Here is a 72,089-nt window from a genome sequence, read left to right as displayed (position 1 = left end):
CACTTCAGCAAAAAAGTATTTTGTTATCCGGTTCTGCAACAAAATTTCTCACTTCTGCAAAAAAAAAAAAAAAAAAAAAAAAAAAAAAAAAAAAAAAATCGTGAACCTGGAAGTTCGAAGTTATTGAGAATATTCTCATGGAATCTTACCAGTAAATGGTTGGAGTCATCGTTTTTGCGAACTTTCAGACTTATATAGTAGTCCGCTCCTGACCAGGTTTCGATCTCGGAGGCATTTTCTTTCTCGATGTTGACGAATTTTTGTGTGTTTAAGGTTTCTGAGAATATTCCTATGGAATCTTACCTATGAATGGTTGGATTAATCGTTTTTGTGAACTGTCAGACTTATATAGTAGTCCCCTCCTGGCCAGGTTTCGATCTCGGAGCCATGGTATGCATAAAATATGCCAAAATAGGGTTTGTTTAAGGTTTCGGGAAATATTCCATAGGAATGTTACCTGTAAATGGATGGATTCATCGTTGTTACGAAGTTTCCGACTTATATTAGTCCACTCACGGCCAGGTTACGATCTCAGATCCAGGGTATGCATACAATATGCCAGAATAGCAAGGGTTTGTTTAAGGTTTAGGAGAATATTCCGAAGGAATCTTACTTGTAGATGATGGATTCATCGTTTTTACCAAGTTTTCGACTTATAGTACTCCACTCACGGACAGGTTTTGATCTCGGAGACATCGTATGCATACAACATGTTAGAATATGGTTTGTTTAAGGTTTCGGGGAATATTTCGAAGGAATCTTACCTGTAAATTGACGGATTCATCGTTCTTACGAAGTTTCTGACTTATAGTAGTCCACTCACGGCTATGTTTCGATCTCAAAGCCAGGGTATACATACAATATGCCAGAATAGGGTTTGTTTAATGTTTCGGGGAATATACTCCAAATGAATCTTGTCTGTAAATGGATGGATTCATCGTTCTTAACTACGAAGTTTCCGACTTATAATAGTTCACTCACGTCCAGGTTTCAATCTCGGGGCCAGGGTATGCATACAATATGCTAGAATAGCTAGGGTTTGTTTAAGGTTTCGGAGAATATTCAAAAGGAATATTACTTGTAGATGATGGATTCATCGTTTTTACCAAGTTCTCGACTTATAGTACTCCACCCACGACCAGGTTTTGATCTCGGAGCCAGGGTATGCATACAATATGCCAGAATATGGTTTGTTTAAGGTTTCAGGGAATATTCCGAAGGAATCTTACCTGTAAATGGACGGATTTATCGTTCTTACGAAGTTTCCGACTTATAGTAGTCCACTCACGACTGGGTTTCGATCTCAAAGCCAGAGTATGCATACAATGTGCCAGAATAGGGTTTTTTGAGGTTTCGGAGGATATCCCGAAGGAATCTTACATATGAACATATGGATTCATTGTTCTTATCAATTTTCCGACTTATAGCAGTCTACTCACAGCCAGGTTTTGATCTCGGAGCCACTTTCTTTCTCTAAGTCGCCATAAAAGGGTTTGCTTAAGGTTTCATCGTTCTTACGAAGTTTTCGACTTGTAGTAGTCCAAGTTTCGAGCTCGGAGCCACTTTCTTTCTCGAAGTCACCAGAAAAGGGTTTGTGTTAAGGTTTCAGAGAATATTCCATGGAATCCTACCGAATATTGGTTAGATTCGTCGTTCTTACGAATTTTCTGACTAGTTTGAAGTATGAACCCTCCCGGAGCTTGTTGGCTCAAAGTTTGTATGTTGTTATACCACATTTGAAGTTCGAATCAAGACTAAGCTTCATATTTATCTATTTCGATGATGTATAATGGTAAGTTTGAAGTCAGAACCCTCCCGGAGCTTCTTGTCTCATAGTTTGTATGATGTTATACGTTTGAATGGACACTGAGCTTCATATTTATCGATTTCGATGATGTATCCAGCTAAGTTTGAAGTCAGAACCATCCTGAATTTCGTGGTCCATCTGTAGTAATCTTATAACCTGAGTTTACCAGTGTGAATCAAAGCTACTTCATGACCTGGATTACTTGTCAAAATTACTTCATGACCTATGCGACTAGTCGAAATTCAAACCGGAAGCACAAAGAGAAAGCACAAAGAGAAAGCATAAAGAAACACACCAATTATCAAATTCATTTTTTCATTTTCCCGATTCATTCTTATACATTTTTTGGATATTTTTATATCATAATGTCGATAACAATGTCATAAATTTATTAATATTTTTTTTGGATTTTTTTCCATGTGGAAGGTTGATAATTAAACCAAAAACATGAGTTCGTACTAACACAAAGAAAAAGCACAAAGAAAACACACTTTCCTTGATCCGTATGACACTCTTAAATCAAATCTTTACCGTCCAAAAATCTTGATAATCCATATGACACTCTTAAATCATATCTTTCACCGTCCAAATCCTTATACATAAATAAAAGTTTTTTTCCTCTCACTTCTCTTCACTCACTTTCGTTTCCTCTCTTACCTTTCGTCTCTCTAAAACAGAAGAAAACCCTAACTGTCGGATGAAAAAAAACTCCATTAAATCTATCGGATTTCAAAATTTCAACAAATATATCAGATTCTAAGAAATTGGATCTAAATAAGAAAGACATAAACAGATGAAGAAAATCATTTCCTCCATTTCCTCCTCTTTTCTACTCTGTTCTCTGTCTGATGTGATGACTTTCAAGGGTCTGAGGTAATGTTGATTATGGTGGAGAAATGATTCGAAGAAGGTGATTGTTGCTGATTTTCATGGGAATGATTCAAGATGAGTATGGGGGTTTTGAGATTGAAATCAAGCCGAGATGTAAATCGTTGTTGCAGCTTCTGTTAAGAAGATGAGAAACGAGTGATGAATAGAGAGGATTGAATAGGGTGGAGATTTTGTCATTGCTACTGCTACAGATCGAGGAGAAGAGAAGGATTACTATGAATAGAAGCTAGGGTTGGTGTGATTCGATTTGACAGTGACGATTTGAAGATATGTTGGTTTCCATCAAGAATAGAAAATCTAGGGTTTGTGTTTGTTGTTGGTTTGTGATGAAATGGATGGCTATTTGAGAGTCTGAGAAGGAATTTATGATATTAATGGGTTTTTGCAATAATGAATTTGAAGTTGCAGCCAGTGGTTGATTTGTTGGTGGTGATACCAGATTGGGTGACGGTGGAATTGAGATGGGTTTTATATGAATTTGCAAATGTGGTTTGTGGTTCTGCTGAGCTAGAAATGCAAAAGAACCGCAAAAGAGATGATTGAGCTCATGGTGCAGTTGCAGCTGGATGCTTAGATTTATGGGAGAGGATGCTAGAATTAGTATTCGAATGTGAGAAGTTGTTGTAATTGCTTTCGTATTCTTTTATCTGGGACAACATTGGTCTGATGGATACCAACAAATTGTTTTCTACACTAATCAACAACAATTTATAGAGAACAATTGCAATACCATATTCATAAAGTTAAAACTACCAAGTTTTCTTTCTGTTCTGAGGGTTTCAGAGATTATATTCCTTGTTTGGATAATGTTGAAGAGATCAATAAACTTAGTTCAACTGAGAAATAGGAGAAATTTGAATGGCATTGTCCTCGAATAGATGATCGATAAGCTTAGATCAACTGAGGTTGAATTGTTTAGTTCCGCCACCGGAAGGTTATAAAACATCGATTTCATAGCTAAAAAGCTGAGACAAGGTACAACTTATCAAATGGATGAAGTGTTAGTTTAACTGTTTTAATCTAGTAGCTTAATATTTGACAAAAATGTTATTATGATTTTACTTAACTCAGATTTTATGTTATCTTGTCAGATGGTTCCTGAATTTGCATTTAGTAATCATACTCGAGTTGTATTGGACGTTGGATGCGGAGCTATAAATAAAGAAGTCACATTTGGAGCTTTTTTGCTTTCAAGAAATGTGACTTCTCTATCTATAACACCAAAAGATTTCATGAGAATCAGATTCAATTTTCTCTCGAGCGTGACGTGCCGCAATGGTGGAAGTTTTCACAACACGACGTTTGATGTATCCAAGCCAGGCTTTCGAGTTGATACATTTTTCAAGGTGCAGCATCAATTGGACTCGTGATGGTATGTCATTGCACGATGAACTACTATAAATTAAAACAGAGAAATGTGATTGTTGCACTTATATAGTATGACAGTGATGGTTACAAATTGTTTTCCTTTGTTTCCTTGAACTCAAGAGTTGGTGATCTCTAAAAAATCTCCACTAAGATATCATATTGGTTTCCTACTCATCTAGCTAGAAAAATGACAAATATTTTAGACTGAAATTGGTCTTTCAAATTTGTCATGACTTCAGATTTTTATACTAATAGCAATTTTTTTCTCTTTGGTGGAGGATATTTTGCTTGGGCAGCATAGACGGTCTATAAGCATGAATTTCCCTTGCAGGAACAATGGAAAGGTATCATCACAATATGTAATTATGGATGTTCTACCTCAAATGGATAGTTATTTTTCTTAACATGACACGTTTTTGAGAAGTATTTTTTTCAACCTTACGAATTTTCTTTCTTTGCAGAAATGGAGGACCTTACTACTCGTCTTTGCTGGGAGCTTGTTAAGAAAGAAGTTAAAGAAGTCCCACTATAAGATGATGATTAAAGAGTGTCAAGAATCCTATAAAGCATTGAGTGATCGAGTGGTGCACCTAGAGGTGAGAATTTAACTTGTCTTTTATTAGGTCTCCTTTTCTTGATAAACTCAAACTCGATAATGCCCCTCATACTGCTGATTGGTCTTAATATAGGGAACGAAATCAAAATGTGTCTGCAATGGAGTCTTACCCTCTCACATGTTAAGTCCCAGCAACAATCATGAGGCTAGCACTAGCAGAAATGTTATCTGTAATGAAGGAGACTCAACTGATACCACTCCAAGTCATGTCAGGAAACAAAATGAGGTTCAAGTGCCAAAGAGATTCCAAGTTTGTAAGTTGTTAAGCTGGTACAAGGAGGACGAAGTGGTTACAGAGGCTGAAATTGCTGAAACAGATCCAAGTAAGCAGATACATGGAAAACCAATCGGTCTTGGAGCCTACACTGTATGTGTGAAGGTTTCTTATGTGGATGATGCTCTTGTCTACCAAGCTACTTCAGAATTCAGAACTGTTCATGATGCTGTTTCAAATTTTATCACATGGCTCAAAGATAGAATAATCTACCAATAGACTTCTTAATCTTCTGTGATCTTTTTGGAGACTTAACTTTTGGTAACAAACATATCACTGCCACTTTTTTGTATGTTTTGTGTATATCACATTGGTATGTGAATGCTTTAACTCTGGGGTTGGTTTAATTTGAATGAATCTTTCAGTTTAATCCAATTGTTTATTTACATTTCAGTTTAATCTAGTTGTTTCTTTACATTTCACAAATAGTAGTGACAAAAGTGAAATATATATTCTGAAATATGGGTTTGATCTTATTCACAAGTATTGTAAAATAGTTTATTTACAATCATAACTATGTGTTGTCCAAGATAGTCCTAATACACATAGTATAGTTGTATCAAGATACTTCTACAATGCTAACAAGTGTACTAACTGTAATATTCACAATACTAATAAGAGTTGTGTTAGGTTATCAAAAAAAAATCGAAAGCGAATCACAACATTGACAAACTATTGTCGAACCATGAATCACATCACCCTTTACAACACTTGTCAACCATTGTAGAAAAACTTGGACTTTCTACAATACCCTCGTTCCACAATGCATGAAATGGAGTTGTCGTAGGGATACTGCAACTCTTATCTTGTGTCGTCAATGATGATTTTTCCCGTAGTGTATGTCCATCAAATCCATCAAATTAAGATTGTCGGTTGGGGAAGTATATAAGTAGGGAAACATTCATCTTCAAAAAATTAAAATTTTATCTGGACTCACGATAGTTTGGTACTCAAATGTAAATCTTCTTATTTATTTTGCGATATAGTAGGTCAGAAGTTTTCATTAGTCATTACAAAAACACATCAATTAGTTGTTTAATATTCAGAGTTTGCACGTTAATTTGATAAAAGGGTTTTTTACTTATCCTACAGAAATGAGGTAATGGCAAAGCATCAGCCGATATTCAGGATGCTATAGCGGGGAGCCTTTTTTTTTGATTGAAAGAGAGGATTTAATAAAAGAAGAGGGATGTACATGAAAATTTACCAGGGGTAGAAGAAGAAAAGAAAAAACAAAACTACGCTACAAACAAAGAAAAAGTTACAAAAACAATGCCTCCCAATTAGACAGAACCGTGTTGGAGCAGTTTTGATGAACCCTATGACCTGCAGCCTCAGCCCAAGTTAGAACTAAAGTCTTGACTTCCAAAATGAGATCATTATCAGTTTTGAAGAGGTGTGTAGGTTCAAACCTTCTACAATTTCTTTCTTCCCAGACTGTGTGAACGATAGCTGCTGGGATTAAATTCCAGATGTAGTTTCCTGATTGAGAGAAGTGCTGAGTGTGCCAGGTATCTTCCAAGGCTCTCATTGATCCCGGCAAAACCCAAGACCAACCTGTTGTTGGTGTTAAGTTGCACCAAATCTTGTATGCAATCTTACAGTGAAGAAAAAGATGATTCTGAGAGACCCCAACTCAACTATTGCCCGCCAACAAGAGACCCCATAGGATTGACTGACTTTTCCGGGAACCCAAAAGGAAAAATCTTTTCCATACTTATCTTCTATAATTCTATACCAAAGCTTACTCTTTTCAACCCCAAATCTCCAACACCATTTAGCTAACAAAGCCAAAATCATGACTTTTAGGTTGCACACACCTAGACCACCTCTATTTTTATTAGCACGAACTATATCCCAATTAACTAAATGTGATAATTTTTCCCCATCTTTATATTCCCAAAGAAAGTTACGCATCTTCTTTTCAAGAATCTTGATGACAGAGCTTGGGGCCTTAAACAGAGAAAAATAGTAGGTCGGAATAGAGGATAAGATACACTTCAAAAGAACTAACTTACCTCCCCTCGAAAGTGAAATACGCCTCCAAACTGAAAGTCTAGCGTCAAACTTTTCGATGATAGGGTCCCAGATTCTATAGCGGGAGCCTTGAAGATAACACTATTAGCAAAAAGAAGGGACACAACAAACGGAAGCATGCATTACATATTTTCTCATCAAATGGTTCTCGAGAATGGAAGGGTTACAAGTAAAAGTGTAAAACCACATCATGGGAACCAGCCAACACAACACTTACCAACCATTTCATGAAGCCGAAATGGAAATTGATAATGCTGTGCATAACTGGGAAAAATTCTCTAGAAAAATTCTCTAGTGCATGAATTTTTTGATATTTGAATAGGAAACCAGGACAATGAAATATTCAGTTTTGTACCCAACAAAATATTTTCGCATTTGGGAGAGATCATATGGTATAAGGGAAGAAACGATAAGAGCAAGAAAACTTCAAATCCGAAATTCTCAATATGATGTTGAGCGGTTAATTCCCCTCGGGTGAAAGAACCTCCACAATTAAACTTTTGGATCACAAGGGTGGAATGAAGGTCAAAAAATTTATTAGAAAACAAAATTCATTTCGGCTTTCAAATCCATGGGTCACTGGGTGCAACAGTAGACAAGAAAAATCCATGATGGAAAAGCACCGTACATTTCAAAATCAATGGTCAGAATCATTATAATGTTGGCACACTCCTTACGAGATCATGTCAAAGACCCCATATTCGGGAAGCTGTACATACAATGAATAAATTAAAGAAGTAACTCAAATGCTGAGTGCAATTAGGCACAAAACAATGAAAACCAGTTGGATAGCGATGTGATCAACGGTCTTACCTAAATGCTAGATGAAAGTAATCCTCTTGCGTAGCGGTTCAGAATAGCAACAGGTCGCCATCAAGAGTGTGAAAGAGTACCAATTACTTTGAGAATTATTGGATCCAAAAAAAAGATGGGCGACAGTACTACCAACTGTATCAGATGTGCCTGCTCTAATTGTAGATAGTGATAACACCTAGAATAGACTGACTAAAGCAGAGATATTATGATTTGGTTTAAAGTCTTAAAGAATAGAGAGGAATGTAACTGGTGGAAATCCAGTTGCACACCCAAAATGATAGTAACCAAGATCTAAGATATATTAAGTAATGTAAGCATCGGAAATTTTTATTGATGAATCATTCAAAGTAACAAAGATACAAGTTCTTGAATATAAGGAAACGCTAATCTATCTCCCTAGGTTAAGCTCTCCCACTCTTCAAAAATCCGATCCCTCATACATTGTCCAAGGACCTCTATTTATAGGCCATCTAATCCTAATGGAGCACAACTTATTTTATCTCGTCAAGTTCTCGCAGGGGCGCTTTACATTTCGTCCAGACCGTTTTCCATAAAGGTTTTCCCCTTCTTTCGCTAACTTCACATGGGCTTGTCGGGACACCTGTCTCTTTTCTTGCTCCATAATTTATCTACTTCGTGGCTTGTCTTCTCAGCCAAGTAATCTTACTTCGTTCTTCTCTACTTCGCGACGGATATCTTGTAGGGTACTCCATGGATCCTTCATAACCCATGTTCTTCTCGGAGCTTACTTCGTGATGAAACACTATCTCGCACATAGGTTTTACCTCGTCAATTTGTCAATAATGGTAACTCTGACTTGATTCTACAAGTCACTCACAAAGATTTTCGTGACACGATACCTGATCTTTAGGCCGGATTCTCGCGTCTTCCCTAAGTCCACGTGGCGATCCATATTTTGGTATCTACATTTTTCCTTTTCTTATTCTTCTCGATCGTAGGGAAAGGAGAATAAGAACTGTCTGAAATTAGATAACCGCCACTCCTCCACATCAATGCTCTCCACGTGGTCCCTTTTCTCGTGTAACCGCTAATCACTGGTTGGTATTCTACGATCGTAGGTAGCTTGGTTTGACCAGTCATCTCTATAAATACCCCTTTCTCAGTCCCTTATAACCTTTCCCTTCTTTTCTTCCTTTTCCTGCATTATGTAAACTTAGGTTTCGTTTCGTTCTCCTCCAATGGATCCCAAGAAAGTCCCCAGTCCTACTACATCCACGACTTATGAGGAATTTCAAATCGATCTTCATAAGTTGGGTATTTCTCTATCTTCGGCGATTGATTGCTCAGTTTCTCCTCCTGTTACCGCAACCAAATTCATGGAATTAAATTACCGATGGATTCAAACGGAAACTTGGTCTTCTACAAAGATGTTGATCACCGCTGGTCAACTGAGAGCAGGTCTTTCTTTTCCCTTGTATGATCCGAAGAACCCTTTTTTTTATGAAATCCTACACTAGTACAAACCTTCACATAGGCCACGTTTTTTGGTTTACAGCCCAGCCACGTTTCGGGTTATTTGTGTGGCTACTGGTCATCAGTATAACTATAGCCACGTTTTGTGTTACCATGTAGCCATAGTGCACCATTAAATAATTATGTATGTGTCGAAAGTGTAGGATAGCAATAGACACACCTATTAATCCGTGGCGGAAAAAGGATTTATTTAGTCCATAATATATGGTTTATTAGACTCGCATGTACTGATGAATTGACACATTTTATCAAACATGACAAAACATTGACATATGGTTACACCATTTCTTTTTTTCGTGTGTGTGTGGGGGGGGGGAGGATTATGATATGGCTATACGAAAAACAAATTGTGACCATAGCGTCGGATCCATTAGACACATGAGATTGAATTTTAACTTTTAAAGTACTAGCCATGGTTGTTACTGAGTCTTTTCTTGGGATAATGTTTATGCTTGTTCACTGCAATACAAAAACCTCAAACTCTGGTGTATAGAAGGACATATTACAAGTGATTGTGTCCATAGTTTATCATGCTAGGTTTGAAGTCATAACCCTCCCAGAGCTTCTTGGTTCATAGTTTGTATGATGGTATGTCATATTTGAAGTTCGAATCGACACTGATCTTCATATTTATTGATTTCTATGATGTATCATGCTAAGTTTGAAGTCAGAACACTCCCAGAGCTTCTTGGTTCATAGTTTGTATGCCGGTATACCATACTTGAAGTTTGAATCGATGTTGAGCTTCATATTTGTCAATTTCGATGATGCATCATGTTAAGTTTGAAGTCAGAACCCTCCCGGAGCTTCTTGGTTCATAGTTTGTATGCCGGTATACCATACTTGAAGTTTGAATCGATGCTGAGCTTCATATTTGTCAATATCGATGATGCATCATGTTAAGTTTGAAGTGAGAACCCTCCCGGAGCTTCTTGGTTCATAGTTTGTATTCCGGTATACCATACTTGAAGTTTGAATCGATACTGAGATTCATATTTGTCAATTTCGATGATGCATCATGTTAAGTTTGAAGTCAGAACCCTCCCGGAGCTTCTTGGTTCATAGTTTGTATGTTGTTATACCATATTTGAAGTTCAAATCGACACTGAGCTTCATATTTACCGATTTCGATGATGTGTCCTGCTAAGTTTGAAGTCAGAACCCTCCTGGAGCTTCTTGGTTCATAGTTTGTATGCCGGTATACCATATTTGAAGTTCAAACCGACACTGAGCTTCATATTTACCGATTTCGATGATGTATCCTGCTAAGTTTGAAGTCAGAACCCTCCTGGAGCTTCTTGGTTCATAGTTTGTATGCCGTTATACCGAATTCGAAGTTCAAATCGACACTGAGCTTCATATTTATTGATTTCGATGAGGTATCATGCTAAGTTTGAAGTCAGAACCCTCCCAGAGTTTCTTGGTTCATAGTTTGTATGCCGGTATACCATATTTGAAGTTTGAATCGACACTGAGCTTCATATTTTTCAATTTCGATGATGTATCATGTTAAGTTTAAAGTCAGAACCCTCTTGGAGCTTCTTGGTTCATAGTTTGTATGTCGTTATACCATATTTGAAGTTCGAATCGACACTGAGCTTCATATATATCGATTTGGATGATGTATCATTCTAAGTTTGAAGTCAGAACCCACCTGAAGCTTCTTGGTTTATATTTTATACGTCGTTATACCACATTTGAAGTTCATGACCTGTATGACTAGTCAAAATTTCCTCAAGACCTATGTGACTAGTCGAAATTCAAACCGAAACATAAAGAAAAAGCACAAAGAGAAAGCACAAAGAAAATACACTTTCTTATTTTTTTCTGCTTCATTCCCATATATGTTTGGAATTTTTTTTATAATTTAAGGTCATAATAATATCTTAAATGTATTGATATAATTTTTGGATTTTTTTCATACGGAAAGTTGATAATAAAATCGAATGCACAAGTTTGAACTAGCACAAAGAGAAACACACAAGCTTCTCAATCCGTATGAGCATCTTAAAGCGAATCTACACCGTCCCTTAATTTCTGCAATTCGTATGAACATCCTAAAGAGAATCCACACCGTCCAAGACGGAGGGTTCAGATTATTGAGGAGGAATCCAAGTTATCATCATTCTAACGTGGCCGATGTTTATAGGCCGATCATCAAACAGTTGATACATAAAAATACATGGAAAATTAAAAACTTATGAAAACCTTTTTCACGTCTCTCTCTATATCCCTCCTAATCTAGATTTTCCTCCGCCTCTAGGGAATATCGAAGATGCCGAACTTTGCAAAAACCCTAACAGCCAAACCCTCTAATTTCTGTAAGTTCAAATCCAAAAACTCTTACCTTTGCATCGCAAAAACTAAATCCACTGAAACTCTAATCAAAGCGAAACTGGAGGTACTGATTTACGTTTTTCATCTCCTGCAAATCAAACAAACAAGCGACCTTTAGGGTTAGTTATTCCCTACCGTTCTTCACGTCTCCTACAAATATCAATCGATTTACATCTTATTGTTGTTTCCTTTGTGTAGATTCATAAGAAATAAGAAGAAGAGAAGCCCTAACTTCACCAACTAAAGAGGAAGAAGTGATGAAACCCTAACTTCTATATTCAAATTGGGTTCCTATTCTTCCTTCACGAAGTCAATTTTCATATGTTCTGTTGATACAGGTTTAGTATTTCTTAATTTTTTTTTATAATCCCTAGTTTAATTTTGGCATCAATTCTTTTAAAGATTTTGTTTTTCTCCGTTTTTAAGAAAAAAAACCTTCATTGAATTTCCACTTAATTTTTTTTTTTCAATTTCATTACTAGACAAATTCTGAGATTTTGGTACGTTAATTTTTTACATTTGTTGTTTAATTCATGTGTTTTACAAAAAATTTTTTTTTGCTGATTTGGATTTTGGTTCTGTTAATGGATATTGAGCTTCCACAAGTAATACATTAGGTCCAATCGATTATGATTAAATTACTCTAGTAATCCATGTGGCAGAGGAAGATGTTATTGTTGTATCTTGTTCAAAAGGGCGCTATTATTCTTTGTAAACCAATGAATTCTGGTTTTTGAACTCATTGTCGTCTTTTGAGGTACTAGGATCAACTTTAATATATGGAAGTAGCTATTCTGTTGATTCAAGTTATTTTAATTGCGGAATACCTCACTTTGATTGGTTGCTGTTTTTGTGGCTTGTATATGTTCACAATTCTTTTCTCCAGTATGCTCAAGATATTTTCTAAGTTTTGTGTAATTCATCTCCTTGCAGTGTTCTATTTTAAAATTGTATAGTTCTGAATGTGTTGTATCTTGATGCCTCTAAGTTTTTTTTATGCTTTTTATGTTTTTTTTATTCTCATGGTTTTATTCTTCTTGCAAATGCAGGTTACTTCTGGGCTGGGGTGCAAAAACAATCCCAAGCACAATAGAAGATGCTTAATTAACAGGCTGAAGCTAGAAGCTCTTCTTGCAACAATCATATGAGCTAATCCAAGTCTAAGGGGACTGAATCTATTGTATGTCAATGGTTCTCAGTCTAGTGCTAAATGGACTACCACTCTTATAATAGTAGATTGTACATTTGATTCAAGTCTTTTGCATTTCTATGCTTGTAAGTTTGTTAATAGGTCTTAACCTTGGTTGATTTCCTCCTGGCATTTTGCTCATGTTAAAGGAGTGGTCAGTTCATATAACCACCTCTTAGCTTAATGTACTACCCTTTATCATTCAAATAATAAATATAAATAATATGTTTCAATGTCATTTTCGTTTGCACAATGTACATTTTTCTATATTTTTTTGGACGAATGCTATTCTTAAGCCATGGCGGTAAATGTTACCCGTAACTGTAAGCTGTCATTTGGCCACGTTAATATGTATTCTATCAATTTATATGATAGCAATGGCTATGGTTGAAACGAACCTATGTGGATTAAAGGTACACATTAGCCACGTTGAAAGCCTATTGTGTGTCCGTAAGGAATTTATTAACAATTTTCCGTGTCCAAAAAGTAAATAATAGCTACTTTGAAAATGTTTTGCGTGTTTTTGTAAAGTTTATCGTCATGGTGTTCCAAGTTCAGTGTAGCTATAGGTCACAAATTGGCCATGATAAAATGAATTTTGCATGTCCGATTGATGACAAAGGCCATGGCTATAATAAAATTCACGTGACTTTAAGGTAAACTTTAGCCACATATAATTAAATTGTGTGTCTATAAGGATCCTATGGCCATGGTGATAGTGAAAATGCTTAACTACAAAAAAAATATTGAGTACCATATAGACACGATTTTAGAGTTATGGCAATGGTAAATCATATTTTATAGCCATTCAAAGTTTATGTAGCCATAGGGATACCTTTTTGTCTTGGCACCTGATGCCACATTTTTGGAGTGAAAAAAATCCATGACCAAAAGCCTATGGACACGGTAATTAAGTGTGACCAATGCGATTTTTTGTACTAGTGCTAGTCAAGCTTCAGCGAGGCGTTTATCAATTGAGTGGAAATACCATCCGTCTTTCTAATGAATTCGTCAGAAGGTCTAATGGCGATACTTCCCAGATTCCACTCTTGGTGCGAAGTTTCGTTCCCGCGGATTACAACATTGAATCTTTTTCTGCGAACTACACTGGCCAGGATATGACCACGAGAGCCTATCAGGAGTGGGGCGTCAAGCTTTCTCGCAAAACTTTGGCTGACCCGTCCAAGGCCCTTCTTTTGGATGTTGATCCTATTGGTACGAAATGAAACAAGTATCTTCGTCTTTCTAGTGATGAGGATTGGATGATGTTTCGTTTGATAGACGAAGGTCCTCTGGTGTGGGGTCTCGACGAGAATGGGACTGCTCGCACTGGTTCTCTCCCTCAACATGCCCATCTCGCGGTGTATGATGCGGGTCAATTTCGCTGGCATAAGATGCCCAACGAGGTTAGTCTTATTTTTCTTTGATTTCCTTGCCTTTTATTTTATTGTCTCCTAACGTCCTTGTTCCTGCCTCAGTACCCTCTTCCCCCGCCTGGTATGCTAAAGGACTGCTCTAAAAAAATATGTTCAAGCACAGGTTCGTATCTCTTTGCCTCCCTTTTGGTCGTTGTTTTCGTCGATTCCTAACCTCCCATTTTTTGGAGAATGAGCCTCAAGCAACGGATGGTCCTGCTAACAATTTGAGGAAACACCAACGTTCTGGGGTTCCTTCTATCACTTCCTAGGTATCCCTTTCTTCCTTAATTTGCTTTCTTCTTCTCGCGTCATCCCTTAACCTCATGGATTTCAGGATGATCCTCCCACCTTCGCACCTCATAGCGTCGCCGTCACGGCTTAGATGTGGATGTCCTGACTCGAGTCCATTCCTCAGTATTACCTCGCTCTGATCCCTCTCATCATCAGCAATCTCGCTTATCTTGCGAGACTATCCCCTTGCATAGTGCCTCTTCTCCCGAACCCACTTCGTCTAGAGGTGGTCAGGAAGCTACCGAAGTGGAGGAGCCTAATCTTCTTCCTAACCTGAAATTTTTAAGGGATATTTTTTTTTCAACTCGAGGAGATCCTTCCTTAAGATATGAGGATACCGAATCTTTGGTTTCCCTCCGTTTTAACGAATTTTTGGCTGAAGATCAATCCTTTATTTTGAATGCTTCTTTGAATCTATCTCTGGAGAAACATTCTACCATAATGGGTTTGGTGAGTCTTTGACATGCGTTTAACATTTGTTTTCCCCTTGTAATACTTCGCGGAATTTTAAAGCAGATCTTTCATCTTTAGGAGTAACATCGCAGCACGGCTCATCTCGTGGATCTTTGGGAGTCTCGTGAATTGATGAAAAATTCTAGTGCTCGTATTTTCCACCTAGAGGAACAACTTGTAGAAGAGAGGAAAATATTGCCTGATCTTCGCCATGAGTTTCCCTTTCTTTGTCACTTTGGCGTTGTCTTTCTATTGGTGATAACTTACCTGTTTAACTCCTCATTCCTCAGGAAGTGAGCAAGAGCTTAAGGATCAGGTCTCTCTTTTATCCCGTGAAAAGGAAAATATTTCCAACAAGGTTTCCACTCTCCAAGAGGACGTTCAGTATTTGCATGAGGATCTCGATCAGATGGTGAAAGACACAACCCTGATTGCAAAGCGTCTTCGCAGAAATACTCGGGACGAGAAGGTCAGGCTCTTTAATGAGTTCTGTGATTCTCAAGGCATTCTTCGCGTTTATCTGGATCTTGAAGCATTTTTTGATGATGAGCCTGAACCTGCTGCCAAAGAATCAATTCCTACCATTAATGAGTTGTATCCTACTGGCGAGGATACCGAAACCGACGAGGATCGTGAAGATGATTATCGCGGGGATACCGAAACCGACGAGGATCATAAAGATGATTCTCGCGAGGATGCATGACCTTTTTGAACTTTGCTAATGTTGTAACCTTATCTTTTACTTCGGCTGAACGCTCCCAATCTTTGGGGGAAGACTATTTGTATGTAATTAATGTATTTGCATCTTCCTTGTACTTTTGTGTTTGCCTCTATCTCGTGCCTTTGTGTTTTCCTCTATCTCGTTCCTTTGACTTCGTACTAAGTATATACTTTGGAAAACTGAGTCTTGTGAGGATAATGCTTAATAAGAACATAAAATATAAAAGTATATACTTTCCTCTTGTTCTTATTGAGCATTAGCTAATCAAGACAATGTTGCGCAAGCCAAATTTCATGCTTAGTCCTTTCTATTTACTGCTTCAACTTCCTTGCTGGGTCTGAACAAATTTATGTTTTCCTTGTGACTCTATGAGGTCTTATTGCGCCTCCTAGTTAAGGTCTTATTGCGCCTCATCCTTTCTGAAGGATCTTAACTCGATGAAGTATCAGGCGCTTATTACCCTTGCGAACAATAATCCATCTACCTCGTCTTAACATTTATTTTATTTTTCTCCGCGACAATGCGACAGGCCTAGCTATTCCCATGAACATTAGCCCCATGACATGGCCGTCTTTTTTGGTCACACAACTCCCTAATCTGGAAGGTTCCATCCCTTTATATTCCCCCTGATTTCCCCTTCAAGGAGGTTACCCTAACATGCATGTTGGTCTCCTCCCATCCAGTTATTACGACATTCAGTTGTTTTCGTGACTTCTTATCACCTTCGTCAATATGGCTTGGGGTTACGAAGCCACACCCTAAGTGAGGTTTCTTTGGGATCGAGTGCATTGTAGCCAAGACTTTCCATACAGACATGGTCGGTAACGCTCCAGACGTCCCAGGCACCCGTAGCTCAACCGAATACGTAGGCACCTTGGTCATATTTCTGTACCCCTTACTGAATGCCATCATAAAAAGGGACCCTCAACGGATAGGTCTTATCATTGCCCCTATCTTATCTATCTGAGAGTTGTTCACGACATGCATTAGGTCTTGCCTCTTGCACTTTCATGCGAACTAGGGTGCATGCCGTGGATTCTCAGCCTTCCTAGGCGAAGATTTTAAGTTTCCCTAGAAACTGTTTATTTTATGAATCTTATTTTCCTCCTAATGTGAGATCTTATTTCTCTTTAGTTATCTCGTGAGTTTTGTTTGCTTATCTCAAACACCTTGCTCTTGTATAAGTTGGTTATGGAAGAGATATTTCATTAATAAACTCCATTCCACACATTTATTTCCTTTTCTGCATTATCAATTACATTCATGGGTAGTACTTCTTGATATACACTGGATTCCAGGGATGATCCAGTTTTCGATCTTTCCTCTCGATCTCACCATATATTATATTCCCTTCTTCATCTGTGTCCTTTCCTTCGCAATCTGCCAACTCGTATGCCCCATTACCAACTACCCTTTTCACGATATAAGGGCCTTCCCACATAGGCTCTATATTTCCTCCTGATCCCCTTTGGTATGGGGGTATTTCTCGTAGTACAAGCTCTCCAGGTACGAAGCTTCGGGGTTTTACTATTTTGTTATACTCCCTTGACAACCTCTGGTGATAATTTACCATATGTTGTAACGCAACTTCCCCGTTTTGCTCGAGGTCGTCCAACTTTGCTAGAATCAATTCCGAGTTTATCCCTTTCTCCCATGCTTCTCTTCTCGTGGTTGGAAGGATGACTTCGGCGGGAAACACCGCCTTAGCTCCATATGTCAAACAAAAGGGTGACATTACCGTTGCATCTCGCCTGGTGGTTCTACATGACCATAATACGTATGGGATCTGCTCACACCATCCCTTATGATGACCATGCAACTTTTTCTTCAATGTTGTTGCTAGCGTCTTGTTTGTAGCCTCCGCTTGACCGTTACCCTATGGGTATAGCGGAGTTGATTTCCCGGATTGAATTTTGAATGCGTTGAATAGCATTCTTACATTTTCTCCTCCAAATTGTTTCCCATTGTCCGAAATGATCATGACTGGTATTCCAAATCTACAAATAATATGCTCCAGGATGAAATCGTACACGTCACCATCTTTCGTGTGTTGTAAGGCTTCGGCTTCCACCCATTTCATGAAATAATTTGTTGCTACTATCAGGTACCTCCTTTGCTTTTTCCTGGTTACAAATGGTCCCACGATATCTATTCCCCACATGGTGAACGGTCATACACTCAATACAGAGTTTAATCTCCCCACATGACAGGTTTCACACCTCGTAGAGATATCGTTCGCGTCTTTGTGCATATATGGCTAAAAGTACCCTTGCGTCCTGGTTTTGAGAGCTAGTGACCTGGTTCCGCTATGGTTATCAGCGTCCCTATAGTGAATTGATTTCATGATTTCTATCCCCTCCTTCTGCGACAAGCATCTCATCATCGGACCCAAATACGATCTTCGGTACAGGTATCTTTCTCGCACCTCGTAATTCGTGGACTTGCTTTTAATTTTATTTGCCTTTTTTCTATCTCGCGGTAGATCTCCTTTCATCAAATAGTTATAAATGGGGGCTCGCCAATCATCATCGTTTATTTCCACATCTCTTTCTTCTATTATCATGACTTGGGACTCCTTTTCCTCTCTGCTTACCGAGGGTTGCATTAACCGCTCAATCATGTTATGCCCGATTTTTGGATCCTCAATCATTGAGGATATAAAGGCAAGTGCATCCGCATGTCAGTTATTTTCTTGTCCTATGTTTCTCCAAATAAGGATTCATATCCTCATTGAGTATTCTTTCACGAGTTGCTGATATCTTTGCATCACCGGATCAACTGCGTTATATCTTCCTTCAATTTGGCGAACCACTAGCTGCGAATCACTGGTAATTCGTACTTCGTCTAATCCCATTTCTATCGCAATCCTTAAAGTTTGTACCACTGCTTCATATTCGGTCTCGTTATTTGTTGCTTTGTATTCCAGCCGAAAGCAGAAAACTATCCTGATCCCTGTGGGCCAAGTGAATACTATTCCTATTCCTCCTTCACAATTGTTTGATGATCCATCGACGAATATTTCCCACCTTCTGGGATGATTCTCCTGTAACAAGTCCTTAGGGTCTGGCCGACTATCGTCTCCATCCATCATTTCCCCTATGCTTTCGTCTTCCCCCGAGGGAAATTCAGCGAGAAACTTTGCGATTATGTGCGACTTCTGATAGACACATTTTCGTGTCTGATATGATCTCAATTCTACGTATTTTTAATGCTCAATTTTGTATTTATTATGGTTTTTTATGTCTTTGTAGGTTTTTTTGAAGGAATAAGCATTTGCGGTGAAATTGGCTCGAAAAGTGGTATTTGCGCTTGTGGGAGAAAATCACTAAAGGCACCCCAATTTGGATAAGGGGCACACAACTGTTAAGGGGCACTCCACTGTTATTTGCACCCCATATGTGCTATTTACACCCAGTGGCTAAATGGAGTCCAGCGCTGGATAAGGAGACACCCTTTCTTCACCAACTCAAATCGAATTTGACGGGAAGATTTTATACTCGTCTGTGTCGCGTCTGCATACTCCATGAATTTTCTGGATCGAGTTGCTGAGTTGTTGTCGGATTTTTCTCTCTGGAAAGGATTGGTTTGGGCCTGTTTAATCCAAACAGGATTAGTAATTGGATTGGGTTCGAAAAAAGAGAAGATTTCTACAGAATCTCGACGAAACAGGGGAGGATAAGAAACTCGGGTTTCTGTTGTTGAGGTCGTGAGACTTTAGAGCCTTGGAGGATTTTTAATCGGATTGGCTTGTTGGCCTGGACCTAAATCAGCCTGTTATCGTTAGACAGGATATTCAGTGGGCATGGATGCGAAAAAAGAAGAAGATGATAATCACTAATCACTGAGGATATCTCGGGATCTCTTTGGTTCTATTTTTTGAGTTTACGTGTACTTGGGAGAAGATATACTCTTCTATACCAAATCTGGAAAGTTTAGATACCACCGCAGACGCGTAGGAGAAAAGAAAAGGAAATATTTTCGTGACTTGGAAGAGAAGGAAAAGAAGAGATTTCGCGAGATTTTATAGCCCTGTTACGTATAAAAAGGGTTGTTTGGAGTCACAACGGGGGAATCGGGAGTTAGGGGTCTGGTCAGAGGCCAGAGAATCCAAGAAAGAAGACTTGCAGAGAAGCTCTCTGCTGCTGCTGAAGCAGGAAGAAGAAGACGAAGCTGAAGAACATTGGACAGACGAGGATAGTCGCAGAGGCAGTCTTTTTCAAACAGCATAACAGACGTATGGTTGTTCAACAATAATAGATAACATATATCATAAGCTTGTCATCTTTTCTCTGTAACAGTTCAACCTGTTGTAACAGTTGTTTGTAACACCGTTGCAGCGTTGCAAACTGTCTGCTTTATTAGTTTTCTCTTGTTTTTCACCTATTTGAGCTATGAACAACTATTTTGAGCACGTGAATAATATGAGGAGCTAAACCCCAACACTGGGATGACGGAGGAAGCCATATTTCATGCGTGTCGTAATTATATTTAATTCTTTCATGACTTTTTCCATGGATTATTAATTGTTTTATGGTTTTTATTGAACGGTTGTGATTTCAATTGATGGGTTATACATAGGTTAAGTCTTTTGATATCCCATGCTTTAGATTTACAGTCGTTGCTTTTCAAAAATCTACCTTGGCAAAGAAAAAGAGTCAATATTCTATTTGATCTATAATTATCTAGAATAACTATATGAATCGCATGAATGGATTTATTGGTGGAATCCTGAGTCTCAGTCTCTCGTAACGTTAAGTGAAACCAAAATTAAATCTGAAATCAAATATTTACAAGTCTTTGAACGAACTTCTACTTATAATTTTCAAAACTACATCAACTTCGTAGAAGTATGTACTTCATACTTTAGCTTAAATTGATCAATCTGGGTATTCCATCTTTCTACTCTCCCAACTCTCTTTGAATTCTTCAAAACTGAATCTGTAGGAATTCTTGTAAGGACTTTAATTTTGTGGGTTTGGAAATAAGTCTGTAACTTTTGTGACGTGTAAAACAATGCCAGTATCAATTTTTCAATCTTTGGGTAATTTTTCTCCGCGGAGTTGAGGGTTTTGCTGACGTAAAATATTGGTTTCTCTACCCCCTCATCGTTCCGAAGTAAGACGGCACTAATAGCGTTTGGTGTTGCCGCGAGACAAAGCAACAGCTCCTCTCCGGGTTCTGGTTTTTCCAAGATTGAAAATTTAATAATGGTACTCCTTTCAACGCCTCTTCACACTCTTGTATCCATGCGAACTTTTCCCCTTACTTCAAAATGTCAAATAAGTGCTTACATTTGTCTAAGGATCGCGAGATAAATCTTCCCAAAGCTGCTAACTGCCCGTTTAATTTGTGTACATCTTTTATGGTCGCGGGTGAGGGCATTTCTAGTATAGCCTGGACTTTTGCTGGATCAACTTCTATGTCTTTTCGTGAAACTATGTGTCTCAGAAATTTCGCTGATTCAACCCCGAAGATGTATTTTATTGGGTTTATCTTCATTTTGTATTTCCTCATCTGTTCAAAGATCTCCCTCAGGTCTTCCACATGATCCCATGAATCCTCTGTCTTGACAAGCATATCATACACATAAACTTCTAACTTCGTGTGTACCCACTTGGCGAAAATTTTCTCCACCATCCGTTGATATGTTTCACCCGCATTTTTCAATCCAAATGGAATTCTTGTGTAACAGTACAACCTCCTGGGAGCGAAGAAGGCCGTGTGTTCCTGGTCTTCCCTAGTTAATGGTATTTGATTGTATCCACAATATTCATCCATGGATGACAACCTTTTGTATCCAGATGCTGATTCCACCATCTGTGGGATATTTGGTAGGAGAAAACTATCTTTGGGGCACGTGGTATTCAGGTCGCTAAAATCAATACATATTCTTATTCAATTTTTCTTTTTGGGCACGATTACCATGTTCGCAATCCAATCTGGATACTTTGCCGACCTTATAATTCCTGCATCCATCATCTTTTGAAGTTCCTTATCGATTTGTTCATGATATGTTGTGGCGATCTTCCTTATTCGTTTCCTGATTGGCTTGATTGTCAGATCTAGCTCCAATCTATGACATGCCACCCGTGGGTCAATTCCTGTCATTTCCTCCATGCTCCACGCAAATATGTCGCCATATTTATTTAGCAATTCAACTAGCCTCGCTTCTTCTTATTTGTCCATTGTCATCCCAATCTTTAGGATCTTGGGTTCATCGTCAGTCCCCAAGTTTACATCCTTTATTGGTTCCACCGCAACAAATTTCATGACCGGTTCTCCTAATGGTGTCAGCTCCCTTATCGATTTCACGAGCTCTCCTTCTTCTTCTAGTATCTCACTGGGTATTGCACATACTTCTTTATCTCTTTCCATGTATACCCTTAACTCGTCCTCTTTTTTCAAGTTAAGCATTTTCTTCTTTCGTTCCTTCTTCCTTTTCAATCTTCCCTCGTAATTCTCAATGTCCATCTCATCACATTCTTCCGCGTCTTTGCTGATTCCACGTATTTCACAATCCCACTGGGAATGGGGAATCGTAACAATTGGTGATAAATTTACGCGACTCCCTTTATCCCATGGATCCATGGTCGGCCCATGAGGGCGTTGTAGGGTGAATCCACATCCACCACGCAAACAGTAACCATTGTTTATAATTCTCCTGCGAGGATGCTCATACATATCTCGCCTTTTGGTTTCGTTGCCACCCCGTTGAAACCGTAAAGTGTATATGCCGATGGTATCATGTCACAATCCTCATACCCCAAGGATCTGAACGTATGATAGAAGAGGACATCTGCCGAACTTCCCATATCTACCAAGACTTTGTCCACAACCCACATTCTTCGTTGGCTTTCTTCTTCTAATGAATGTTTACACATGGTCAACGTGATGACCAATGAATTCATATGCTGAGCCCCTCCTTTTGGTGCATCCCGTGCTGAAAATGATATGTCTCTCTTTTTCCATTCCTTTAGTGGCTCTTTCTTTTCTACTGGCAATGTCTCCTTCCCTTAATAGTCCACCTTGTATATCCTTGAGAGCATGTTATCCTGGAAGTTGAGGAAATACTCCGTCGAATGCACTTCAAAATTGCAGCCAAACGACTTCCCTCTTTGGTATGCTTTAACTTAATGTTGTCCCGTCAGGTCCTCATAATAATGTTGTGGTATCAGTGGTATCATTGGTAACTTCCGACCTTCTACGTAATGTGCGAGTTTTCCCTGTTCCATGAGGTGAAGTATGATCTTCCTAACGCTCCTGCAATTGTTCGTATGATGTCCATGAAAGCTATGATATCTGCAAAACTCATGACTCTTCCTAAGAGTTGGTTCTCTTCCCAAATTTGGTGGTGTTGGAATTTCCTTAGTCAGTATCGGGAAAAAACATCATTGACGACACAAGATAAGAGTTGCAGTACCCCTACGACAACTCCATTTCATGCATTGTGGAACAGGGGTATTGTAGAAAGTCCAAGTTTTTCTACAATGGATGACAAGTGTTGTAAAGGGTGATGTGATTCATGGTTCGACAATAGTTTGTCAATGTTGTGATTCTCTTTCGATTTTTTTTGATAACCTAACACAACTCTTGCTTGTATTGTAGAACAATCGTGGACAACATAAGTAGTATATCGTAGAAACATATACAACAACAATTACCAGTATTATGAATAATATTTGCACAACACTTGTATGAATTGTCGAACTATCTTGGACAACACCTGGTTATGTCGTAAAGACATTTTTCAAAACCTTTGGTATGTGTAGTTGAAATATGGAATACAACTCTTATTAGAAATTGTGTGCATAAAATTATTTTGAAAAAAAATTTATAGCTGAAACCGAATTGCATGAATTGCCGAAAGTATTTCACATTCACATTAACATGCCAGCGTAGCACATTTACATTCATTCAAGTTAAGCTACCACTCCAATTGCATTACCTAGCTAACTTCAAATCACCTTGTATGAAAGTGTGTTGCGCAACGAAAGAAAATAAAATGATAGATTCTTTGAACATGACTAAAAATATCATATAAATCATAAAACACAGATATTGTCCTTCCCTACAAATATGACAGTAGCATACACGTTCCAGTATGGTAGTCTGGGTTACATTGCTAAATGGAAATGATCCCTTTTTGCTGCACACTCTCTTCTTGGTAAACCTAACACCGATTATGAGAAACATAGTGGTAGATGATACCGTAGAGGCACTGGCTTAGACATGAAGTGTCGTAGTTCTCAACGAAAGCCTACAGGAGAAGAGTGTCATTTAGCAATACAAAGTAACAGTCAAAATTTTATAATACAAAGTAACAGTCAACCTAAGAGTGTCATTTAACAATACCTTACACTGAAACTAACCTTTCCAAGTCCTAGAGAGGGTTCACCGTTAGGTTGTGGACGGGGGATGACAATATTCATCAATGTACCTGCAATCGCAAAATGTACGAGTTAGAAACAAATTATTCTGAAGGTCCAAAAGTGTAAACTAGTGGTTTAATTGGGGCGTGAAATCAAATATTTCCAAAGGCCGCGAAACACAAAAAAAAACAAAAGCTCGAATATAAGAAACAAAGACATTAACTTACCAAATTTTCCACCTTCTACCCTCATATCTTCCAAAATATCTTCATACTCTTCATCATCTTTAAGCTCATCTGCAGTAACCACCTCTGTCAGGCATACGACCTTGGTAGCAATGCCACCTCCATTACCACCACCTAGACCACCTCCGATTTGGAACAATTGCCTCTGCCAAAGAAAACAAGAAAAATCATTAGTAAAGAAACAAGAAAAGATATCAGTAGCAAATATTTATATATTTATTGTATATACTGGAAACTAAGAAAAATATAAAGTGTGTTCCACTAACCTGCCACGCGACCTGTAGTTGTGCCTGTATTAAGACGTTTCCTGCTCAGGTTTTAGCTGAGAGGTACCCAGGTTCGCTCGTCTAACAGTAAGAGTTTTATCACCCATTTAGAGAAGCACAAGCAATATCTGTAACTGAGAGATCCTAGTAAACGCAGAAGGCGTATCCTTTAGAGTTCCTTGTTTCCCTGTCCTTCACCAGATCGAAACCACGAAGGGGACCAAAAGATTCAAGCAACTCTCTAATCTGTGCTTCTGTGAAGTAATATGGGAGCCCAGTAAGTTGCTTGCATATACAGAAACAACATGTTAAAAATTCAGCTTAATCCGATATATGTAGGGCTGCACAAGACCCGCCCACGATACCCAAACCCACCCGTACCCGGTAAGTCCGTGGGTTTTTAATCCATACCCGCCCGTTGTGGGTGAGGGGTTGGTTATGAAAAAAAAACCCGCTGTCTGTGGGTGCGAGGTTAGTTTAAGCTAATACCCGCCCAAAAAACCCGCAGATTATATACCATTAGATAAAACTAATCCTAGTCGTCCATTATGAAACCCTAATACTAGTAGATAGGATAACTGATAACCCTCATTCACTTTCTACACTCTTCTTTCTGTTCGGCCTCTCCTCTTCTTCATCCTCAGTTCTTCTTCTTCACCTACGAACGACAATTACCAGAAATCTTCACCAGAAATCGACAACAACAACTTCGAATCTTCACCAGAAATCGACAACAATCGAAAAATCAACAGATTCAACACTTAATCTTCATCTGTGAACTTCCTAGATATGAATATTTTGGGGGTTTTGGTTTTTTTTTCTCACTTAATCAAGGAGAATAGAAGTTACTCTAAATACTTGAATATAAAGCGGGTTTAAACCCGTTTAAACCCATACCCGCCCAACCCGTAGCGGGCGGGTAACAAAACCCGCCCGCTGTTTATGGGTGCGGGGTTGGTTATGAAAAAAAAACCCGCAATATGTGGGTGCGAGGTTGGTTTTAGCTTATACCCGCCCATACCCGCCCATGTGCAGCCCTAGATATATGGATAACCATTGAGAATAGGCTGTTCAGGATATAAATTCTGCAGAACGTAGTCATAGATTATGCAATCTTGGCAGTAGTAAACAGGACCTGATCATCATGCAATTTTTACTGTATATAAAGAGATGGATAACTAATTAATAGCTAAAGGATTCACATATATCTGCATATACGAGGTTTTAGCAGATAATGAAGATATATATCTGTAATTGATCCTACACAAGAACAAATTTTTCCCATCAAGTCATCCCCTGCTGTCCACTGCACTACACAACCACCATTCCAGACATCCTCCTCAAAGTATTAATTGCATCAACATCTGCAGCTTGACAACCTAGCCATGGCAGCAGCATCACAGTCACAACACCAATATCCTAAGCCATTCTCCTCAAATCTATCAGCTGAATCCATCTGAGCTTTAACTGCAGTCCATTCATGTGCTACTGCAACAGCTCAACACCACCAGTTTCATGAGACATACATTCCCTTCTTCACAGCCATCATACCAACATTCCCCATTACCATTTCACATCACTCCATTCATCTTGCTTCCAAATGTCCTAACATACAACTAGGTTCGCAGGCCATTCATTGTATTGCGGCATCTCCATCACCAACGCAATCCCATTTTTATCTCAAGACTCAGTTTCAGCCATATTCATTTCAACTAAGAAAAACAAGAAAGAGCTGTAACTAATTCCATGCTCAAGTAGCCAAAATTGAGATGAACACCAACGAGAATAGCAAATCAAGATTATGAAAGTTTTTACTTGAATAGAGTAACAAGTCACCTAGATATCATTCAGAAATGTGTAAGAGATTGCCTACATTGTAATAAGCGAAACAGATATTGGTATAAAAGATGTCAACATCTTGAAATTTATAAAGAAAGAGGAAGAACAAATCAAGGGTGTCATTTGCCCACACAAACTGTTACATATTAGCTTGCAATGGTAAACAAGCCAATACATCGTATCTAAGCCAAATCAACCGTCCCATAGAATATAGACATTTCATTTTAAGTAAAAGCAACTGCATTGGAGGGAAAAAACTCCAATGCCCAGGGTTCAGAAATCATCATATTATTTAAACAGCTCGGCTTCTAATGACATCAAGATCCATTTCAGTAGGATCAGTTGCTTGCAACTCTACCTGAATTCCGTCAAGCTCTCTCTTGAACCTCTCCTATGAACTCGTGTAAATCATCTTGGTCCTCACCCTTGTGGTATCATGAGACCTTCAAAACACAATAATGAGACAAAGGTTACTCACAGTTCTAACCCTGACCAGAATTCCTATCATACAACAAAAAACACAGTTGCAAAAGTTATCAATAGATGAAGAAAACCTTTCTCTTTTGGCAATTCTCATATCTTTCAGCTGACTCGCCAAACTTCTCCAGAATAATTTGCTTTTGCTTATCCTTCTCTTCAATTTTGTACACAAAAAAACGGAAAGTCCTTTTTTCCTTCAATTCCAAAAACCTTTGTTTGCAATCGTCGTGCACAGCAATCCCCGACACTGCATTAGCCTAATACAAAAAATTCAATCCACAATTCAAAATCAATACCAATCCACTATACCCACATACCAAAATAAATACGAATCCAAATACAGGACCAACAAGAATCAATACCGAATACAAATTCCAACCTCCTCTCCCATTCTTCTCCATATCTTCCTCTTTCTCTTCTCCTCTTTGATTTCAAATTCACTTTCCTGCTCATATTCAGAAGAACCAGGTTGTTGTGTGTTTTCATCCTCTCCCATTCTTCTCCATCACCCCTGATTACTTTAATTGTCTTAAAATCCTCCTCTGAGATTCACAGCAAACCCTAATACAATTTCTGCCATTAACGACCATTACCATCTTCATCACTTCCAACATCAACTACCGATCACTAGGGTTCGGTTATGGGAATTGGGATGAGGTTCTAGATTGAGAAGAAGATTTTGATGAATCGAGAACTTCTAGAGAGGAAGAATTGAGTTATGTGATGAAGATTTGAAGGAAACTTGAGCTAGGGCCGCCGTTGATTGTTACCGAGAAGAAATTTGGTTTTGTGTAACTTGAATCAGTGATGGGGTTGATTAGAATTTGGTTCAGATCTGGATTTGATGAGAGGCTACTATTGACTGTTTCGGATGAGGAAAGGGGGAGTTAAGAGAGAGATTGAGAGAAGATGATGAAGAAGAGGGGTCGAGAGAAGACATCGGTGGTGATGGAGCGCCTCCGTCATCTGTGGAGTAGAGGTGTTCTTCAGCGGTGGTGATTGAGAAAAGCAGATAGGAATTGGGTTCGAGTGGTTGAAGGAGAGTTATGCTTCGGAAAAAAGAAAGAAGAAATAGTGAATCCGAATGAAAATGATGGACGGTTGAGTGTATTTGAGATGCTCATACGGATTAGAAAAGATCTTGACGGTTGAGATTGTATTTAAGATGCTCATGCGGATTGAGAAGTATGTGTTTCATTTTGTGCTAATACGAGCTCATGTATTCGGTTTGATTATCAACCTTCGACACGAAAAAAATCCAAAAAAAATATGAATAAATGTAGCACATTCTTATCGACATTTTGATTTAAAAAAATCCAAAAAATGTATAAGAATAAAGTTGAAAAATAAGAAATCAATCCGATAATTGGTGTGTTTCTTTGTGCTTTTGTGCTTTCTCTTTGTGCTTCCGGTTTGAATTTCGACTAGTTACATAGGTCATGAAGTAATTTTGACTAGTCATACATGTCATGAAGTAGCTTTAGTTCACATTAATAGCATGATATATCACCGAAATCGATAAATATGAAGCTCAATGTCGATTCAAACTTCAAATGTGGTATAACGACATACAAACTATGAACCAAGAAGCTCTGAGAGGGTTCTGACTTCAAACTTAGCATGATACATCATCAAAATCGATAAATATGAAGTTCAATGTCGATTCGAACTTCAAACTTGGTATAATGGCCTATAATCTATGAACCACGAAGCTCTGAGAGGGTTCTGACTTCAAAATTAGCATGATACATCATCGAAATTGATGAATATGAAGCTCAGTGTCGATCCAAACTTCAAGTTCGGTATAACGACTTACAAACTATGAACAAGAAGTCTGAAAGTCCACAAAAACGATGAATCCAACCATTTACTGGTACGATTCCATGGAAATATTCTACGAAACCTTAAACACACACAAAACTTGGTAAGAACGATGAATCCATCCATTTACAGGTAAGATTCCTTCGGAATATTCTACGAAACCTTAAAAAAACCCTATTTCTGCACATTGGATGCAAACCAGACTCCGAGATCGAAACCTGGCAGCGAGTGGACTACTCTAAGTCAGAAACTTTGTAAGAACGACGAATCCATCGATTTACAGGTAAGATTCCTTCGGAATATTCTACGAAACCTTAAACAAACCCTATTTCTCCATATTGTATGCAACCAGGATCCGAGATCGAAATCTGGCCGGGAGTGGACTACTATAAGTCAGAAACTTGGTAAGAACGAAGAATCCATCCATTTACAGGTAAGATTCCTTCGAAATATTCTACGAAACCTTAAACAAACCCTATTTCTACATATTGTATGCATACAAGGCTCCGAGATCGAAACCTGGCCGTGAGTTGACTACTCTAAGTCAGAAACTTGGTAAGAACGACGAATCCTTCCATTTACAGGTAAGATTCTTTCGGAATATTCTACGAAACCTTATACAAACCCTATTTCTGCATATTAGATGCAAACCAGGCTCCGAGATCGAAACCTGGCCGCGAGTGGGCTACTCTAAGTCAGAAACTTGGTAAGAACGAAGAAACCATCCATTTACAGGTAAGATTCCTTGGGAGTATTCTACGAAACCTTAAACAAACCCTATTTCTCCATATTGTATGCAACCAGGCTCCGAGATCGAAATCTAGCCGGGAGTGGACTACTATAAGTCCGAAACTTGGTAAGAACGACGAATCCATCCATTTACAGGTAAGATTCCTTCGAAATATTCTACGAAACCTTAAACAAACCCTATTTATGCATATTGGATGCAAACCAGGCTCCAAGATCGAAACCTGGCAGCGAGTGGACTACTAAGTAAGAAACTTGGTAAGAACAACGAATCCATCGATCTACAGGTAAGATTCCATCGGAATATTCTACGAAACCTTAAACAAACCCTATTTCTGCATATTGTATGCATACCAGAATCCGAGATTGAAACCTGGCCGTGAGTTGACTACTATAAGTCAGAAACTTGGTAAGAACGACGAATCCATCTATTTACAGGTAAGATTCATTCGACATATTCTACGAAACCTTAAACAAACCGTATTTCTGCATATTGTATGCAAACCAGACTCCGAGATCGGAACCTGGACGGGAGTAGACTACTATAAGTCAGAAACTTGGTAAGAACGACGAATTCATCCATTTACAGATAATATTCCTTCGGAATATTCTACGAAACCTTAAACAAACCATATTTCTGCATATTGTATGCATACCAGGATCCGAGATCGAAACCTGGCCAGGAGTGGACTACTCTAAGTCAGAAACTTGTTACGAACGACCAATTCATTTACAAGTAATATTCTTTCGGAATATTCTACGAAACCTTAAAAAAACCCTATTTATGAATATTGCATGCAAACCAGGCTCGGAGGCTGAGGATCAAATCCCCCCATCCTCATTTCTTCCAACGTTCTATATTTTTACTTCAACAACACTTATAAGTGTTGTTATGCATTTTTATTAAGAAAAAAAAACAACCAAAACTTGTGAACGGTAAGGATGGTTGATGAGCTAGACTTCCATGCAGTAGATTCATGTTCGAATCTCCCTTCTAATCTCATTTTTTCCAACATTCTATATTTTTACTTCAACAACACTTATAAGTGTTGTTATACGTTTTTATTAAAAAAAAAGAAAAAAAAACAAAACTTGTGAACTGTAAGGATGGTTGATGAGCCAGACTTCCATGCAGTAGGTTCATGTTCGAATCTCCCCTCTAACACTATTTTTCATCATCATATTTTGGTGTTCTTCAACAACTCTTGTGAAAATTTTGATAGGCTTAGTCACTACCTTTATGGAACAGAGTTGTTATAGCTAAATGTCGTCACAACGTTTTTGCTTAAGGAGTTGTCGCTTGTTTTCTTAGGCAACCCCTTGTTTCCTAAGGGTTGGCAGTGATGATATACGACAACTCTTCCTTTGAAACCAGTTGTAAAACATATGACTTTCTATGATGTTTAACGAAGAGTTGTAAATCTCCAGTTGTAGATGTATATTTTTCCCGTAGTATATTCTTCTTGAATATGTTATACTTCTTAGATATATTGACCACCTACTTCACTTTATTTTTATATTTGTACTTATCAAAATATCAACCTTCCTCATATGATTATGAGTTTACCATATGGGGAAAGTAACATCTTTAATGCTTGCATTCCCCTCCTTGCCTTTGTTAGTTGTCACAAAATGATAAACTCATGATCATACGAGTTTCGCATGCCTCAGTAATGCTCTTTTCACATGCGATTGTTTTCGCAACGTACAATATGAGATCATATTTCTTATTTTTCGTAACATTTTTCTGAAGAGGTCTTATTGTGCCTTCCTAAGTAAAGGTCTTATTTTTCCTTTCTTTTATTATGTATGCGACGAAATCGCAGGACGTCTTTACATTTTATTGTATCGACCCATTTATATCGTCTTAACTTATTCTTGTATTATTACTTTTTCAGGTTTCTTCTTGTGCGTAAATGTGATAAGCCTTAATAATCCCGTGAGTAAAAAGCCTCATGACATTTACGTCTTTGACACAATTCAGCTCCCTAATAGAGGGTGCCGTCCTTATATTCCCCCTGGTTTCCACTTCAAGGAGGTTTACCTCTACCTGGTTAAGGTTGGCTCCTCCCATCCGGTAATACAACAACCAGTTGATTTTGCAGTCTCTTTTCCCGCTACCGATAAGTTTTATGGTTACGATACTGCACCCTAAGTGGGGTATCTTCGTACCAAGTGCATCATAGTCAGGAGTTGTCAAGAGTGGTAAAGTAGGCTCCAACGCCGCTCGCACTCTTGACTCAACCGTGTACCTCGGCGCCCTGATCGAGTTTCTGCACTCCTTGGGAAGATCTTATTAACTTAATATTTCGATTTAGGCGTCTTCCCGGATGGGATTTTTCGTTTTTCTCACCCCAATCTCCATGACTCAAGTTTCAAGATTGGTATGGCTTTCCCTTGAGTCATGCGTACCAGGTTTTCCCTGAATATGACGTGCTTTAGGTCTTAATTTTTCCTCTTGCATGTATGCGAACTAGGGTGCACGCCACATTCGGATGCCTAGCCTCCCTAATGGGGTTTTTATCTCTGATGCCTTCTATTAAGGTCTTGTTTCTGTCTCTTAGTTATAAGAGAATCTCTTTCATGGAATGAAACCATCATGAAGCAGTAAAATTTTCTCTTTCTATTGTTACTTTTGAGTTATATAACTCTTAGTACATAGAATTTTTATTATATAGTTACTCGTAAAGGAAACAATTATTTTCTCTTCATATTGCTTGATCATGTTCTTAGCTTGTGAAACATTTTTGGGTTCGCAGACGCTTCATAGGGACTTAATTCGCATGAGTTTTTCATAGTGTGCGAACAACCGTACAATTACTCATACTTCCACATACATTTTTTCCTTTAAGGTGTAATATTCCTATGTTTCTTGATGCGAGCATTCTCAGAAGATTCTGCCTCAGTATCATTCTTTCCAACCGTTCCAACTCTAGACACCACATCAACCATTAGCCTTTCACCCCTTTGATTGACTTTAACATATTTTTTCCAGTTTCTTCGTTTATTCTCTCTTTCTTCGCACTTATCCACATCAATTTCTTGGAAGCTTTTTCCCACGTTTGGATCTCCCCTTGTTATTCCAATACCTTGAGGTAATGGGAATTTTATGCATTGATGAAATATTGAAGCTACCCCCAAAATACCATGCAACCATGGTCTTCCGATCAGAGCATTATAAGGGGACTCGACATCAACAACACATAATGTGATTTTTGTAGATAGACTCTTCAGAGGGATTCGCATTGTCACCTCTCATTTGAGTTTATTAGCATTACCATTGAATACATATATCTTTTACTCCCAGGATCTATAAGTATTCTATCAATTGCCCATACATTTGCATCATCTTCCTCCTCATCATCGTCTTCTAATTTTGCTTTGGGATTAATTCCTAGCTTTACCACTAATGGATTCTCATGTGGTTTTCCTCCTTTTGGTGTCTCTTCAGCGCTGAATGATATGACTTGTATTTGCCAATCTTTTAATGGTGATATCTTCGCAAGTTTGAATATTTCTCGTCCATCATTATCTCTCGCATGCACACGACTTAAGATATTATCATGAAAGTATTCTATGTTTTTGAAAGAATGAACAATTGAATTGCAATATAAATTCTTTGCTTTCGCATCCACTTCAATCACATATGTGTTTTTTCCTTTCTCTGCATTGTATGCATTTCCTCCAAGTGGTGGTGGTGGTAAATTCTGTTGTTTTTGTGCTAAGAAGTGATTAATTTTCCTTACTCTATCATTCGCAGTATAATCTTCCTCACATTTCTACAATTATGTGTTGTGTGACCATGAAAGTGATGGTACGCACAGAAATCTTTACTTCTTCGTCCTGGTGGTGGCTCATCTCCCAGATTTAAAGGCTCGGGAATATCTTCCATTAAAATAACAACTTCCCAGATTTTATCTATTGTTGTATTCAATGTAGGAAGTTTTATCTGTTCCCAAACTATCTTTTGGTTTCCTTGTCTCTTATAATAATATGGCTGCTGCTATTGTTGTTGTCCTCCATAACTTTCTTGTTGGTTATCCATTCTTTGAATTTTATTATTTCCTCCCCGATTTTGAAGTTGTTTTTCTTTGTATTCTCTTCAAACTCTTCTTGATATGCACTGCCCATGGCTACTAGCTTTTGTTCTACCTCTGTTCATTTATTTCCCTGACTTCCTTGAGATGTACTCGCAACTACATTTGTTATTCTTGGAAGTAAACTTGCATTCCCATTCGCATGACTCATCACAACCGGGTAAAACTCCATATCTCTCTGCTTTTCTTCTAAAGCTATATATTCTTCTTGAAATTCTCGCAGTTCCGACATAGTTATGGTGTCTTTTATCCTGAAGATTTGTGTATACAATAAGTCTGTAGAGAAGAGAGCATTGATAAAAGATAATATAAGATTTCTTTCATCGAATCTTCTTCCCATTTCGCTACACATGGTTCTCAAAAGTGTTGTTAAATGTCGCAGACTCTCATTAATTCTTCCGCGAAGCCCAAACGCTGTTTCAATTCCTGGTCTTGACATGTTATTGCTGATATATTGCCCAAAAATATGTTCTGTAGGTGATGAAAAGATCTTATAGTTCCTACTGGAAACCCCTCAAACCATTGTAATGCTGATTGTTGGGAAATAAAGATTGACTATAAGGCTTTATATGTTGTATTGCGCACGTGGTTCCGTCAAAAATATGAGTGAATGTTGGTAAAGTACACTTGGATGGTATTATTATAATTTGTATGTGTCTTGCGAAAGGTGTTTTCCCAGCTTCCTCTACTGCTTCTTCTAACTGTCTTCTTCCACCATTTTTCGCACAGCCATCGTTTCTCGTAATTCTGCCATTTCTTTAAGAATTTCCTCACTCACAGGTTGATCTAAATCGTATCTCATAGGCCTTTTTATTATCTCTTGTCTCAATCTATTCTCATGATTATTCTGTCGCATGGCTTAATGTATCTCTCTTTCTTCAGTTTCCTCTCTTCTTCGTCTATGCCTTTCTCTTTCATCTCTTTCGCGTTCACAGAGTTCATTATGTCTTTCCTCTACATCTTCGCGTGCATATTGATCTCTTACCATTTCTCTACCATGAAATATAATTATCCCTTGTTCTGGATCATGCTCCTCATTATTATCTCGCTCATGACGTATGCGATGGCGTTCCCCAGCATTTTGATATCTGTCAATCCTTTCATCTTCTCTTCTATGATGATATCCTCGTGGTTTTTCATATCGATCATATTCTAATTGTTGCTTTGTTCGTCTCGCTTCATGCTGATCTTGTAGATTGTCATCTAATTGCAAGTTTTCGCCTAAATTTTTTTCCCTTCTAGCATGTCCTAGATTAGATTGACTTTGTCTTGATAAACTTCTACTGGTTCTTGATATTGATCGTGTGCGTGTTACACTTCTGGATCTCTAATCTTGCAATATAAGATTCTATTCTCTCAGATTATCATTTTGTCGTATTAAATTCGCACGTATTTCATCTTCTCTACGTCTTTCTGTAATCAATATTTACCTCAATTCTGCAATTGTCAGATTATCTTCATTTCCTTCTATCAGTCACGTTCCTGCAATTCTTTGGTCCTCTTCTTCGATAGAATCATTTTGTGAAGTATGCACTCTTACTCTATCATAATCAATAGGATTATTCTGTTCTTGTGTACGTTAATGTCCAATTGGATCTTCGTTTCTTTTAATATTTCTTTCTTCCATCTCTGGTTGATCTGGAATCTCACCTCTTCTTCTTTCAGCAATTCTTTTACCCCTTCTCGTTGTCGTTTGTTCGATAATGGATCCAATTCTCACCATCACTCCTTCTTTCTGAGATTGAATTTCTAAACAAATTCACCAACAGGATTTATCACTCCGAGCTGTTTCTGGCGCCAAATGTAAATCTAACAATTTTCAACCAATCTCAATGTAAATCATCTCTTTATTAATCAAGATCACAAGAACAATTACAAGATAATGGAAACTCTAAGTTTACTCTCTCTCCACAATCTTTCTCTCTCCTGATTTCTTGACCAAGGATTCTAAAAGAACTCTCTCCCTTTTACATGGACCATCTACTCTTTATATAGGATATTACATAGTGGTTGACAGCTAAGGGATCCTTTACTTTCGGAATCCCTGTGCGTTATCATCGCACATGTACATTAGTTATATTCGCAGACTCTACCAGTTTCGCACAGATCTTCACATTTTACTTGTGACTAAGCTGATATCATTCAATATGTCACCATATCTCTGCAAAGCGACGTCCTTCGCACACACCTGATTGTCCTTTGCTCGCATATAACACATGTGCGATACTGTATTCCTACAAAAGATTTCTATATCTTTGCTAGTGTTTATAAGGTTAATCTTCGATAATTTGATCTTAGTAATTCGTTCATTCTAAAGAAGAAAATGACTGCATTACAAAAAAAAAAAGGTTCAATTTATGCATACTTTGTGCATTACTCTATCCGTACCTAAGGCAAAAGCGAGGCCCAGTTCTTTGTAAACGGCTACCAATTTGTGCCAAACTGGTGTCCAATACGGCAATATGATAAGTTGATACACACGTATTTACCAACAAGCTAGGGTAACTTTGATTTGCTTTATTGTACAACGAATCTAAATGAGCTTTGAGTAGTGCTGTCACCTGGATGGTATTTCAGATGAAACACGTTCTCTTCAGTCATGTCCGGATGGGATATATTCTTCCATCGACTAGTGTTTGACATGCATGCCTAGAACATTAGCTAGAAGTGACAAGCTTTTAGAAAAATATTATTCGTTTTGGAATACAAGATTTGTATGTATATGCGACAAAGATCCTTATCCTTCTTCATCAACTAGAGTCGGATAGTCTAAGAATGTAAACTTCTTTAGTTCAAACTAGAGTTGTAAATCTGGATGATACATGAAAGGAGGAGAATACTCATACTCCCACCAGACACAACGAGTGTACATAATTAGAGTAGTCTGCAGCTCTGTTACACACTTTATTCAACACAGTAATTTACAATACCACAACATTTATTATCATTTATTGATGCATTATTTTGTTTGTTCGCCAAGGAAACTGGTGTTGTTTTGTGCTCAAGAACGTCTATCACGTACATGCTTCTTTGGAGAAGATATTAGGGATAAACCTCAATGAGAGACCTAAATCCTAAAGTGCATATTATCTTGTAGCCGGAAAAATCTGACTCAAGAAATAGCTTTTCCCATTCTTTCTCAGTTCTCTCTTTACCACCAGGTCCACCCATCACTGCAATGTCGAGAAGTAGTTGAGTCTCAGTAATCGAATCTTGTTTTTGTTTATTTTCAATGTAATCTTCATTCATCACGGTGTCTATTATTATCACCTTTCCTCCCTCTTGTCTTGATGGAATAGCTTCTCTGCATTTCTGAAGTATTTTAACACAGTCCATATCATTCCAGTCATGAAGAATAGTCTGCCAAGAATAACCACGAGAGTAATAAGATAGCTTATATAAACAAATGTAAATTAGTAATAGTGTATATCCATGTTATTACGTACCTTTATTAGAACTGGATCTGCACGAGGGACGGAATCGAACATGTCGCCACCGATGAAGACTATGTTGGTAATCCCTGGTAAGTTTCCAATCACATTTGGGAGATCCAGAACCATGCATTCCAGATTTGGGAAAGCTTCAAAAAGGGCTTGATCTGTAGCTCCAGTCCCACCTCCTACATCAACCAATGACTTTAAATTTTCAAAGACCCTCTTACCCTCATTGACAATTACACTCATCAACAAGCCGGAGTCACCAGCCATGGCATCATGGAACGTCATTCGTATCTCAGGGTTTTGCTCCAACGCATTCCATATGGTCATACCATGAGCAGCCTCGAGTGGTGTGGAGCCACTCCCTCGAAACCATGCGCTTAAGAAATAAAAAGGTAACATCGTGAAAGGATCGATCAAAAAGATAACAGCAGATGACGTCGTCTTGGTGGTATTTATCAAAAGCTTTGAAGTTGCTGTCAGTATATATCCCTTGTCTTCTTGATTTTGTCAAGGCTTTCTGTAGAAAATATGCCCGAATAAACCATTAAACGCATTAGGCGACTCAAAGATTCCGTTTTGGTTGGTGGTAGAGAAAGAGCATCAACGAGGCTACAGAGAGGCATGGGTTTTCCATGGCTGTGGATTATGTTGGGAATGCCTAATTCAACAACACACTTGATAGCCATGCTTTTTGCAAAACTCAACGCATGCATATAAAGTTGAGTCTGAGCTTGCATCAACTCATTAGTTTTCAGCTCTTGACTAGTTGAATCCATTTTTTTCTAGTATTCTTAGGTTTACTAAGCCTTCAGTGTGGAGCTACGATTTGCATATTGGTGCCGCTCTATCTATTAATAAGATAAAAACAGATACTGTAACGAAGGAGTCATGTCATCTGGATGCCCACTGCTACGTGCAATCACCATTTCTCATATGTCAATACGCATGGACATTGGGCATGCGTCATGACAAGTACACCCCTACATGTCACCTGTTGGTGCATGTTAATGTTATATAGTAAAAAATGACGGCCGTCTCTGTCTTTTTTGTTTTTGTTTTGCAATGACCGGGTTTTGAAATCACTAACTAACAAGATACTTCTGTCATAAGATTTGAACGAAGTCCAATTCAAAAATGGCAGCTTTTAAATACTCCTAAATTCGTTGCAACTCAGTCACGCATGATGTAATCAAACTCTATACCAAGATCACTAGAAAAACGCCCTGGTTAACAATAATAATTGGTTGTGCATTCACTCCAAGAGATTTTCATGGTTGGAACAAAACTTCCCTCCAACTAATAGAAAATTGATCTAAAGATATAACCTGAAACACACCCCTATTATGTAACCAGATAGTTAATAGTAGTGATAGGATCAAAATGTTCCTTTTATTTGACATATACAACGAGAAAATTCAGTTCATTCGACTCCCAGCTGAATGTAGTTTGACTCGACCCCGACGACAATATCAATGAATGAATGAGCATGATTGTTCCGTAGTTGGTTATAGTCTTTTGGAGTTTAAAAGTTATCTTTGTGTTGCGTGTCTTGAAAACAATGATAAGCCACGTTAATCATCATCATCCCGGACATCATTCTATAGGTCTACCAAGGTTTTGCGGTTGTTTTTTAGGGTTTGTCTCTTTTTTTTTGGTTAAACCCGAATTTATTAACAAAACAAAGGCAAAGGGTGCTGGCTAGCCAAGCGCCCAAAAGAAAAACCAAAAATACTCAAAAGCATCATTTGTAACCAAAGATGCATAAAGAACAAATAAAATGCGAAATCACTCATCGATGAAGCATCATTGTTTTAGGGTTTGTCTATTTAAACTAAAGGAGAAGATTGAGAAACTATGAATCAAAGGGGAGACTTTTGATTTTCATTCCAGAAGGAGAAACTAGTAGATAAAAGTTAATTTCCTAGTCATGTGCATTTCAAAGTGATTCTCACTCCCATGTGGAATTAATTCAATAGTTCAGAATGAATAAACTTTCACAACTTCGAAAACTCAATTAGATTTAGTGTTTCAATAGATCCCGGTCTTCCTTAATCCATCATATAAACAACCTTCAAAAAGTCTGGAGCTGTTTCAACTTCGACTACCTTGACTTACCTCCTAATTCGACTTTCATTTGTTTTCAGCAGAGACAGTGAGTTGTATTTTTGTAAAGAACTTCTAAATTAGTCATTAATCATTATGCTGTTGAGATTCTCAATTATTGAAGTTACAGCATCATTTGACTTAATGAAATAGCCATTACGGCATTACTATATACTATAAAGCAAGCTGGAATTTTAGATGTTGTCTGGTGTATGAATCTTCTCGTCATGTGCATATAGTGCTAGTTATTCTATAAACCTGACTTTCTTTATGAAAGTTGTTCCTATTAGCATATTAGGCAAGTGGTGTTTTCATCAAACTTTCCTCAACATTTCTTCTCATTCATCAGTTGAGAGATTTTGGTTTGATACTACTGAGGCTCAAGATGTATGGAGTTGAGAGTAAATGGGGGGCCATAGGATCTATGTTGCTTGCTCTATCCTTCTTAGGTACATGGCCTGCTATTATTGCTCTTTCAGAGAGAAAGGGTAGGCTTCCACAGCATACTTACCTTGATTACTCCATTACAAATCTCTTAGCTGCTGTATTAATTGCACTAACATTTGGTCAAATCGGTGATAGCCAGCTGAATATGCCAAATTTCATCACTCAGCTTTATCAAGTAAGTACTAAGCTGTGTATGTGGTTCAATTTATCAAAGTCTTTCATCTAATTCCTATTGTAGCATAGAATAGTCATGCCAGAGAGCGAGTTTCAGATTATATGTAATTGTTATGCGATACTACTTTCATTCCATTTTATAATCTAATTAATCTGATGCACAATCATCTCCATTTGATTCTTAAATAACGTTTAATCGTAGTTTACTTAAACCAGTTTTCCTTAATCACGGATTTTTAACTCGTGCAGGACAATTGGCCGTGCATGTAGTCCCACGAAATCCTACAACTACACCCTGTTAAGATCTAGTGAAACAATCTAAGAAATCATAAGGAAAAAGCTTAAGATCATTTATTAAAACTTTGAGCAAATGCAAAGATAGGATGAAGAAACCCTAACTTGGAAAACAAATAACTCTCTCTCTCTTAAAATCTTATCTCAGCTCACAGAAAAGTCTCCCTCTATACAATGGTGGTTGGCTCCTTATATGAGGGTTTACATAGTGGAGCACAGCTAATAAAACCCCTATTTTCGGATCTGACGTGCGTTGACGCACGCTCGCATTGGTATTTTTCGCACGTGCTCTTCACTAGCGCACGACTCGTCATTCTTTTAGTGTGGATTTGCGACGTCATCTTTGATATGCATTATGCGTTCGTCTTCGCTTGACGGTAAAACGACTATTTCGCCTGATAACAAGGTGTGCGATATTTTCCACCTACATTTTGCCTCTTTTCGCATCGCTCTTTGTGGAATAAGGAGCGGTAAGAGAAATCTCTTTGAAATTTTTTTACCGCACCCCTGCATCTTTTCGTGTTCCTTTTAGTTGTAACTTTTTCCGGAATCTCGTCATGGCAGCCTACACGTGTTATCTCCTCCACTTACAATTTGACACGCCTCTGTTAACCACCTATTCATAGCAGTCCGTTTCTAATCAATGTACTGATTTGAGAGAAATATCTTGGGAACCGTGATAAAATCCTTTATTTACTGCCATACGCTTTCCTTTTCTTCTTTTTACTTCTCTTCTTCAAGTTCTTCTTTCCTATGCAATTTTTGCTTTCTGCTGCTGCCATTCATTTCTTTCAATCCATTCTTTTGATTCTTCCTCTTTACTACTATCTATTTCGCATTCTTTCAGTTATATCATCCATCTCTTTCTCACCCCTTTTAGCTTTTATTCTTCATCATCTTCCTGATCATTCTGATTATCTCGATTAAATTGTTTGGATTTTTTCCGTAGATTATCCCCATTATAAATATGCCACTCAAGCCCGGCTGGAAGAATGTTAAGGAATTTGAGAAAATAAAAAAAGATTTCGAATGTAGGGGTTTTACATTATCAATTCCCCCTGATCATAGCCTGTTACTTCGCTCGGACCTAAAGTGGTTTTCACTCGAGTATTAGAATGATCATAAAATCATTTTTTCGCTCGGTCATCTCTCAGCTGGCCTTCCCATTCCTCTTTATAACCCTCAAACCCCTCTTTTTTATGAGCTTCTTTCTGACGCGAGGTTTTCGTGTGGGGTGTTCCAACTGAGTGGTGACTGTATCTAGATAATGATGGAGTACGCTCTTCGTGCGGCAGGGTTAGAATCTTCTTACCCAGAGGAAGTAAGGAATACGAAACATGCACATAAAGAAATTGTCCCTGCAGAATATACAGTTGAGAACTTCTTTCTCCAATATGAGGTGGTCATCGTGAAGAATGAATCACACCGCTGGGGCATTCGTTTGATGATAAAGGATGGTCTCGCAGAAAAAGAGAGGATCATGCGGGATGTTGATTTTCATGACTCCTCCAATAGTCCCCTAGTAAATCAAATGATGATCGTTGGGTGGAGTACCCTTTTATTCTTGAGGGTCCCTACATTACTGGTAAGGGTGTTGATGGTTCGATCAATCCGCTTCCTGAGGGGTTTTCCCTTTACAACCCCTGGAAGTACAGGTGGCCTGAAAGGGATGATGTGGTATGTTTCTCTTGACTTCGCTCGTTCATCTTATTCCCTATTCCTTCCTCACTACCTTCCTTGATTTCAGATTTCCAAGCTGAGGAATAATTTTAAGTTGACTGGGAAGCAGACTACATTGTAAGCGTAACATTCGCTCACTGATGGAGTAAGAAATACCTTCCTTTAAATTTTAACAATATTGTTGCCTTAATTTCTTATCTCTTTCTTTGTGCGAAGGTTGAAGCTGGAGATGCTAGTGGTTCTGATAATGGAGATCCTTCTTTGATGAATGAGAATGCTTCTTTAAAAGTAAAAGCTACGTGTAAGATAGTCGTCTCCAAGTCTTCTGCGAATAGAACCTCTAAGAAAAGAAAAGCATCTTCTTCAACTCTTTTAGAATCGCCTGTTCATGTCGACACTTCTCTTCCTATTAATGACTCTGCATCTACATCTGCTATGGAGGATTTTTCGAGTATCTTTTCGAACTCATTAGCTTCTGTTAATGATGAAGGACTAACTCGCACATGTGATGCGGTTGCTAGAATTTGGGATGCTCTCTCTTTGAGTCATGAGTCATTGCAAGGAGCCTCTGCTTTGACTCCAAATTTTTAATTTGCGCTTGGGTCTTTGGTGAGTTTTCTTCTTGTGCGTTTGGTTTCAATAAAGTTTCATATCTCACTCATTTTTTCTCATTCTCTTCGTTTATATAGAACGCTCGCGTTTCCTATGCAGTCACCAATGATTTGCATAGGAAAGTTCGCAATCTCGAGACTGAGATTCAAAAATTCAGCGATGAACTTTCCACTTATAAAAATAGAGTGGTTGAACTTCGTGATAGAAACAATCAGCTAATAGGTACGTATTTTTCGCTCCTTCTTGTTTAAATTTCTTCGCATTATGTTTTTCTTCCCTTAATTGCTTGTGTTCGAAGAAATTTACAATTTGACTGATGAAGCGTCTAATCACCCTGATGACGAGGAGGTTCTCCTAGAGATCCTTAACTCTTCATTCAATAATTTTTCCAATGATGGTTAGAGAATCTTGGTTTGGAGGAACTAAGGTCGAAATATGAGATACTTAAGCACGAAAATAGGTCCATGTTATCTGTAAATAACGGTTTTCAACGCCGCCTCCATAATGATAAGGAGACAATTAAAAATTTGGAAGCGAAAAAGAACGCTTTTATTATTGAGAAGGATAACGCAGTCCTTAAGGGTGCTGAAACTTTAAAGATCAAGATATAAGCGAAAGGGATGCTTTAATTGATCGAGAGAATATAATTCGTTCTCGAATGCTTATAGAGAGTAACGCTGAGTTTGGTTGGGCTGCTAGGGTGATTGACAATGCTAGAACTGGCTTAGACACAAATTTTAGTGTAGAATCTGACCAAGCGTCATTGGTTAAGACTATCCTCTCAGGGAATAATGTTGTTTATAATTCTTATTCCTTTGTAATTCCCTAATAATAATTCTTATGCGACTTTGACCTTTTCATTTTCCTTCGCAGATGCTGAGAAGAAGTATCTTGAGGAGATTGAAAGTCTGAAAGCGAAATCTTCCGCTCGTGATTCTAAGTACCGCAGGCTCAAGAAAAAGATGACTGTCACTGTTTCTAAGTTGAGTACGGATGCGCTTCGCGTTCGTGATGCGCCTATCAAGAAAGTCTGCACTGATAACAACATTCCTTTGTCAAACTATAATTTCTTTGAAGTTCCTCCTAATGAAGAAGGCTCTGACATCTCTGATAGTGAAGCAGAGTTTGATGAATATGAAGAAATTAATGAGGAGGACAGTGGTTCTGAGGCTGGGGGAGATGACTTGGGTGGGAAATAACTGCTTTATCTGAAGAATTTTCTTCATTCTTACTTGTAAAAACCTTATCTGCCTCTTGTACTATACTTTTCACCTTTTTGTATGTTTGATGTTCCCTAAATTTTAGAAGTTGTTTTTTAATGTATATTCCGTTTCTTCCTTTTCCTGTGTGTCTCTACTCTGCATATAATCATTAGTCGAAAGAAAAAAACTATCTCTTCTAGTAATTAGTATTAATCCAATGATAACATATTGCATAAGCTTATCATATTAAGGCTTAAGTCTATCATGTTAAGGCGAATAACATTTCATTTTGATATTTTTATTCCCATTCTTACGTCTGTTATTCGCCTTAAATGATTAATATTGATAAACTTATCAAGATTTAAAATCATATCTATAAGTGCGATCTTTATAATGCAGACAGTTATTCATGTTGTTTGTGCGTTGATATTCGCGCCATTGAAGTTATATTTTACATTTGTCATACCTGAATTGTTCTTCTTTTTATGTTATTCCTTCTTTCTTCTTTTGCCTCAGCTATCTCCTTCGCGCTGCTGTTGTTTATTTTTGTGAGGTTTTGTTTTTCTGCAAAATAATATTAGTAATGTTTCTATTCTATCACCGCATGATTGGTCTTTTATGTTTCATCTGAGGTCTTATTGATCCTCTTTAAGTAGAGGTCTTAATCAGCCTCCCTTGTTGATAGGTCTTATTCTTTCCCCAGGTATTCTTTTTGGTCGGGCGGTAAAATCGCAGGCGGTCTTTACACTTTCATGTAACGATCTATTGATCTTGTCTTATCATCTTTCGTATTATTGCTTCTGCGGGATATATTGACGCGCTAATATGACAGATCTACACTCTCTTTTGAGTCATAATCCCATGATACTGATGTCTTTTGACACAATTCAGCTCCCTAATGGAGAGTGTCGTCCTTATATTCCCCCTGACTGCCCCTTCAAGGAAGCTTACCCCTACCGGGTTAGGGTGGGCTCCTCCCATCCGGTGATGCAACAATCAGTTGTTTTCGCAACCTCTTGTCCCTCTGCCGATATGGCTTATGGTTGCGAGACCGCACCGTAAGTAGGGTTTCTTGAGGACCGAGTGTATCATAGTCAGGACTTTCCAAGAATGGCGAGGTACGCTCCAGACGCCCCCGGAACTCTTGGCTCAACCGTGTACCCCGGCGCCCTGATCGAGTTTCCATACTCCGCGGCCCCCGACACTCACACACTACATTTACACACTCTTGTCTTTCGAATAAGGAGTCTCTGCCGGATAGGCTTTTTTTTCGCCCCAAATATCCATGACTCAGGTTTCAGACTTGGTGTAGCTCTCGCCCGAGCCATGCTGTCTAGGTTTTCCCCAATTATGACGCACGTTAGGTTTTATTATTGCCTCTTACGATTACGCGAACTAGGGTGCACACCGCAACTGGATGCCTAGCCTCCCTAATTACAGGTTTTAATTTTTGTTGCCTCCTATTAAGGTCTTATTATGAGGTCTTAATATTGCATCGTTCTTCTACCTGTATCCTTTTATGGAGTATTCAATTATTGAAGAAATAAAAAAAATTCATTTTCATTCATAGCTCGAATTCGTACATCGTAGATTTCTTGTTTCTTCATTTATTCGCGTACATAATAATTATTTTAAAGATTGTTCATCTTAAAATAAGCTGTCTGCTACTTGTATTCTGTATCTCTTTATTAGATTCGCGTAATGATAATCTTCATTGTATGCGATTGTCTTTGCATGACTTAATTGTGGTATTTCTTCTTGTACCGCTCCCATTGTTGATCAAGCACGTCATTTATGTCTTTTCCCTCTTCATTCATTAACTCACACACTACATTTCCAGTAGTTCTCTGTTTAATATGTTGTCCATCGCAGGTCTGATTGTGAATTCGATTTGTACCAACTGCCTCTCCCCTTTTCTCTGCGAATTTGATCCTTTTGCCTTTTGATAAGGCCGCTTCAGCACTGTCATGATCCATTATTCCTTTATCCTTTCCCTTTGTTACTAGCACTACACCAAATTCAAGGATTAGTTACTAGATTTTGCAACAGCTTAGCCCAAGTTGCGAAATTTCTGTTGCGAATTGCGGTTGCAAACATTTAGCAACAGTTTTCCTCAGTTATAAAACTCGCAACTGTTTTGCTTTGTTGCCATTAGTAACAGATTAGATTTCCACATGTGCCACTCGTTAGTTTTGCTGCCCACACTTCTAAACTGACTCACTAGTCAGCCTATTCAGATACTCGGGAGTCTGCTTCAAAACTGACTCGGTTCTCTATCGCTTTTATTATCGATTATTATCGAAGAAGATTAGACCTTCTCATGCTCTATCTCATCCTCTTCTCTCATGGTTGAAAAATATTCTTAAGTTCAATACAGAGTTTAGTATATCACCGGAGCAAATGATAGATGAATCTTTCATTTAAAATCGGTATCAGAAAAATTCCTTTCTAGTTCGAAAACCTAATTTCTTTGCTTTCATATCTATTTTCGTGTCTGATTTATGATTAGAGCACAGATCTTTAGATATCCCATCTTAGCTATCTTTTGAGATTAAAATCCTAGTCTATATTTTGAGAGTTAAAATTTTTGAAATTTTTTGTCACAATTTTTCTAGGGTTTCGGACAGAAATTTGATCCATCTTTTAATCTATAACTATGACCGAAAATCTAGGTTCATATATGAATTCAGTCCATCTTAAAATCTACTACCCGTTGAATCAATTCTGGTTAGGTAAATTTTTATAATTTTCAATCTTGCCGATCTAATTTTTTGTTCAGCTGAAAATTGTTTCAGGTGTTTAATCTTTGTCATCCTGACCACCACTTTGTCTTGAATCCACCATTTTTTCTCTATCTAGTGCTTTTTTATTTTAGATGAGTCGACCCTAATGTTCCATTCACTGTAATTTATTTATATTTGATTGGTTAAGTATGTGTAATTTATTTATATTCGATCTCTGAAATATTTTTTCTGTTTATGTTTTGGGAGATTCAGGTCTTGGAATCGACTGTGAATGCAGCTAATGAGTCAAAGGTTTGAGGTGATAAGACTCATTTAATTAGCGCTTTACTTCTTCTCAAAATCTATGCTACTAGATCTTGTTCAGGTAACTATGATTGATGGTGTTGTGGTGGTGATGAAACAGTGCATCGAGGTCCAAGGATGAACAAGGAAGAAAATCACTGCTCACTGGTATGTCTTATGAATTCTTGTGATGGGGAGTTAGCTTTGACAGGATGGGGTACCTTGGACTGTGATGTTGTAGTAATCTTTCCTACACTGAAGCATGTTTTTTCTCTTTGCATATAGGTAAGCATACTAGTTGATATTTTCTTTTAATTAGTGTTCATTATCTGAATGTCAGCTGCCATTACAGGACGTTAATTTTCTTCTTAGTGATTTTGCTTGAACTTTGTTGTTCCTATATTCACTGTTGAGATACAAGTCCTGTTGTCTACTATGCTCTACAACAGTACATTTCAAAATCATTTTCAACTCTAAGCTGGTTTCTCATAGCATAACAAGAACATGCAGCTATGAAACATCTGTTGATCGACAAACTGCACAAGGAGATAAGTGTACATCAATCCTTACCTTTGTTTAGCTTATAATGCTTGTTTTTGAATGAAAATTGTACTCAATTGCAATGACATGATGTAGATTATCTTTTAAACTTGAGCTTGATTTCTATGAACTATTAAGTGTCATTTGATCTCTTCTTTACGGTTGCAGTACTTCTGAAATTAGGACTTGCATTTTAAGAGCATAAATATTTATCAATTCCCCAAACTTATTCATGTAGTTCATTGCAGGTACTGCTTTGCTTAAAGTGGGTAGAAGAATGGTATACTCAACCTTTGATATTCTGATATCTATGGTTGTTATTCATGTACACTTCTAGATAGAGATTCCTGGATGATTAATGTAGCGATATAACTGATACTATTGTGTATGAGGTATATAACGTCATTTAATTGACATTTGTATAGCAGGTCCGTGATAAGGGTGTAGGGTTATCTTTTTACAAAGATGTGTCTACGTACCGTAGAACTGCCACTGCGACTAAGCATCTTCTGGTTAAATCTCTGGTGCCGAGACAATGGTTCCTTCAGGTTTAGATGAAAATGTAGTTCCTCCTGTAAATGACAATCAGATGGAGAATGTGGAGGAGAAACGTCAAAATGTCTGTAATGCAGTTTCTAATCATGTCACCGAGAAGTGTAAGATCACTGCGAGTCCAACTGGTACTTCGGAAATGGAAGTTTCAGATCTTCGTCTAGAACGTTGGATGAGGATAGTGCCTTATTATCAGAACACTGACGCTTTTTTCATTAGTGTTCTTCAGAAAGTATCCCATGTTTCAGGTAAGCTCTTCATTTTAAACCCCAAGGTCAAGACATGACTACAATGTGTCGTGTTGATCTCACCTGGTCGCACGGCTTTCGCTTTTTTCAACATCTATTCCACTGCAGATCTTTGCCTATGCAGTATCCCCCCTAATTACACCGACACCCCCTGGTAGTGGAAACTTGATGCATTGATGATAAGTAGATGCTACTCCCACAATGTTATGTAACCAAGGTATGCCTATCAAAGCATTATAAGGAGACTCCACATCAACAACGCAAAATGTGATTTCGGTGGTTATGGTTTTGAGGGGGATCCGCATGGTGACTTCCCCTTTTGGTTTGTTAGCTGACCCACTAAACCCATAAATTTTATATGTTGATGGGATGAGATCTTCATCTTTACCGCCCATGGTCTTGTACGCATGATAAAACAGAATATCTACTGACCTGCCAGAGTCAATTAAATAAGTATTTATTGCCCATGTGTCGGTATCATTGTCTTCTTCTTCTTTTTCTCTTCTCAATTTTGGTATTATTTCCAGCTTGACAACCAATGGACTTTCGTGCAATTCGCCTCTTCCTGGCACTTCCTCAGCACTGAATGTGATTGGTTGCTTTTGCCAATCTTTAAGTTTTGACAATTTTTCTAAGTTGAATATCTCTTTGCCTTCATTATCCCTTGCATATCACTAGTGGAAAATGGAAGTTAAACCACTGCCAAGACAAAATGTAATATCTTTAAAAACGACTATGTTCATCAGTTGGAATCTGGAAGTGGTTTTTTCCAAAACGACCGTGTCTGGGAAAGGTTGAATTCTTTAAAAAAACTACTTCTTTCATCAGTATATTCATTGTATTGACAAGACTCTGATAGACACAGTGGTTTATATTCATAATTTTACAAAAAAAATTGATTTGATTCAGCTGAATCATTAGGCTGATTCAGCTCAATTTTAAACTAACATTGGAACTGAGATCAAAATTAAAACTAAAATTAATATATGAAAACAAAGTTAACATTTATATTAAAAGGTGGATTCAGTTTGCAACCTCAACATCTAAATACTACCCCAGTTATATGTATTAAAACATTGAAAATACGCTCGCTAATTTCAATTGTACAAGAGCACTTCCAGCGACACTAGTATAGATTGGTTTCTCTGAATATCATGTCTGCAAGAGCACTTCCAGCAACAACTTCATCCTCCTTAGTGAAGAAGTAATCTTCCACTTGAAATCTGACAAAAGGTCTTCAATACAAAATTAAAGATACTTCAAGCGAAGCATATCTTCACATATATGGCCACAATATCACTAGTCAACAACAATGGAAAAATAAAGGATACATCATGGTATGCTGCATGCTCAATTGTTCCCTGCAACAACAATAAAAACAACAATGAGCATTAAGGATGACCATATCTCTCCTAGCAAGGTTAAGGTTTATGCTAGTCGAACAAATTATGTAATAGGTGTAACGATTTTATGGGAACTGTCCAGCATTATAAATGGTGCAGAACTCTACATCTAATCAAGTCTGAAAAACTTCTAACAATATGTTAGAAAAACTTAACCTATGTATTACAAGATTTATAACCATAAAGTTTCAACACATGAAGATTTCACCATCTATTCCTTCATCTTCTGAAAAACTAGCTCAAATAAAGTCCATTAAGCCATCCCTAAGCTGCAAACAAAACCAAGACTATAACAATTAAGAACGGTAAAAAAATAGGAAAAGAGACAAGGAATCTACTCGAGCACCACCTACAACTACACATAAAATATGAACTGCAACTACTTTGCGTATGTAAAATATCCAGTCCATAACTCATCAAGAAATTGAGACCTGACCCAAAACATACACAGTGAATTGATACAAGTCTTAGCAGAAAATCCGCAAACTTCACAAATTGAGATCCTTACTCAGTAGACTTTCCAGTTGACACTCGTACGGAGATCCATAGCTGCATCTGTTACCATTGATAAATAATGTATGCTTGGGCACTTGGGTAAAAAACTAAGTTTCTGTGGACTGGCAGCACACCAGGCAACTAATAATCCAAATAAACCAGCAACCATTAAGGATGAGTACCATTTGCAAAATATCAGAAGCATGAATAAGATCATTTATACTATTCGTCAGAATCATCACCCGAGATGCAAAAAGTGGGGGTGAGTTCCCAAGAATCTATTTGAGTAACAACTATTAGTCGATTTGTTAGGCCAATATAACAGTCTTGCTATGTTTTGAAGTGTAAATCATTCTAGAACCTGTTTAGAAATATTGCAACAAACTTATCTTGCTAAAAGTATGAACTTAAAGAACCACATCCACTCACCTTCTTGTAGTGAATGTCCAAATCAATGGCTTCCCTTCATTCAGGAGGCTTTTCTTAGTGTGCAACAGTAACATTTGGCTACCAATCTGCAGAAGAAAAACAATTTCAATATTCTGAACTTGTGTTGAGAAAATAACTTAGAAAAGATTAACTCAGGGTGAAATTACCCATTAACCAAACTAAACTAGATGGCTTTGCCACTTTGCATCATATCAGTACATCTCTTGGCAGAATATAATTTTTTTACAAGCTAAAGGACTAGCTGCGAACATTACAAGCTTATTTTGATTAAGTTACTAACCTTTCAGGTAGTACCATCACAGCGAATTTGTACGCTCTCATGGATCCTCATGAAAATGTACAACACGAAACAAGTTTAAGAAGAATCTCCAATACTAGACGCCCAAAAATCAAGCTAGCAAACTGAAATAGGATGGAAAAGGCTTTGCTTACCCATGGAATGATCAAAAGCATGACCCATTAATGCCAATGCATACTTTGCCATATTTATGCGCTGTATCAACAATCCAACTACACAAATTTTCAAACTATAACAAAAAATACATCAAAATCACACTTTATTTCTGTTTAGATTTGTGTGGAGACTGGCAGATGTCAGCTATCTACATCAGAAGATTTTTCTCTTCAACTTTCTACAAATCTCAAAAAAAAATGGTGAATCTGTCAACCAAAAAACAACTGAAAAGCAGTGAACTAAAGATTGTTATAATTGCGCAACATTGAAAGAAACCAATGCAACAAAAAAAAAAACATTTAATCAAAACCATAACAACGCACAGTTCCAACACAAGAACCATAATCTAGTAACAGAACAAAACCCATATTTATCAAACAGAAAACGCATAATATTTACAAAACCAGCTGAAGTAATGATCTTACAAAGAAAATCACATATTAAACCCTAGCTCAATCAAACAAGAGCATGTTGTTAACCTTCTCCTTTTTCTCTAATTCTGCACAAATCACAAAAACAAACAACTCATTATCGAATAAATAACTTAAATTCAACATAAAACAAGAACCCAATATAGATTTAAGTTCGAGGATCATGAATTGATCTCCTTTTGTTTACGACCACCATATTTAGCTAGATTTGAAGATGTGGCGGAGCTTTCTATTTCTTTGGTGCCTAAATAAAAAGAGAATACACACAAGCAGTAAACAAGAACAAGAAAATTAAAGAATAAACTTAAAAAATGAACAAATGCACAAACTGATAATGAATCAAAAAAGAGAAAATTGAGTTTAAATCGAAGATTTTAGGTTTACTAGCATCGATTTTTTTTCTTCTGAAATTTCAATTTGAGATAGATGAGTTAATCGATTGAGCATACAGTGATATGATATTTATCTTTCGATTCAGTTTTGGTAGATGAATCTTCGTTTTCAGTTGTCATTCAAGATCTTCATCGCCTTATTTTCACCCATTCAGAAAAAAACTTCAAGATCTGATGTTGTTGTGATAGACAAGAAGAGGACGCAAAACCTAATACTAAAATTTTGATCCACAAGCAACTAATTGTTATGATAGAGGAAAAATTTAAGAGAATGAGTTGAGAGAGAGAGAGAGAGACAGAAAAGTTAAGAAGAGATAAAGAGATAAGGTTTGGTTTTCTTTTTCCTTCAATCTGAAATGTACTTTTTCCTTTTTCCGATCCTTGCATCTGTCCTTCTAGTGGTGGTGGTGGTGGAAGATTCTGCTGTCGTGCGGCTAGAAAGTGATTCCATTTTCATTTATCGATCATTCTTTGTATAATTATTTTTACATTTCTACATTCATTGATGTTTTGGCCATGGAAGCGATGATAGATGCAGAACTCTTGGCTCTTCCATCCCGACGGTGGTTCTTGTCCAAGATTTGGTGGTGTTGATATCTATTTCTAGTAGTATTATTGCCTCCCAGATCTTCTCGTTTTGTGTTAAGGGGCGGCATTCTGATTTCTTAGTTAACTCTGTTGCTTCCACCTGATCCCTGATTGTAATACCTTTTCTATCCACTATAACCTTCTCCCTGATTATCGAACCTTGCTATCTTGTTGTTTCCTCCAGTATTGTCTTTCTTTGTACTCTTTTTCATATATTTCTTGGTCTCTGCTACTCATCGCTACTTATTTTTGTTGTTCATCTGCTACTGTCTTTTATTGACTTCCATGCGAAGTACTTGCGATTGCGTTTGTAGTCCTTGGTAGTAAGCTTGCGATCCCTTTGCTATTCCTCAAGAGCTATATATTCTTCTTGACACTCGCGCAGTTCCGCCCGTATCGGCGTATATAACAAATATGTTGGAAAAAGTGCGTTAATGAAGGCCAATATGAAATTTCTTTCATATACTCTCCCTGCCATTTAGCTGGACATGGTTCTCCACCACGTTGTTAGTGTGCGTAAGCTTTCGTTGATCCTCCTCTTTAAGCTGAATACCTTCTCTATCCCTGGTCGTAGCATGTTATTGTTGATATATTGTCCCAGGAAGATGCTTTGTAGTTGATGGAATGATCTGATGGTTCCTATGGGTAATCCTTCAAACCATTGCAAGCCCTCTCCTGTTAAGCTCGCAGGAAAATACTTACATAGTACCGCATCATTTTACTCCCACTGTAATAGAGATTTGATGTATGCTCTTATATGCTGCACTGCACATGTACTTCCATCAAAGATGTTAGTGAATACTGGTAAAGTGCATTAGCTGGTACTACGGCTAGTTGTATTTGTCTTGTAAACGGCGTTTTTCCCGCTTCTTCAATTGCCTCATCTAGTTGTCTCCTTCCTGCGTCTCTTCTCGCCGTCATCATTGATCTTACTTTTGCTAGCTCTCCTGGAATTGTTTCATTCATCACTTGATCCAGCTACATGGGTCTTTTCAACTTTGCTTATCTCAATCTGTTTTCATGCCTATTTTGTTGTATTGCTTCTTGAACTTCTCGCTCTTCTACGTCTTCTCTTCTTCTTCTGCGTCTTTCTCGCTCATTCCTGGTGTGTACCTGTGCGGAGTTATTCCTTTCTTCCTCTTCAGCGCGGTCTCGTTCGCGGTTGTTCCTCAACATTTCTCTTCCTTGTAGTATTATCCTTCCATGTTCTTCATCAGTCTCCTCCTCTTGTTCATAGTCCATGCGATCATTTTCGCCCTGCTGACCATGTTGATTATTCCTACGTGGATATCCCCTTTTTGTTGGTACCTATAATCCACTGGTGGTTGCTCCATGCGATGGTGACCGCGTTCTTCCTTCATGTTATCACCTACATGAAAATGCTCAACATAGTTGTTATTCAAAAGTTGCTCTTGTGCGTCATTTCTGCGATCAGATCGACTTTTCTTGGAAGTACTCCTACTTTTTCTTGATCTTGAGCTCGCACGCGTTGTCCTTGATGTGGTCCATGACCTCTGCTCTTGTAATCTTTGATTTTCTTCTCTTAGCTCATCATTCTGACGCGTCAAGTTCGCACGCGCTTCTTCTTCTCTCCTTCCTTCTTCATCTAATCTTTGCTTGAGTTGCTCTATATATGTGGTCCTTCTTCCACAGTTCTTTGTGTGGAGACTGGTCCTTCTTCCACAGTTCTTTGCTCGTCCTCTTCCGTTGTATCTGTATATGTGGTATGAACGCTTACCTCATCGTAGTTCCTGCGGTTGTTTTCCTCTTGCACCTGCTGGATCTGGGATCTAACTTGTCGATGTTGGTTGTTTCTTTCGCCCATCCTTGATGATTCAGCGATTTCTCTTCTTCTTCGTCCTGCAATTCTCCTGCTTCTCCTAATTGGTGTCACGTTTTCTCCTGCAGATTCTTTTCTCACCATCTTTTGTTCCTGTAAGAATATATTCTCTTGATAACGGAAAAAGTACTCTTTAAAGAACCGAAAATCCTACTAAGGAAAATTATTTTTCAGAGATGAAAACTTTCGGTTACGTTTTTCAGATCTAAATTTCTAGAGCTCTCAATGATCGATGATAAAAAAATGAAAAAGTACGAATATTGTTAAGTCTTTTTTGAATGAAATTCACCAACAAGGTATATCATCCAAGCTGATTTTTAGCGCCCAAATGTACGTGCAGGAAATCCTACAACTACACCCTGTTAAGATCTAATGAAACAATCTAAGAAATCATAATGAAAAAGCTTAAGATTTTTTATTAAAACTTTGAGCAAAATACAAAGAGGGGATGAAGAAACCCTAACTTGGAAAACAAATAACTCTCTCTCTCTCTTAAAATCTTATCTCAGCTCACAGAAAAGTCTCCCTCTATACAATGGTGGTTGGCTTCTTATATAGGAGTTTACATAGTGGAGGACAGTTAATAAAGCCCCTATTTTCGGATCTGACATGCATTAATGACGCATGCTCACATTGGTATTTTTCGCACATGCTCTTCACTACCGCACGACTCTTCATGTTTTTATTGTGGCTTTGTGACGTCATCTTTGATATGCTTTATGCATTCGTCTTCGCTTGATGGTAAAACGAAAATTTCACCTGATAACAATGTGTGCGATATTTTACACCTACAGTGCGTCTTGTTCGCTACGGCAGGTGGGGTTCTTCTCACTGTTGGAAACCTCGCGAACCAATATGCTTGGGCAATGGTGGGTCTTTGGGTAACGGAGGTCGTTTGTTCCAGCATAAAAGTTGTTATAGGTATATATCTACCCAAGAAACCTAAGCATATATAATTTAAATGATGCTTTGCATAAACTGAGTCAGTTTTCACGTAATGACGAATGTAAACAGGCACCAGTTTGAATTACTTCTTAGATGATCGAATCAACAAAGCCGAGATTCTTTTCCCAGGAGTTGCATGTTTCTAGTTGCCGTTTGTCTTGGATCTGCTCTTCACTGTTCAAATTCAACTGATAATAAAGCAAAGCTCAGTAGTTACGTAAATCAGAAAAAGTCCAAGGATGCTTCCAATAGCGGAGGTGAGCCATTCTTTGAGTGTTCGCAGTATGTTATAATTTTGAAATTTCTGTTTCTAGGAACTTTGGAAAACTCAGAAAGTCAATGGTAATGATATTTGTAGATGCAAAAAAGGATATGGAGGATGGAACTATTTGTGCTGAGAAAGCTGAGGTAGGAACTGCAGGCTTCCTTATAGAGGTTGAAAATAATAGGGCAATCAAGGTTGGTTATTTCACAACACTAATAATTTCTTCTTGGGCCTCTCTCGTACACTATACTATGATTTTTTGCAAAGGCCAGAATGAAATTCTTAAGGATTTGATGTATATGGGCAGGTGTTTGGAAAGAACACTTTGATCGGCTTGGGTATGACATTTTTTGCTGGGCTTTGCTTCTCCTTTTTCTCGCTAGCATTCAATTTGGCGACGAATGATCAATGGGGGACAATGAAAGAAGGGGTTCCGCATTTAGCTGTCTACACTGCATTTTTCTACTTCTCTGTATCTTGTTTTGTGGTTGCTATCGCCTATCGTTCTAAACGTTATCTTCCTGTACTACCCTGTATTCAACCTACCACGGTCTTCAATTAAGAATTACCTCAATGATTGGAATGGTAGAAATTGGGATCTTTTGGCAGGGCTTCTTTGTGGCTTAGGAAATGGCCTCCAGTTCATGGGCGGCCAAGCTGCTGGATATGCGGCGTCAGATGCTGTTCAGGTTAATCTCTCCCTACTTGCTTTGCATCCAAAGAAACTAAAGGGAGGATAGGCGCGCCCTTTCTAGCAAGGATATTATGCGCCATTTTCTTGTTTATTGATTGATTTCTCTGAAACGATATTATCTTTATTGATTAATTGTATATATATCAAAATCAGGCATTTCCACTTGTGAGCACGTTCTGGGGAATACTTGTGTTTGGAGAGTATAGGAAGTCATCGAGAAGAACCTATGTATTGCTTGTTAGCATGTTATGGATGTTTATAGTGGCAGTTGGGATTCTTATGGCATCATCAGGGCATCGAAAGACATAATAAATATGCAGTTTAGAGAACTTCAATGTGTATAAAATCATCACAAACTAAATATGATAATAATATCAAATGATCAAATCCTTCTCATCAGAGATATCACAGTTCTGTAATAAACATATATCTCTGGTACATATATATGACTGTTGTATGCCAAGCATATAACCTTGTTGTAACAGCTCATGAATCATCTATAGAAAATAGATCTACAGCAATGTGACAATGTAGTTTAATATGATTCTCTTTATCAAGAGCCTATTCTCTCAACATGGCCCCTCACGTGTGATTATTCCTCAAGAGTACATTTTTGAGAGAAAGTTAAGAAGAGATTTCTATCTATAGCAAATGGATCAGATGAGTCGAACAATGTGACTGCTAATTTCCTGGGATTCTAGCTTATGGTTATCTTGATTTTGAAAGTCAAATTTCAACTTAAAAATCAAGGATTTCAAAGAATGGGGTTAAAGAGCAAGACTGCAAAAGAGTCCCCTCTTTGGCTCATTTGCAGGGAACTGATGTTGGTCAATAGGTCTTTGCTCAGTGGAATATAGTGAAATTAATACAAATAGGATTAACACTAGATTCAGTCACAGGAAAAAACAACTAGGAGAGATTCAAAGAATGATCACATGGCTATTGAAGATTAAAAAAGAAAAGTTAACATCACAAGGATTCCATCCGAAAGACAGACATCATCGTGTTCTAACAACTTAAGAATCGTAGGAACATGCGTCACAATTGTCTTCCATCAGCTTCTATTTCTTTCTTTGGTAATCACTTCCATCAGTTCAGCTTCAAGTTCTTTGAGCTTTTTTTCTACAGGATTTTCAATTTCTTCCATTAGGATTTCTTTTAGGTTTTTCGATTTCTTGTGTTTCCGTTTCTTGATTAACCACCTTAAATAATAAACTTAGTTCTACTAATTGAATGATAATAAACTTAGTTCTACGGCATAAGTAGGGGTGGGACTTGGGTTGGGTCAACCCACCCAACTCATGCCCAACCCGAACATTGGGCGGACATGGGCAACATATTTCAAGACTTTGGGCAAGTTTGGGCATAAAATTTATAAACCCAGTTAAATTTGTCAAGCATGGACACAAATATTTCTAACCCAATCAAGCCGCCCAACCCGAAGAACTATGATATACCTATATAAAACTATTTTTATAATTAGTATAGTTATCTACTTAGAGTAATTTTTGATAGTATCTTCAAATTTAATAATGAAAATATAAATTATATTTATCTCATTAATCATTCAACATGATAAAAGTTTATATTATTGTAAATAATTTTCAGTTATTTGGAAATTTGAGATAAATTGAGCAATTAAATCTTATTATTACTAAAAAATTGTTATTATTATATTAAAAAACTCGTATGTCCAGTGAAACTGGGCCAATCCGAGAAACCCGAGGAATATAACTTGGGCGGGCTTGGGCAGTACCTCCATGGGTTCCACGGGTATGATGGGCAATCTGGGCAAAGGATTCCTAGATCGGATCTGCCTCCGCCAAGCCTTTTAATCCGCCCAACCAACCTAAGTCCCACCCCTAGGCATAAGTTTATATAGCTCCGAGTTCTAGCAAAATATAGAAAGAAACGTAAACTTAAAAAGGAAAAAAGAAACACAAACAAAAAAGGAAATAACTAGGAGAATGCTGAATATAGAAAAACATAGTTTAGGCAATAGTCGGAAGGCATGGTCGAAATTTTACCGTCTAAATTGCGCACATGCGTATATAGTCTCCTACGTACAAAGCAGGGAAGTTCCTCTTAGGACCCCTCAAGTTCTTAGGCTTAGGGTCACCAAGGCCCTCAACACTTCCATATATGTGGAGACTAGAATCAAAACGTATATTGCTTAGACGACAGTTCTTTTCAAGGAAACACGGGCATTCGATTTATAAGATCACAATACATAAATCTCGCAATTAATTAATAGCACTAATATTAAGCCATGCACACAATACATAAATCTTGCAATTAATTAATAGCATTAATATTAAGCCATGCACACAGTATTACATAAATAAGAACAAACCCAGTAATAGAATGAAAATATCAGCTCATCCACTCTTACCTACTAGAAACGTACACCACTCTGTATTCAAACAAATTAAAACAACACACTTTAGTAGTAAGTATAAAACAACTATACTATATGAACCAAAATCAAGGGCTAGTAGTAGAGGAAGTTGTTGCAGAAGGTGAAGGGGTGAGGAAAGGGATTCCATTAGGGAATAAAGAAGAAATTGTTGATTGAATTGCGGACAAAGGAGGTAATGTGAAGTTTGGAACAGTAGGCAATACAGTTGGTAGTGGTGTAACTGTGGGAATTGTAGGAATAGTAGGCATTGCAGGAATAGTAGGCATTGTAGGAATAGTAGGATTTGCAGGAACTGTAGGAATTGTCGATATCGTAGGAATTGAAGGTAGTGCTGTTGGTGCTTGCAAAAGATGACGAGCAGCTGAGCTGAAATTGATGAAGGATACTGCAATGATCATAGACAACACGAAGAAAATCTTGTAAGAGGCCATGATTTTCCTTTGCAGAAAAGAAAAAACGTTTTTACTTAAACAACTGAAGAGAGATAAGAGATGTTGTGTAGTGAGTTTGTTGTGGATTAACATATTGATGTTTAGTGCTTATTTATAGTGAAAACATACAAGAGTAGATTATGTTGGATGAAGTTTAGTTGAGAAAGTATGTGTAGTAAAAAGAAAATAGTAGTTGTTATTAGTTGATCGGATTTTCTAGAGTTTTTGTTTGGGTGCACGCGAAGTGAAAGCTGACGCAATCAAAGTGTAGATAAAAAATCAATACAGCGGACTATGGGGTATATACCTTATACAATTATTTGGTGCCTTCGAATTTCTGAAGGTCCGCCCCTAGAAATAAAGAGGGTGTTGTAAGCTAAGTGTGATTATACAATATGGAAACGTTGATCTAGAGCCTCTCCATCCGTTGTAGTTTGATTTTTATCGCCTTTTCTCATTGTGAATACTTCTGACATGTAGGGTGTAAGCTAAATGTTGATGTGTGAAGCCTCTCCATCCATTGCTGATTTTTTTTATTGCCTCTTCTCACACCATAAAGTCCAAGTTACAGCAGCAAGAATTAGATTCTTCGATCCATATTTCATTGAGATATTTTGTAAAAAGGTCTCACCTTTATAATCAAATTAGGATCTGGATCGAAGAATATGCGGTTGATGCATTAGGATCGTAGACTGATCGAAGACCGTTAGAAAGATGTCAGTTGACATATTTTATTTTGCCAAAAACCTTGACCTTTGCCTGACTATCGTTGACCTTTTGAATATTGTCAAAGCATGTATTTCTCTCGTCCTTCCTTTCCATCTTTTCCCATTTCTATGACTTGACTTCACAGTCTTCACTTGTTCTACTCGACTATCCCATTGAAATTCCGTCATCTTATGCATCATTTTCGGTGCTAATAAGTAAATTATCATCGATCGAACTTCTCTGAATTCTTTTCTTCCCAGCAGAACAATTCCTTCCATCAAATATCTAACTCGATTCGTTCAACTAATTCAACATAGAGCTGCCGAAATCAAATTTTACAAAAAGGAAAACAAACCCATAAATTAGATTCTTTTAACAGAAAGATGGAGGGAAAAAACACGGCTGAATTGGGGCCCTAGAAAATAATTGGGGACTCCTAGCTACAAAACAAAAAAGGGCATGAAATAGTAATTAAGGGTTATTCCTTATCCCCAATTTTTTTAAATGGCAAAATTACCCCCAAATTATTAGTGATAATTACTAATTAAGTTAAATAATTATTAAATAATTTAGTTAGATTAAAATCAGATTTAAGGATTAAATTTTGATAAAAGAAAAATTGGCTTTTTGTGTTGTGGAGAGGAAGAAAGTGAGTTTTGGGGGAAAATTTAGGGTTTTTTGAAATGAGTGATTCTAGTGGAGGAAATGATGTAGGTGAAGATTCAAACAACATACATGATTGTGTTGATGGTAAGATTGTCTCAATTAATCATATGGATTGGATGTTTGATGAAGATATGTTAATAGAGGAAGCCTTGAATAATGGTGGAAATGACGATCCTATTGCTCAAAATGAAGGAACCAATACTCAAAATGAAGAACCCGAAGCTCAAAACAATCAGGTAAACTTCATACACTCTTCAAATTATCTGAATGGTGCTCCAAGTGGTCAATTCATGGTCGATATGGAACTACTCAGAGTGAGGGTCGTTAGGTCGGGAGTATAATAAACTAACGACTCTTGAGAGTCGTCAGTGTCGAGGGATGTATATCCCAACGATTCTAGAAAATCGTCAATTAATTGATACCACAGTTGACGATTCAAACCTGCAACTTTTTCAGATTATGAAAAATCGTCATGGTAATATGATGAACACTGACTACTATAATAAGGGTCGTCATCTAAAAAATCTACGCATTAACGACCCTTAAAGTTCACACGGAGTCGTTAATTTTTAAAATGGGATCGTTAGCTTGTTACTTTGGCACAAAGGGTCGCTAGCTTGTTACTTGGGGTCGTTAGCTTGTTACTTGGGCAAAAAAGGGTCGTTAACTTGTTACTGGGCATAAAAAAGGGTCGTTAGCTTGTTACTTGGGCAAAAAAGGGTTATTAGATTGTTACTTGGGCATAAAGGGTTGTTAACTCATTAATTTCACATGGAAAACATACAAAGGGTCGTTAGCTTCTAAGCTCTTTGTAGAAAAATCTCTTCTTGACGACCCTTGTTACTTGGACATCGTCTTTGGCTTTTTTTTCATATGGAGTCGTTAACATTTAAAATAGGCGCGGTTTTTTGCTTTCTTTTCATGCAGAGTCGTTAATTTTAAAATGGGATCGTTCGTAAATGATCGTTATATGTTTCTATGTTTCGGTAACGACTTTAACTTAGAGCAAAAAAAAAATGAAAAACTAGAATTAGGGTCGTTATCTTCCTCCTCATATATCCTAACGATTTTTCATAATCTCTACATGCATATGAAAAATCGTTAGGCTTTACGATTTTCAGGTTGACGACCCTTTAACTGTAATTGAATTTTTTTTTCTTCAATGGAAGAGAAGATAGTTGAGAAAGAGGGAGAAGAGATTCCGTCTTTTTTGTTAAAATATGGAAATGAAATGGAGGCTTGGGATTATGGGTGAATAGAGTTTTAAATTTTATTATTAATGAAGGATAAAATAGTATTTTCATAACATTTTGGAACCCCTAAAACAAATAAAGTGGGTGTAAATTTGGTGAGGCCTCTAGTTATTTTCCGGTGACCAATTAAGCGCTTGGAAAAAATGGTTCTTAAAATCTTCATTATTAGCCCTCAAATTAAACATTCTCCTCCATCCCCACCAACTCAAAAAAGAACTTCATCTTCGTTATCTGTATACGTTTTTCCAAAAGAAATCCTAACCTACCATCAAGTGATTTATTGTTGCCACAGAGAAGAATGAATTGAAATAGTGGACCTGATCTAGTGCATAACTACAGTGGAGACCGTGGACAATTTTCTTGTGAAACTGGTGAAAGAAGTTGCTTTTGTGAATGTAGTAAATATGTTCGATGAAATGTAAGGGAATAGGTAGTAGTTTGGTTTAGTATTATGTGGGTTAGGTCCGTTAGTATATGATGTGATTTAGTTATTTCATAAGGGTATTATTAAAAATAAATCAAACGGTCAAAGTTAGTTAGTCCACGATCCTAACGCATCAACTACATGTTTTACGACCCAGACCCTAATTACATAATAAATTTATAAGACTCTTTTACCAAATAACTCTATTTCATTTGCCCTGGATTTCCAAAACCAGCATTTTGACGACGCAACCATAGACTTAGGAAAGCACCATGCATCGGTTGGTGTTAGACCAGACTTTAGTTTACCTAACAATCAACATTGGAATAATAAGTAGCCAGCCGTGAGCAGTCTCATTCGCAACACGGTCCACCGAGATGCAGCAACCATAAATATTAGCACCTTTCCTCAACATCATCAATGTTATTTAACTTACCATGTATTGAGCACCATAGGAAGAAAGTAACCTGAGGAGGAATGCTTCGAAAAAGTAAGAAAAATCATCTACCCTTCATCTTCAATGCCCCTAGAATGTTCATGCGCTTCGATACATTTGCTGGTGGCTCAGTTTAGTTTTAGGTCGTTCCTCGTAGATCTTTTATTGGAATATAACCACCGAGGTAGTGGTGATCGAATCAAGTTAGAGTATCTCATGCGCGTTCACCTTGGTGGTCGTGAATAATCAAGTTAGCTTACGTGCCATATATTTCGTACCTTTTAGGTAATGTTTTTTTTCTTCCGCTCATGATATCTTTCAAATGATCTCGTTAACGAGTAAGTCAACAAAAATCCCACTGTCTAGTTTTATAGATTATGAATACCGTAGAACACGCATGCCAGAACTACCAAGAAATCAGAGCTTGAAAAACTGACAGATGGGTGATAAAACAAAAAACTCAGCTTATGGCTTTAATATACTGATATATGCCAAAATTTCACAAGTTTCGTAGTTGCCATTAGCTTTTGTTATTTGAAAATGAATGTACAGGCAGAAGTACTATGTATCCTATTTTTCTCTTTTTTGCTGTGTTTCTCAATTAATTATAATTTTCACAAAATTGGTTAAAAAGACCAAAATCAATAATTCCTGGGTGAGAAGGACACTTAGATTTTGATACTGTTTAAATGGAAAAAAATGTAAAAATAGTCAGGGTGTAAACAGTTTCATCCTGCCAATTTTGAAATACTTTTTCTTATTTTTAATTTACACAGGATGCATCCAGTTTCATCCTCGCTATTTTTTAAGTTTAAGCCAGGATGAATCCAGTTTCATCCTTACTATTTTTTTATGTCCATTTCACCCATATTAATTTTTACTCCTCCATTTGAACCATGTTTCCAAAATATTTGGACACATGACCGATTTTCTGTATAATTTTGCATGTGCTCAAGTTTAACACACACGGCTCTTTAATTTATAAATGAAATACCATAAAAGAAAGCACAACCATATGTTTTGTTCTGTGTTGGGAGTCTAAGAGCAACTGCAGTGGTGCGACCAAAACCAAAGACTAAAAAAAAAGATCAAATTTGGGTTTAGTCCGTCGTGTGGCGTAGAGGGAGAAGAGTAAATTTGGTCGCGCGTTGATATAAAGTTCGCCTGGACATCGAGCGTTGGTAAAGTTTACGCCTGGAATCAGGCGCGGGTAAAGATAACGCCTGAAATGGGGCGTTTGTAAAGATTACGCCTGAAATCAGGCGTTAATAAAGATTACGCTCGGGGAATTCAAACAAAAATAAAAAAAAAAGAAAAAAAGAAAAAAAAAAATGGGGCGGAGGTATAAAGCCCGTCCCATGTGATGTATCTCAAATTAGATCATTTTGGTCCAAAGTATATCAACGTCTGGTAGAGGATCAAAGAATATCAACGCCCAACTAAGGGGCGTTAACTTTATGTATGCCCCATCCAGGCGGACATTATACCAACGCTCCATCCAGGCGTAAGGTATACCAACGCCCTGCATCAGGCGTTAACTTTACGAACGCGCGGCTACTAGCGGACATTATACCTACGCCCGTTGGGTAGACGGACATTATATAAACGTCCGACTATATTTGGGTTTGGTCTTGATCGCCGACTAAATTTGATCTGGGTTTTACTCTTTGATCAAATTTTGATTGATGGTCCGTCCCACTACGCCTATCCACTGCACCAAATATTTGAGTTTAGTTGTCCATTGTGGACGCTCTAAGTAGGTAGGTCGATTTTTATGTTATCAATAAATTTTATTATATAAAACTTGGATTTTTGTGTTATAAAGATTTGAGCAAAATATAGAGATTTTTCCTTTATAATGAGCAAAATATAGAGTCTCCTAGATTCATAAGTAAAGAGTACCAGTAAAAAATCAATATGTTGGTCTAAACGGGGAAGATGGCATTCAGCTCAAGCACTTTACTCTTTGCAGTAATCATATGTCTCTTTGGTTCTCTTGGTAAGTTTACACGCCTACTTGATTTCTATTTCCTTGGTTCATGATCATCTTTGCGGATTTTCCTTTTCTTCACTTGACCTCTGCTATCGAGTGATCCCCTTTAGTATGTTTTGGTGGTACAATTTTTGTGTAGCCTGCTTTGATCAATGTATCCTTTCTTCTGGATCTCATAAAAATGTGGTAGGCTTTGCGTTTGAAATTTAGTAAGATTCATTTTGAAGTGCTTGATCGATCGAGTTTTTGAACACTCCAATGTTGGCATATGTGTAACGTTATCTATACACTGTATTTGTAGAGATGGCTTCAGCGTGGAAGAGCATCTGCATTCCCGGAGATATCTACATTGACTCAACCCACAAGGCACCACTTCCCCCGGGAAGAAATTGCAACTTTTGTTCTGATTGGTGCGATAAGCAGTGTTCGATCTTGGGACTTCCACAGGTAAAATATGGGTGCCGTCATGATCATGAATTAAGATGTAGGTGTTGCTGTGGTAGCTCACCGCCATCACCATCATCTTCCCCATCGCTACCCCTTCCTCCACCTGCTCCTCAATCTCCATCCGAATTTCACGGCGGTTGGCCACAAGAGTATGAGATATGTACGGATGAGCAAGAATATCTTATTTTTAATCATGATAGTGGAACAGAATGCATTCAAAAACCTAAGTGTGAGAAGGAATGCAGAGCTATAGGGCTTTCGATGGCAAGAAAGGAGTGTGTAGCAGGTGGTTATACTTTTCCTAGAGAATGGTATAGATGGTATGAGCAGTGTTGATGTCAAAATCCTTCACCTCCGCCTCCGTCTCCATCCCCACCCCCACCAGCCCCTTGCGGAGATACTTGTCAGCTGGAGCTCACTATTCAGATCTCTCCAGATATGGCACCATGCAATTACAAACTATTGCAATCTGAATACCAGTGACTACATTGCAAAGAAAGATGGACTAATAGCTATATAGTTAGCTGTAATATCAAGAGAAAAACATCAATTGGAAGTCCAATAAGAATAAGTAGTAGTAGTAGTAGTTATCATTTGGTTAATGCTTATGATCCTCTGGCTTTTTCAGTTGCATGTTGTACCCATTTATTTCATCCTGATCAGTGATCACTTTGTACTATTTCCCTAAGTTATAGTAAATTAGATGTACTTCTTCTGTTTTTGCCAATGGGATACTTGGGAACTTTACTAAGAAATGCAGAAACTCACAGCCACCGTAAGTTGTTGTGTGTAAAATATTTAGTGTCACACTGTTGTGTGTAAAATAAAGGTTTCAGCATATATCGTATTAGGATTGCACTACTAATTGCCATTTGGCAATGGATTGGATGCTCATTTACATAGTCCTGCACGGGTTATGAGTCTCTCCCTCGAACGACTGACTAGTTTTGAGTTCAAATGTTTTGAGAGTTTTCTTCCATTGCTTGAGTTCGAATGTTTTGAGAGTTTTCTTCCATTGCTGATTGGTTTTAAGTTCTAACAACTTGCGAGTTGTGAGATTTTTCAAAATTATTGTAGGGTTGAGGGTTGTTACTTGCAAAAAATGACGAGCCCAAGAGCTTAAATTGTTGTCCGCCGATGCAACTGTAGATTAAAAATAGCACAAGGAAATTCTTATTTGAACCCGTGATAATCCTTTGCGGTCTTTTTGGATGTAGATAGTAACAACTTTTTTTAAGAACAAAAAAACCGACAATCCGCTTAATCTACATATACGCAACATCATCCTTTAGACAGGTGTCGCCACATATCCTCAACTTCAAATATGAATAAAACTCACCAAAGCTACACCATGCTAGACGCCTTAATACAGCCTACATAAGCCCATTAAAGGTAGTATACCTATTATCGATCATGAATTTGCAGGAATTGTTGGCATTGTAGGAATTGAAGGTAATGCTGCTGGTGCTTGCAAAAAATGACGAGCCGCTGAGATGAAATTGATGGAGGAAACCTCAATAATCTAACAAAACGAAGAAAATCTTGTAAGAACCCATGGTAAGTGGTAACCTCTTGGAAGAGAAAAAACAAGATTTTTTTAACTTAGTTGAAGCAGGGATAGTTAGTCAGCTAAAGATGTTATGTTTGAGGTTGTTGTGGATTAACATATTAATGTATAGTGCATATTTATAGTGGAAATTTCAAGAGTATAGTCGAGTAAGATGAGCTTTTGTTGAGAAAGTGGGTGTAGTAAAAAGCAAAAGAGCAGATGTTTCCTAAATTTTTGTTTGGGTGCGCGCAAAGTGAAGGCTGACGGAATCACTTAAAGTGTGGTTAAAAGTAAAGGTTTCACCTATTTGTCACACACGCTTTTCCTACGTATCATCCTATCAAAATTTTAAAAATAATTTTATTTTTCAATTTTATTTTTCCTATTTACCACCTATAAAATTCAAATTAAATTTAACTACAAATATTACCAACCTTAATTATATTTATTTTTCTTCTTCATTAATCCTCTTTCTCATTAAAATTCCATTAAAAAACTAGTAATCCTACATTAGAGTTTAGTTTAATTATGGTGCACCAAAAATTGATTATTTTCCTTTTAAACTTATTTATTTGAACACATTAATTATTACTCCAAAAAGACGGATGATGGTTGAGTCCGAGAAGGGTTCGAAGCAAGAGATTTGATGATGGTTGTGAAAGATGTTTGTTTGAATGTTTAGGTGAGTGGTTGTTTAGAGTTTGATATTTGTTGGGGAAGTGCTTTGAGTAGTCGTCAAGCTTGTGAACAATATAAGTAGGTTGTTGAGCCATGAGAGTTTGTACACCGAATTGATTATCAATGTAATAGTTTTTACTTCCACGTTGTGCTCTCCTCTCTCTTGTTCGATCCTACAAATGGTATCAGACCAAGGTGAGAGGAAGAGAGAGGAGAAGGAGATAAGAGTTAGAGAAGATTCATAAAAAAAAAAAAAAAATCGGTGCTTGAGAATTGTTTACTGTTAAAAAAATAATAAATAAAAAAATAAAATAAAATAAAAGTGTTTGTTTAAATGCCTGAGTGACAATAAGAAAAAGAGGTATGATGGTTGAGTCCGAGAAGGGTTCGAAGCAAGAGATTTGATGACGACTGTGAAAGATGTTTGTTTGAATGTTTAGGTGAGTGGTTGTTTGAAAGAGTTAGGTAATGGACTCGAAATCAAAAATTTTGAAGATCAAAGTTGGTATTGCAGTAGGACTGGTACAGTTTGATGGTGTTGAATGCGAATTTAGAGACTTAGAATGACAAGGAATGTTGGATGGTTATGTTTGAGCTTAAGGGAGGACGGTAGCATGTTGGAGTTTTAGCTCAAACATGTTGGTGACAAAACTGTGGTTGAAGAGTTTGTGGCGGAAACTTGGAAAACCTACAAAGTGTTTCAGACTTTGGAAGAACAGTTAGAGATTGTGGAAGAAGCGTGACTGGAAAAAAGACGAAAGAACAACAAAGTTGTGAAGAAAGAGAAGTATCAGTAGAATTTTTGTCTTCGTTTCTTATTCTTTGTGTTATTTCTTTTGTTTTTTGATTGCCTCATGAGTTGTAGAAGTAAAGTAAAATGTGTACTCTAGAAGAGAAGAAAGGTTTGTGAACTGTGAAAAGATCAGTTGTAGTTCAGTTGTGACTCTTGTTGAAGTAACATGTGAAGAAAAGAAGAAAGTAGAAGATGAGCTACAATCCTCGGTGATGAGTTACAAATTACGAGTGAAGTAAGTTTGTATGTAAGTCATGCGAGTGAAGTAGGTCATGGAAATCCTGCGAGTGAAGTAGGTGATAAAGAGGAAAGGAGTTGGTTTCGCGTTTGGATAGCAAGTGGATAGAGCACACGGTTGTGTTTCTAGCTTGTTAAGAAACGTTGAAGAAATCAAGGGCCTGAAGAGTGAACCGTTTGCAGGTTACAAAGGATTGTTGAGAATGTTTTCTCAAATAAGTTTCAATTGAAGTAAGGCTTGATCAGTGTGTGGAAAGCTTGGAGTAATGACAGTCTTGGTTTAAGGGAGGATGTTGGAAATAATAAACCAAGACTATATTTGGAAGTCGAGTTATCTTGAGAAACGAGTTGTTTGGTTCTAGAAGAGTTCTATTTTAGAGTTTGGTTTATGTTAGGAATGTGTCTTTGTTTGGAGTTTAATCTTTGTTAGGAAAGTGCTTTGAGTGGTCGTCAAGTTTGTGAACAATATAAATAGGTTGTTGATCCATGAGAGTTTGTACATCAAATTTATTATCAATGTAGTCGTTTTTGCTTCCGCGTTGTACTCTCCTCTCTCTTGTTCGATCCTACACCCAATTCATCAAACTATCAACAATTTAAAAATAATTATATTTATTATCATATTGTATTACCATCAGCTTACGTCCAAGACTTATTAATATAATTCAAGTGCATGGAGAACACATGCAACCAGAGTTCTAATTAGTTGACGTATTCAATTTATTTATGAAGTTGATTTTAGGTTACTTAGTCAAAACTCCATAGAAGAAGAACATTTGTATCGTTCAGACTACCATTGCCTTACAGTTATCGTCATCACCATTTCAACGACTAAGAACTGTTATACTGAAACTGTCTCAAACATCCTTAATGTTCAAATTATCACAACCACGGAACGCTCTTTCCCCTTAATTTCTTTATTTTTCGATAACAAAAGATGGGTGAAGGTTGGTGCGTGGATATGGAGGAAAAAGATTGTTGTAAATTTAGGCTTTTTTATTTTTATGTTTGTTTGTTTATTTAATCGGATGGTTTAATTGTTGGGTGTAAACAAAAAGTCAAAAGGTAGTGTGTAACATATTCTAAAATTTATATAGGCAATAAATAGGATAAATTGTGGTGGCAATTTATGAGGTGACAAAGAGGAAAAATGTGGATGGAAAATAGATGAAATCAAAGTAAAAACCAATAGTAAAAGAAAATCTGAATAAAAACTGTTGTACTGAAACTGTCTCAAACATCCGTAGTGTTCAAATTATCACAACCACAGAACCCTCTTTCCCCATGATTTCTTTATTTCTCGATAACAAAAGATGGGGAAAGGTTGGTGGGTGGATATGGAGGAAAAAGATTGTTGGAAATTTAGGTTTTTTATTTTTATGTTTGTTTGTTTAGTTAATCGGATGGTTTAATTGTTGGGTGTAAAAAAAAAAGTCAAAAGGTAGTGTGTAACATATTCTAAAATTTATATAGGCAATAAATAGGATAAATTGCGGTGGCAATTTATGTAGGTGACAAAGAGGAAAAATGTGGATGGAAAATAGGTGAAACCAAAGTAAAAACCAATAGTAGAAGAAAATTTGAATATGATACTTGGACTTGGGCCTTGTGCATAGAAAACTGTAACTTGTTTTTTGTGAGATTATAAATGGGAAAAATACGGTTTAGTCCAAAATGCCATCCAAATATACTAGTTAGTCCTAACCCATTCAACTAGGTACAAGTTTGTCCTTTTTTTATGGAAAGTACACAAATAACCTTCCTGGTTTACAATTTAGTCCAAATATTTGCAGTTTAATTCAAAGTGACTCATGATGATGTCAGCAGTTTTAAATAATATAAAAAAAAATTAAAATCAATTTATTTTTCGAACCGTTTGTCCAATATTTGCAACCTTTATATATTCGGAAAGCACTTTCCGAGATCTACAAAAATAGTACCCATACGGTAAAACATTTTCCTTGATTAGTAATTAGATTTCGCAACAGCTTTGTTCCTGTTGCGAATTTTCAGTTGCGAATAATTTGTAACAGTTTCCTCTAGTTACAAAACTCGCAACTGTTTAGTTTTATTATGATTCGCAACAGATTGGAATTACGCATGAGACTCGTGAGAGTGGCTTCCTATACTTTAAGATGATTCGGTTTCAGCTTATTCAGATGCTCAGTCAGCTTCAAAACTGACTCATATTTAGACTAAAATTTGAAAAGTTGGGTCAAAAGTCGAAAAGAAATCTCATTTTTCTTTTCTTAATTGTATGCTCTCTCTCATTCTCTTCTCTTAGGGTTAACTTCTTCTTCTTTTTTTGAGGTTCCATAATCATCGATCATTATACACACACAATGATGATGATGTCGATAATGATAATCAGGTCCCTTTCTCTTATTTTATCTTTCTTCCCTGATTCTATCTCTTGTTCTCTTCTCTATTTTTAGGGTTCATATGATTTAGGAGAATTATGAAGGCTCAAATCAGTAATTTTATTAAGGTCGAATGGTTTGTTAATTTCATAGATCTCAAATCCCAAATCTCCGACCAACATGAATTTATTAGGGTAAGTTTTTTCATTTTGAGAAAATAACTTATTAAGGATTAGACTAACAAATCTAAGATTCTCATTTCTTTTCTAAAATTAGGGTTTTGTCATCTCATAAATTTTAGATTTGTAGAGTTGTAATGGGTTTTTGGTATAGTTCATTATTGTTCTGTTTTTTGTTTTTAAATTAGGGTTTATTGAAATTCAAATTGGTTACTATGGCAGTCATGGGATTGGTGCTTGGGGAGTTTGTAGTTGAATGTATTTTTCATTTGGTTGTTGTTTACGCTATGCCTCAGACCCACTTTTTAAAAGGTTATAAATCACGTCTTTTACATTATTTTGATTTGATTGACTAAAGTTGCTAGATTCATCCATTACTTTAATCAGCATTTTTTTTTCTCTCAGGAGTTTGATTTTAGTAGTTTGAATATGGGAGTATTAAAGTTTGAAACTGTACTACCAAGTAAAAACTTCTCCGCATTGGAGTTTGATTTTGTATCGAGTAAGAATTTGAGTATGTAAGAATTTGAAAGAGTTAGTTCTATATGGTTGCAGCTCTGTAAATAGTGACGGTTGTTAACCCTTGTGTTATGTTCAATGCGTTATGATAGCTGCAACGTTGAAGCACCTTAGAGCTAACCAACTGATAACCATTCTAAAGATTACCTGGCAGGTGATTCTGATCATGAGTCAAAACGAACCAGGACCTTGGATTTCTGATGAGGTATTGAGTTTTTGTTAGTTCCATATCTTCAATTGAGATTATTCACATACATCACTATTACGTTGTTTTAATACATGAATTGTAATTCTTTGGTCTGTTACAATTGATGTTGACATAAAATTATTGAGTTAGTACAGGATAACAATGTGGGCTTTCACTGTCCTGCACCAGTGAGTATTCTTGTTCTTGACATAGTGTTTGTTTATATCTTTGAATAAGTACTTGGTTGAAGACAGAATTTGATGATAATGCATGCTTGGAAATATGATTAAGGAGTCAAAAGTTCAAGCGACTGAAGAAAGTTGGGAGGGATAATGATCTGGACGATCATACTGGTTTATCTGACAATGATGGAGCAGATAGAAGTGGTCATATGGGAAGAAGTGCCGAGGAAAAGCTCATGAACAGTTCATTTGATTACAAGGAAGGTAATGTTATCTTAGTTGTTTAAGAGAGATGTATTTTTTCCTTGCATTTTTCTTTCTTTTTTTGTTTTCATCTTGATACTGACGAATCTAAAATGTTATTCAATTTCTTTTTCATCTCAACATCTCGAGAATGTTGTTGACGAAGAAGAAGAAGCAGTTAACTTAGAGGAGGATGGGATGGATGATTTTATTGTGAGAGAAGAGGAATATGAAAAGCATGGATCTCTTCCAAGGTATCACTATTGTTCATGGTGTAAAAGATGTTAACGAGCTCTTGATGCTTCGGAAGAAGGGCCTGTTGAAAGACCCAAATCAAAATGAAAGTACTGTTGGTGAAGAAAAAGGAACACATAATCTGAAGTGGCATAAGGTATGTATTCGGTCTATCTTTCAATATGGTGGTCTAAGTTCTATATGCATACATATTGGGTAACTCTGGACATATATCATGCATATGGGGTTTTTTCTTTTTAGAGATGGCATGCAGATAAATATATACCTCCACTGGTATGG

General features: G+C 37.4%; 2 protein-coding genes, 2 long non-coding RNA genes and 2 pseudogenes across 4 annotated transcripts; 3 read left to right on the top strand and 3 right to left on the bottom strand.

Annotated features, from left to right (window-relative positions):
* Positions 1-23,894: 23,894 nt before the first annotated feature.
* Positions 23,895-24,447, bottom strand: LOC113353325. The gene is made up of 3 exons (XR_003361208.1): positions 24,309-24,447; positions 24,065-24,149; positions 23,895-23,969 (listed from the first exon to the last, which is right to left on the bottom strand). It is a non-coding gene; the product is annotated as an uncharacterized LOC113353325 (long non-coding RNA).
* Positions 24,448-26,723: 2,276 nt separating this feature from the next.
* Positions 26,724-27,407, bottom strand: LOC113351084 (actin-depolymerizing factor 1-like). Its single transcript, XM_026595145.1, has 4 exons — positions 27,291-27,407; positions 26,970-27,168; positions 26,856-26,875; positions 26,724-26,810 (listed from the first exon to the last, which is right to left on the bottom strand). Exons 1-4 carry the CDS (start codon positions 27,405-27,407, stop codon positions 26,724-26,726), a joined length of 423 nt encoding a protein of 140 aa, XP_026450930.1.
* A 12,097-nt stretch (positions 27,408-39,504) lies between these two features.
* On the top strand, positions 39,505-56,160 carry LOC113347709 (annotated as a pseudogene).
* Positions 45,856-48,329, top strand: LOC113347710. Its single transcript, XR_003359193.1, has 3 exons — positions 45,856-45,957; positions 46,525-46,570; positions 46,676-48,329. It is a non-coding gene; the product is annotated as an uncharacterized LOC113347710 (long non-coding RNA).
* Positions 56,161-58,335: 2,175 nt separating the features above from the next.
* Positions 58,336-58,701, bottom strand: LOC113351083 (RNA-binding protein 12-like). Its single transcript, XM_026595143.1, has one exon. The coding sequence runs from the start codon at positions 58,699-58,701 to the stop codon at positions 58,336-58,338; it is 366 nt and encodes a 121-aa protein (XP_026450928.1).
* A 13,092-nt stretch (positions 58,702-71,793) lies between these two features.
* The window catches only part of LOC113351082, a 2,379-nt pseudogene continuing 2,083 nt past the window's right edge, over positions 71,794-72,089 (top strand).

Source organism: Papaver somniferum, chromosome 2 (genome assembly GCF_003573695.1).
Source record: "Papaver somniferum cultivar HN1 chromosome 2, ASM357369v1, whole genome shotgun sequence".
Classification (NCBI taxonomy): Eukaryota; Viridiplantae; Streptophyta; class Magnoliopsida; order Ranunculales; family Papaveraceae; genus Papaver; species Papaver somniferum.
Note: the sequence above shows the minus strand (reverse complement) of the source record. Positions and strands in the feature narration are given on the sequence as shown.

Bases quoted from the DNA above. Each gene is read 5' to 3' on its own strand.
- LOC113351083 (XM_026595143.1), bottom strand. From the start codon at position 58,701: ATGGCCTCTTACAAGATTTTCTTCGTGTTGTCTATGATCATTGCAGTA.
- LOC113351084 (XM_026595145.1), bottom strand. From the start codon at position 27,407: ATGGGAGAGGATGAAAACACACAACAACCTGGTTCTTCTGAATATGAG. The intron at 27,169-27,290 runs GTTGGAATTTGT...TTTTTGTATTAG, and splicing joins GGAGAAGAATGGGAGAGGAG to GCTAATGCAGTGTCGGGGAT. The intron at 26,876-26,969 runs GATAACTTTTGC...TTGTGTTTTGAA, and splicing joins AAAGGTTTTCTTCATCTATT to GGTCTCATGATACCACAAGG.